Source organism: Xenopus tropicalis, chromosome 2 (genome assembly GCF_000004195.4).
Source record: "Xenopus tropicalis strain Nigerian chromosome 2, UCB_Xtro_10.0, whole genome shotgun sequence".
Taxonomy (NCBI): Eukaryota; Metazoa; Chordata; class Amphibia; order Anura; family Pipidae; genus Xenopus; species Xenopus tropicalis.
Window position 1 is genome coordinate 97,653,690 of NC_030678.2, and position 67,713 is coordinate 97,721,402.

General features: G+C 38.7%; 3 protein-coding genes across 4 annotated transcripts; all 3 read right to left on the reverse strand.

Annotated features, from left to right (window-relative positions):
* Window positions 1-8,834: 8,834 nt before the first annotated feature.
* ccl4 (C-C motif chemokine ligand 4) lies at window positions 8,835-12,317 on the reverse strand. Its single transcript, XM_002935797.5, has 4 exons — window positions 12,281-12,317; window positions 11,416-11,651; window positions 10,669-10,783; window positions 8,835-9,828 (listed from the first exon to the last, which is right to left on the reverse strand). Exons 2-4 carry the CDS (start codon window positions 11,480-11,482, stop codon window positions 9,741-9,743), a joined length of 270 nt encoding a protein of 89 aa, XP_002935843.1. The 5' UTR covers window positions 11,483-11,651; window positions 12,281-12,317; the 3' UTR covers window positions 8,835-9,740.
* A 2,910-nt stretch (window positions 12,318-15,227) lies between these two features.
* On the reverse strand, window positions 15,228-22,965 carry LOC101730633. The gene is made up of 7 exons (XM_018091877.2): window positions 22,348-22,965; window positions 21,788-21,899; window positions 20,751-20,846; window positions 17,703-17,899; window positions 16,775-16,858; window positions 16,236-16,350; window positions 15,228-15,490 (listed from the first exon to the last, which is right to left on the reverse strand). Exons 1-7 carry the CDS (start codon window positions 22,418-22,420, stop codon window positions 15,391-15,393), a joined length of 777 nt encoding a protein of 258 aa, XP_017947366.2. The 5' UTR covers window positions 22,421-22,965; the 3' UTR covers window positions 15,228-15,390.
* Window positions 22,966-42,086: 19,121 nt separating this feature from the next.
* kctd7 (potassium channel tetramerization domain containing 7) lies at window positions 42,087-58,152 on the reverse strand. 2 transcript variants are annotated; one of them, XM_004911705.4, is made up of 4 exons: window positions 57,707-58,152; window positions 54,800-54,969; window positions 49,977-50,155; window positions 42,087-44,555 (listed from the first exon to the last, which is right to left on the reverse strand). In XM_004911705.4, the coding sequence occupies exons 1-4, from the start codon at window positions 57,854-57,856 to the stop codon at window positions 44,179-44,181; spliced, it is 876 nt and encodes a 291-aa protein (XP_004911762.1). In that variant the 5' UTR covers window positions 57,857-58,152; the 3' UTR covers window positions 42,087-44,178. The 2 variants fall into 2 exon arrangements, with proteins under 2 accessions (XP_004911762.1, XP_002935844.2); XM_002935798.3 differs by having other exon boundaries at window positions 54,800-55,021; window positions 57,707-57,795.
* Window positions 58,153-67,713: the final 9,561 nt, after the last annotated feature.

Genomic DNA, 67,713 nt, shown 5'->3' on the forward strand with positions numbered 1-67,713 from the left:
CACGCACCGAATATCGTACGAAACGAGGTTTCGTACGATAGTATCGGTGCGTGTATGGCCAGCTTAAGGCTGTAAATCTAGACTGTTTTGAAAACTAAGTTAATAATAACATGAAAATAAAGGGGCTTGAAAATGTAGCTGGCTGAACAAAGCTTATCACTAATTGGTTGCTATACAAATAGAGATTTGTCCGTTGCCGATAAATTGGATTTAGATAGATAGATAGAGCTAGCAAGCAAGGGGGTTTGCCACATTTATTCTGTAGCTCCCACACTGGGAAGAAAAACCACAACCCACAGACTTCCTTATCAAGTGGAAAGCAAATAAGCAGAACCTTTATTACATGGATTTACAAAAAAACTACTTTTTTTTAATACAAAGTCAGTGGGAAAAAAAGAAAAATTGCATTATTCTTACTCAAATAATCATTAATAATAATTATTTTTTTAAATTATATATTTATTTCTGTAATTAGAAAACATAGTTGATAGGGAGTGTGGGAGGAAAGGAGAGTATTAGGAGGAAACCCACACAGATAAAAAAAAAAGATACAAACTCCTTGCCAAAATCAAACTCAGGACCCAGAGCTGTGAAGCAAAAGTTTTGTTTCTTACCCACTAAGTCACTGTGCTGCCCATAAACTTTACAAAAGTCACCTGGTCTATAGTAATTGTTTCCAACAGGGCAATGGTGTAGTGGGACCATGGGGGAGGATTCTAAATTGCCTTGAGTGCACAAAATTCTTGATTTGGCTCTGTGTTGGCTCCTGGCCAAATGCCCTTTTTTCCTATTGTTATGTATTTGCATAAGCTGTGTTATGTTAAATGCTTTTAAAGGATGTAAGAATGTTGCAGTCTTGGGAAATAGCAGGTGGAGACTGGGAAGCAAGTCTCCATGTGTGAGGAATAAGGATGGTCAACTGTTAACAGCCTGCCTGCATTACTGATATAATACTTATTTATTAAATTGTTCAGTACAACAGACCTTTATCTATAGCACACCTAATATAGATCTTGCATTACAACTAAGTAGATGGTTTACAAAACAAATAAACACTTCTTTAGATTGTAAATTCTTCTATGTAGGACCATCTTAGGCTGATGTCCCACAAAGTGTGTTAGTCGCCTGAGATAATTTTCTGCTATCGCGGGCGACTAACTGCTCCGAAATACCTTTCCATTGGCATCGATTTGGTTTTCTGCCACTGCCTCCATCCTGCTATGAGTTCTGGGGGTATTATACCACTATATGCCACTGCGGTCATTTGAATATTTTCTGAGGATTTATCTGTAAATTGGGGAGTGGTTTATTGGGGGGGGGTCTCCCAAAGTGGGCATGGTCTAAAAAAAATTGTAAATTGAAATTGGCAACAATGTTGTAATTGTTTTACTTTTAGCCCATTTATCTGTAATAATAATTTAAATTTTACACTACAGAGCTGCCAAACAAACATGAACTACTATAATTCTAAAAAAGCATAATACAAAAAATAAAGACAAATCAGAAATACTCTTAGAAAGAATATCATTACTTCCATCATGTTAATGTTATTTTTGTTGCCTAAAGCAGGTGTTTATATAACTTCTTATTAGACAGGGAGGGACAATTTCTGCAGTTAGCAGAAGAGGAGAAAGAGCAGCCAGAGAGATCTGCATGTTGGCAGCTTGCAGTGACTTTTCAGAACAGGCAGATGTTCAGCAAGATCTGACTCTCTTATCTCTCCCAGTTTCTGTTTATCTCCCATATAGAGGAAAAGGAAAATCCACAAGTTATGTTTATTCATGATGTCATCTTCGAGTCTCTCCAAAAAGTCCATGCAGATGCTGAAAGGAAACAGTAAAAAGAACTCGTGCCTCCATGCTTAAAGCTGATGCAGCAGGAATTTTGTTTCAGTTTCACATGTTGCAACACTCCTGACAGAGGCCCAAGGAGTTGTTGAGCCTGCAGTGTAGATTATTACATTCAGTAAAATAGCTTCACATCCCTCATCCCTGGCCACAAAATTCCCAGTAAAACTCTGTTTCTCATTTTTTTTAATAATGAAATTTGAGTAAACTCGAGTCCACAAATGTTTCACATTTAGTATCTAGTAGAATTAAGTCTAAAACAACTGGACTTTTCTGAGTTTTTCTTGAAAACGTTTCACCACTCATCCGAGTGGCTTCTTCAGTTCAAATGACTGGTAGGGAATTCCCCGGTATTTAAACTCTTGATGGTAGTAGAGTCACAGACATCCAATCACAATGGTTCCATTGAACTTGTTCAGTTAGGTGTTAGCTGAAACTGACAGGTGTAAGAAGGTATGATCCAGTCACAATGGTACCATGATGCTCATTGATGAAGGTGTTAATCCTTCAAAGTACATGACTGGAAGTGTGAACTGTTGTGAAACCACCGGGGTAAGGATGTCAACGCGCCATTGTATGTTGGTGACAAGCGGTGTGTGGAGTTGTGGAGAGGCCACAAAGGCCCGGGCCTAGGGAGGCACAAACTTGGGGGCGGCATGCCACCCCGCCGCACCAAAATCTTAAAATTCAGTTCCCATACGGAGCAATGGGGACTTCTCCCCACTGCTCCGTATGCAATTGCGGCCCTCTGCGCATGCTCGGGTGGGGGGTTGGATGGGTCAATGAAAGGGGGTGGCCTCAGGGAGGCCAGTTTGGAAATCTGGCCCTGGGGATCTCTGCCATTGACTACATGATCTTAGCTAATTTTAGATGACAAGTTGTCGGATTTTTAAACATTTGGTCACATAATGAAAAAAAAATCGGATGTTATATTAATGTAATAAATGGCCCCCTTAAAGGGACACTAAACCCTGCTGCACAGCACCTCTCAACCAAACTTTACTCAGTTATTGCAGGATTACAAATCTCAGAATAATGTAACATGTAATGAAGGGTGAGGCATGCTGTGCTGGAAGCTGTAGTCCAGCAACATCAGGGTTGTATTCTAAAAGAAATATTGCACAATAAAACTTTTCAGGCTCTCCAGTGCATGTGGCAGCAGTGAAATGCAAAAGAATCCTCCAATGTGAATCCCAGCTGATGTGTATAAATCTGCCTCCATGTTCTTTGTTCCTGCAATTGGAGTTGGAAGCATTAAGCACAGTTTCCCAGCACTGAACAAGTCTGTCCCTTTATCCCCATGTCTGATTCCAGTGTCATATAATAAAGGTAGAAAATTACATAATTATCTCTTTTTGTTAGATAACAGGAAGATGCCTGACATAGTGCTGGGAATCAGCTTTTTCGTTGATCAATTTTTCAGTCATTAGAATTATCATTGGTGAATTGTTTTTGATCAACTTCTATAGAGAACTAGGGGGCAAAGTGGGACATCTTTATGGTTGGGTTTAATGTTCCTTTAATGCATGTAATAAATAGCATTTATGCATTTGTTCTGTGTACACTATATATCTTATACAGGGAGAATTGGCAGACCTACAAGGATAAAAGAGAGAGGGGTGGGTTCAGTTCCTCCATAAAAAAGTAAAGATATATAAATATATATCTAAAATATAGAGTTACATTAAACTACATACAAAGTTGCGCTTGATTGATTCCCATACATAATCATAAAGTTTAAGTGGATTTACACCAAACATTGCCAATTTAAATCAAAGCAAATTACATGCATTTATCAAAATGTTATAAATTCAAATGTGAGGCTGAGAGTAAGATTCTATGGGGCCGATTCACTAAAGTGCGATAAAACATGCGATATTTATAGCGTGCGGTAAAAATTTTATCGCGTCTTAATTTTGCGACTTTTCGCACGATTCACTATAAGCATACTTGCGCTATGTTACGCGCGATATTGCATGCGTTATTTAACTCGTGAAGACTATTTCCATGTGGTAAAAATAACGCACACGAATAGTCGCCGCATATAAATAGTAGCTTAGAAATAGTGTATAAAAATTGTCACCGCATATAAATAGTAGCCACATATAAATGGTAGCATATAAGTAGTAGATGCTTATAAATAGTATCCACTAGTGATGAGCAAATGTGTTCTGGTTATCTTTAGTGAAAAATTAGCAAATCTTTTGAAAGATCCACGAAACGGCAAAAATTGTTGCCCGCGACTAATATTTTTTGACGCCTGTGTCAATTTTTGGACGTGCGGTGAATTTTTGCGTGGCAAATTTTTTCATGCGTTTTGCCATTGGCAGATTGTTTTGCGAAACGCATGAAAAAAATTTGCTGCAGAAAAATTCGCTGCACGTCCAAAAATTCCCTGCGAATCCATGCCTGGTGAAACATTTCATCACTTGTAGCCGCATATAAATAGTCGTGCGAATAAACGCACGCCATGTTAGCCATACACGCCAATACTTGCGGAAAATTACTGTATTAAAAATGACCATTTCGCTGCAAACTGGCGGCTGCGTCACTCTAGGGCATACATGTCAAACACAAGGCCCGCGGGGCCAAATCCAGCCCACCAGGCCTTGCAATGTGGCCCGCACCGCGCTGTCATCACTGCACGCACTCTGCGCAAAAACATACCAAGTCTTCGTCAGCGCCAGCGGCTCCTTCTCTCTTATGCCGCGGCAACAGGCCCTTTTATAAGGTTGCACCCGTGCGTATGACGTCACACGTCAGCGACGAGGCGCACCCTTATAGTAGTGCCTGTTGCCGCGGCATAAGAGAGAAGGAGCCGCCGACATCACTGGTCTGTTGGGGGTACTTTCTGTGGGGGCTCTGTGTGTGCGGGCTGGCTACTATGGGGGGTACTGTGTATGATGAGGCGATTGGGGGTACTTATTTTTGGGGGCACTGTTTATGGGGGCAATTGGGGGTACTTTGTATGGGGGCACTGTGTGTGTGGGCTACTGTCTATGGGGGGTACTGTGTATGAGGCAATTGGGGGCTACTGTCTATGGGGGGTACTGTGTATGAGACAATTGGGGGCACTGTGTGTGGGGGCTACTGTCTATGGAGGGGTACTGTGTATGAGGCAATTGGGGGCACTGTGTGTGGGGGCTACTGTCTATGGGGGGGTACTGTGTATGATGAGGCAATTGGGGGTACTTATTTTTGGGGGCACTGTTTATGGGGGCAATTGGGGGTACTTTGTATGGGGGTTCAGTAAACCATTCGGCCCGCGATTTAGGCTGGATTTTAGATTTTGGCCCCTTCTCTGATTGAGTTCGACACCCCTGCTCTAGGGGAAACACATACTTGAATAAATCACACTGCAAAGTCCATATTTTATTGCCAAAAGCTCATTAACTGTACTTTTCTATAATTCTCTCCATCCTGAAGTAGGTGTTAATTTTCGCATAGCCTAATGCGATATTTAGTGCGCCTTACTGTTTGTGAATCATGCGATCGTATTCTTTTCTGTGCGCTATTAAACGCATGCGTTAAAACTAGCGCATACGTTTGCGCGAAAAATAACGCATGCGATATTGCGACTTAACGCACGCGATAATACTATGGTGAATCGCGCGCTAATTATCACGTCTAATTTAACGCAAAAAACCATGCGATAAATTTTATCGCACTTTAGTGAATCAGGCCCTATACGTACAATTTCTTTTTACTGATTTTCCCCTCAGCTCCACTGATTAGAGCAGCACCGATGTTGTTTTAGATATTGCTGTACAGTATTTCTGGAGTAAACCAAAAGGCACCCTTTATCCAAACTAGGGAGGGCCCATATATATATATATATATATATATATATAAATTCTTGAAAGCAGGTACCGCTCACACAGGTCTTAAAGTTCCATTTTTAAAGCTTTATTATCGAGGCGAGAGAACTGACGTTTCGGCTGTACCACCAGCCTTTGTCAAAGTTACAAAAAGACAGTGAATAGAAACCTAATATACAGTGTTTGGCGGGAAACCAACGGTCAGTGACGTGAAAGTGTGGGACACCCCCACACAATGACGTGAAAGTGTAAAACACCCCCACAAAACAAACGTGGTGACATTAAGTGAGTGCTGTAAATAACACAATTCCAAACCCCTGTTACAAACATACGGCAAGAAAATAAATGAAACAAATAAATAAAGCATACATAGAGACAATAAACTAAATCACCAACAATAGTGTAGGGGAATCAAAAAACATGACATGTTACAGGGGGATATAAAAGCAAAGCAAAAATAAAAAAGAATTCAATTCTATGTATATAAGTAATAGATAAGGGTAGGTCGTTCCAAAGCGCAAATATTGTCTGGGTACCAGTCCCGTACTTAGCGCTCATGTCGAACTAAGCCATTTAACGAATCTCACTGATATTTAGGTTCTATATGCCACAGCAGCATTGTATATCAAGTATCAAGTATCACCACACTGAAAGTAAATGCGAGCAACCAACAATATCATGTAGAACAGCTATAACAGAGTTTCTTATTCTAGGGCTACTGTTGCTATTCTTTAAACTGTAATAAATTGTATTCAGTAAAGAAACATTGTATTTCTTGAGTCATTTTTTGAATTATCATAAAGTAACAATGTATTTCTATAGTCATTTCTTGGGTTATCAGGAGGGGAAAGAATGAAAAGAATAAAAAATGAAACGTAGAGATAATAGTTTGGAATCAGTTGGCGCTACGTATGTTGGGGTGAGTGTGTGGATATATCACTGGGGATAAAATGGCTGAGGGTTCAGCTTGCACCTGGGGCTACAATTAGCTGGTTTGTCCATTGTGTAGCACACCTTAATCAATTTGTTGATATATCACTGGGGATTACTACAGAGCCTGAGGATCTGTTAAAGACAGGAAAATAGGAAGAAAAGGTAGAAATTAAGGATAAAAGTAAAAGATAAAGATTATTCTCAACCCATCCGGATACGAGTTCCCAAATGATGTTCAGTTCAGGACCGGAGACTGAACTGAACATCATTTGGGAACTCGTATCCGGATGGGTTGAGAATAATCTTTATCTTTTACTTTTGTCCTTAATTTCTACCTTTTCTTCCTATTTTCCTGTCTTTAACAGATCCTCAGGCTCTGTAGTAATCCCCAGTGATATATCAACAAATTGATTAAGGTGTGCTTCACAATGGACAAACCAGCTAATTGTAGCCCCAGGTGCAAGCTGAACCCTCAGCCATTTTATCCCCAGTGATATATCCACACACTCACCCCAACATACGTAGCGCCAACTGATTCCAAACTATTATCTCTACGTTTCATTTTTTATTCTTTTCATTCTTTCCCCTCCTGATAACCCAAGAAATGACTATAGAAATACATTGTTACTTTATGATAATTCAAAAAATGACTCAAGAAATACAATGTTGCTTTACTGAATACAATTTATTACAGTTTAAAGAATAGCAACAGTAGCCCTAGAATAAGAAACTCTGTTATAGTTGTTCTACATGATATTGTTGGTTGCTCGCATTTACTTTCAGTGTGGTGATACTTGATACTTGATATACAATGCTGCTGTGGCATATAGAACCTAAATATCAGTGAGATTCGTTAAATGGCTTAGTTCGACATGAGCGCTAAGTACGGGACTGGTACCCAGACAATATTTGCGCTTTGGAACGACCTACCCTTATCTATTACTTATATACATAGAATTGAATTCTTTTTTATTTTTGCTTTGCTTTTATATCCCCCTGTAACATGTCATGTTTTTTGATTCCCCTACACTATTGTTGGTGATTTAGTTTATTGTCTCTATGTATGCTTTATTTATTTGTTTCATTTATTTTCTTGCCGTATGTTTGTAACAGGGGTTTGGAATTGTGTTATTTACAGCACTCACTTAATGTCACCACGTTTGTTTTGTGGGGGTGTTTTACACTTTCACGTCATTGTGTGGGGGTGTCCCACACTTTCACGTCACTGACCGTTGGTTTCCCGCCAAACACTGTATATTAGGTTTCTATTCACTGTCTTTTTGTAACTTTGACAAAGGCTGGTGGTACAGCCGAAACGTCAGTTCTCTCGCCTCGATAATAAAGCTTTAAAAATGGAACTTTAAGACCTGTGTGAGCGGTACCTGCTTTCAAGAATTTGTATACATTTTTCGTTGGAACTGCACCCAGGCAAATCAATCTTCTCTATACGTGAGTGCCGGCTTCTGTTGCAAGTTATATATATATATATATATATATATATATATACACACACACACATGGGTGGTGTTAGACCCCTACTGTTCCATTCTATCTACATGTGGTAAAGCTTCCACCGTGGATTGATTTAGCTTTACAAGGCACCCTTGTATCTGATAAATAGAAATTCTTGATTCTGAGAATGTACTTTAAAGGACAACTAAAGTCTACTAAAATTTAAAATCATTAGAAATGTTGTATTTTGTATACTGAACATAGATATAAACATTATGAACTTACTGCACAAGCCCAGGGATTGAAAAACCAAATTAAAGTAATGATTTATGCTTTCAAAGTTGTCCAAAGGGGGCCGCCATCTTGTTACTTTGTTAGACCATCTTTTTAACCAAATAAGAAAATCAAATTCAAGGTGCAGAGCACAGCGCCAGCAAGGCTGTCATAGGGCAGGCAGTAGATACTGGTCACTGTAGCAGCCTGCACCCACTAGAGCTCCTGAATGATGCTCAAGTAGGGGATAGGTAAACAACATCCCCCTCCCACCATAATGGATTGCACCTTGTTTTTGCATTTTCCACCCTCTCATTTAGTTTACAGTGTAATATAATTATTGCAGAATTATACAATTAGTTCTCTTTGTAGTGTAACAGCATTTTCATTGCTGCAGGTTTTTACATCTGTAATTATGATTTTTTTGGCTAGGTAGCTCAGGTGGACAGTTTGTAAAGATTTAAATCCCCTTTAATCTTGTTCAGATGGAAAAAATCATAAAGATAAACAGTGATTTTAAGATAACATTTTTATTTTGTAAGTCTATTAGAAATAACTATACAGTAATAAATTAATATATGTCCAAAATAAATACATTTAAAAATAAAAAGTCAAATAAAGTATAATATACAGGTAGAGATATAAAAATATGTATCACATAATATCCTTCCAAATTGTTACTGGAGACAGACAATCAAACAGTTCAGCAGACTGCCCTAGCTTTTAAGGTGGCCACACACGTGGCGATCTGACAGTCGCACGAAACATCGTCAGATCCGCCACACACCGTCAGGGCTGAAACAGCAGATAAGGAGGTAGAAACAATAGGATTTCTACCTCCTTCTGCCGATTCAGCACTGAAGGCAGATTTTGGTCAGGCGCCTTCTATGGTGCCCAATCAAAATCTTTTAACCGGTCCGATCGGCGAGTCGACCGATATCAGCAGCTTCCTGCGACTCGCCGACATGCCATACACGCACCGAATATAGTATCGGTGCGTGTATGGCCAGCTTTAGTAGGACTTTAATGCAGACTAAACCTGAAGATTTTGCATTTAGGAAAACTGATAACTCACTTCCATCAAGACAATAAGATATGACTCTTCTGATTAACTAGGGCTGCTACCAGGAATAAAATAAATACACAAAATATACAAATAAAAATACCTGTCTAGAAAAACATATTGAAATGTGTTTTTTTAATTACTACAAAAAAATGGAGAACAAATGTAAAGCCAACCTATAAATTGCCTAGAGGAAGAACACATGAGAAAAGACTTTTGATAAATCTCTGACCTACACTCAGATGGTAGAGATGGATGGTATAAAACATATCCCCCCCCCATTCAAAAATTAGGCATTCCTATTTCAGGCTTTAAACCAAATTGCAGTTTAAAGAAACATTAAAGAAATTAGAATTAATTTGCAGGCAACTGGATGATGAGATCAGTCACCCATTTGTCACTTGATTTGGCACACATTTTAATTCCTTTCTTTGTCGTAAACCTGTTGAGTAAAAAAAACAAAAAAAACAATGGTTACTTTATATAGGGGAAAATTGCCACATTTATTAAAGCCTTTTTTAAATATTTAATGCCTGTGCATTAAAGGGGTTGTAAACCCTATCATAGCGCTGCCCCACTGTGCCCCCCCTAGTTTTGCTGTTGAAGTTGCCGACAAATGTAATTATAGATGCAAGACAATTCACCAATGAGAATTCTACTGACCAAAAATCTCATTATAAGTGCAAGAGAATTGACCAATGACAATGCTGATTCCCAGCATGTGGCATCTTGCTGTTATCTTACATATAGAAATAATTATGTATTTTTTTCATCATTATATGACACACTGGAATCAGAAATGGGGATAAAGGACAGACTTGTTATTGCTGGGAAACTGTGCTTAAAGCTTCCAACTCCAATTGCCAAAACAAAGTACATGGAGGCAGATTCACACAGATCAGCTGGGATTCTTATTGGAGGCTTTTTTGCATTTTAAAGCAGTCGTTGGCTGGGGAGATTTGGGGAAAAGTTTAATTTTGCAATATTGCTTTAAAGGGACACTAAACCCAACCATAAAGCTGTCCCACTGCGCCCCCTAGCTCTCTATTGAAGTTGATGAAAAACTTAATTACACATGGAAAACATTTTTGTAAGCAAATGGAGAGAAGTGAATCCACACTCTTTCTACACACAGGGGTGAATGAAGGTGTATCCAATTCACTCTACCTGTCCACAAAATGCATGTGGATAAAATAGGACTGTATGCCAGGTTTTACTTTTTCCCTTAAGGTTGGGTGCTTCAGGCTTGCAAGAACATTTTATAAACAAAACCTGTACTTACACAACAGCAGAATGGGGACAGAAGCTGCTGGTGTTGTAATAGCTTTTCACATGTTTTGGTGACAGCCATTTCTTGATAAACTTAAAGCAGCAGGATGTTGGAAGAAAGCCCCGACCTGTAAGGCAAAAAACAGATATTTGCTTGTATTCCACATATTTTGTAATATTTCATGAAGTCTTTACAGATTGGTTTCCAATAAACATGATAAAAAGAGAAGAGTGCATTGTGTCATGGGTAATGGAGGAAAGCCCCCTAGATATTTGTTCTTGAGCTACCTTTTTTTTACCAACCATATCCATAAAGTGCTGTGATTGGAAAGTGTAGTGTTATGTAAGTAGAGCTTACCTACAATTTATATTTCCTTACATACAGTCAGAGGATAAGAGCAAAAAGGTGTATTTATCAAAGGACAAAAACTTAGTAACCATTGTGGGGTGTACAACTTTAATTCCATGAAGAATGATTTAACATTGCCAGGCTTCATAAAAGCAGATTTAATACCACATTTATTACTGTGACCAAAAAATAGGGCTATATCCCACAATCTACATAAATCAATATTAAAGCACAGGTATGTATACGTTTTACGTATTATATAATTCATTTCTCTTTAAATGAGAACAAAAGCCAGATTTAGGATTGCAGCTTCTACACTGACAACTATGGATCTATCTGGCAGAAAAAATATCACTACTTTCATTATGCTAATGTTATTATCCACATTTGTAGGAAAAACATCAGACTTACCACAGTGAACCTGGGAACAGCAGGCAGTTAGCAGAAGAAGAGAAAGAGCAGCCACAGAGATCTGCATGTTTTGTGACTTTTCAGAACAGGCAGATGTTCAGCAAGATCTGACTCTGTTTTCTCTCCCAGCCTCTATTTATCCCTCATTTAGAGGGAAGGGAAATTCCAAGGAATTTCCAAATTATTCTTGTGTGAAGTCGTCATCATCGAGTCTCTCCAAAAAGTCCATGCAGATGCTGAAAGGAAACAATAAAAAGAACACATGCCTTCATGCTTAAAGCTGATGCAGCAGGAATTTTGTTTCAGTTTCACATATTGCAACATCCCTTACAGAGACCCAAAGAGTCTGGTGAGCCTGCTGTGTAGATTATTTCACTCTATAAAATATCCTCATAGCCCCCATCCCTAGACACAAAATACCCAGTAAAATTCAGTATGCCTGATGTACACTATCTTAATCTCATAAACAACAATGTTGCATTTGTTCTGTGAGGTTTACCACTTCCCTGCTGAAAATAAGTGCTTTGTGAATGACAATTAGGAAGTCCATTGCAGAAACTGCTGTGATGTAGTGCTGTGTGTTTGTATATATTGTATATCTTGTATATAGATAAGGTTCCATGATTGATGGATGTAAGATAAACAGATATTAAAAAACACATACATGGGAGATTAGAAAGAACAAAAATAAAGATATTTAAACATGATATGGCTACATTGGACAGACTTATGTTTCTTAAGGTATCTTTTATTTTTTTATTATGTCATAGGTTAATTGGAATATTTATGAGTAATCACTTTCATAAAAGGATGAAAGACTCCAGTTAAATTAATATATTATTCTATCATTATATAGAAAACCTACCTTTAGCTCAAAAAAGCTCTAGTGAAAAAGCAGGAAGCTTTTAAGCCCCAGCTCATTAGCACACACATGAAAGTGATTCATTGGTTTAAAGGCTACATAGCAGCTAGAAGCAAAATTTGGCTACAAAGTCATTAGACAGTGTAGGACTCACGTACAATGAGGGGCCTTGACGTGGCACGTGAGCTTACATATTTTGGCCAAAGTGTGGTACTTACACCTCATTTTTTGTAAAAAGATTTTTTTTTTAAAGGCAAACTAAGCGCTGGCAAACTTTCTTTCTCTTTGTGTATAATTAATGGCTTTTTATCGTTTATAGCAGCTGGTCAACTCCAGATTGTGGGTTAGACCGAGCGCTGGCACAATAGTGTGTTTCTAGCAGCTGGTCAACACTACAGCGTGGGTTAGACCGAGTGCTGGTGATTTCTTTCTGTGTTTTGTGTACAAATTGTAGCCAAATTTTGCTTCTAACTGCTATGTAGCCTTTAAACCAATGAATCACTTTCATGTGTGTGCTAATGAGCTGGTTACATCCAAAGAAGAGGTAACCCTGTACTATAGTTTCAGGGTGCACAGTGTGTGGTATTCACGTAAATCAAAAGGGAAATTCCTGAGAGGGGAAGACACACAAGACACTTTACTGGCACACCTGTATTGATCATTAAAATTATACCTTTATTAAGTCTCATTAAAATCGGTTACATAAAACCTTAAGAGAAGACAAAGAAAAGTAGGAAAAAACTAAAATCAAACCAACTCTCTATTCACTGGGCTGATCGTATGGGTTGTTGCTACTGTAACAACTCTTGAGGTTTGTAACACATAATAAACGCTACACTTACATAAAGTTTGGAAAGTCTGCTACAAAATTACAAGGAATGTTTCAGTGCAGTGCTGGGGCTTAAAAGCTCCCTGCTTTTCCACTAGAGCCTTTTTGAGCTAAAGGTAGGTGCAACAGGGTCTTACTACTCAGTCACATTGTTTGCTGGGGGACTTTATTTTAATTGCATCACAGACTCAAAGTCATTAGACAGTGTAGGACTCACGTACAATGAGGGGCCTTGACGTGGCACGTGAGCTTACATATTTTGGCCAAAGTGTGGTACTAACACCTCATTTTTTGTAAAAAAAAAAATTTTTAAAGGCAAACTAAGCGCTGGCAAACTTTCTTTCTCTTTGTGTATAATTAATGGCTTTTTATCATTTATAGCAGCTGGTCAACTCCAGATTGTGGGTTAGACCGAGCGCTGGCACAATAGTGTGTTTCTAGCAGCTGGTCAACACTACAGCGTGGGTTAGACCGAGCACTGGCGATTTCTTTCTGTGTATTATATAGAAAACCACCACTGTGTGTAAAGGGCTCAGGTACCCAGAATTCACCCTCGCCCACACAAGCAAGGCCATGTGCCAGTGCATAATAACAAATGCCAACGGAACAGGGGATCACAAGTTTTGCGCAGGGTGAGGTTGTGGGGTTGTGAGGTTGTGGGGTCCCCCACCCAGTTTCACAAACTCTGACATTGACACAGGGTCTGCTGCCACTATTGTAACACCACTGCCTGTAACAGAAAGAGATCTGTAATAAAGGGGGTAAACATTTGTTCAAATTAATAATTAATATTAATTAATTCATAACAAATATTAAAAAATATAAAAAAAAATATGCAGGATCAATGATAAAACCTTCTGATGAACTATTAGTGAGCAATAACTTACACACACAAGTAATAATAGAATTAAATATATATATACTTATCTTTGTATGATTATAGTTACAACCATGGGCAGTTCTGCATCAATTCAGGGAGCCCCACAACCTTTGGTACATGACCTTCAGGTTTCTGGTAACCAAGCGATGATCCAAATGTCCTGGTACTCGTTCAGGAGTCCTGGGCGAAGCTACTGACACATGGTGGAGGCTCTCTTTTATACAAGAGTTCTTAGAAAACTCCCAATACCAAGTGCTGACTTGTCATGAGCAAAAATATCTAACTGGACAATTTATTAACTATCTACCAGGCCTTATTTGTTACTCATTTGTACTTATTTGTTGTATATAGAATATATTGTCTATTTTTTGTCTGTTTATTCCAAGGATATTTGCTGGGTAACAATGCCTGATTTTACTATTTACCCAGAAAAATACATAGAACAAAGACATTGTACCTGGACACTGGACAATAGCTGTCCCCAAAATCTGCTGCTTTCCACAACTTCACTACTCTAAATATCCCTTTGCAAATATTTCCTTTCTTTCTTCTAAATTGGAATGAATGCCCTCATTTTTGCTCAAAGGGCCTAGATTAGAGAGTTTATTATATGATCCCCTTATATATTTGTACATAGTTATCATATCACCCCTTAAGCATCTCTTCTCCAGCATAAACAACCCCAACTTGACCAGTCTTTCTTCGTAACTGAGACTTTCTGTACCCTTATTTGCCCTTGTTTAGACTCTCTCTAATTTAATAATATCCCATTTGAGGAAAACTGAATGCCATATTCTAGATGGGCCCTTACCAGCACTTTGTAATGTAAAAGAATGATCCCCTCCTCTTGCAAATCTATGCCTATTATAAATAATGCCTAATGAGTCTAAACTAAAAGCTGCTCAATATGGCAACATTCTTCTTAGCCCTTGCACTAAAAACAGTGCTGGAATGTCTACGAGTTATACTTTCTATTGCTGGAAAAAGGTCAAAGAATATGTGTAGAGCGGCCCCAGTCTTATTGTGATCTGTTATTAATCTTTATAGTATGATGTTCATCCTGATATGCATGTATGATTTTGTGGTGCAAATTAAGACATTTATTAAAGTTCTGTGTTTTTGCATTAAAAATAATACATGAATAAAAAGGAATCTGTGCATTATTCTATTTTTTACAACATAAATAAAAATAACTTTTTTTATTGAAAAATATATATTTATTTTGTAAACAAAGTACTGCATTTAACAATAAATTAATATACAAAAGACATGTATCTATACAAATATTTTAAAACATTTCATAAAAGATTTTGAGGTCTAAATAAGTAAGATATCCATTGGAAATGACTCCTTCTTAAGCAGTTGATTTGACATTGCTCAGTACACAACCAAACACACCCCAGGTTACAGAGAAAAAGCATTCTGATCCAGTATGGTCATATAATCAGTCACCCATTTGTCACTTGGTTTGGCACATATTTTATTTCCATTGTTTGTTCTGAATCTGTTGGGGGAAAATGTCAAGATGGTTTGATATATGTACAAAATATGCCTCCATCTATAGCACGGTTATAGCATAGGTTGTAGACTATTGGAATGAGCTCTGTGGATATATCAGCAGTGCTTTAATAAAATAATATTAGAAAAATATTTGTCAGAAACCTTTACCGTGGTCTATTGTCAGCCATTAACCTATCACACCACCTGTCAGACTTACTGCATGAGTATTCCATGTAACTTTAGTTTTATAATTTCATGTAGTGTTATAAAGAAACAACAGTCAGCAAATTGTACTGTATCAATTTAAAGTACAATAAGACCTTTCATCTTTTTTTTCAAATCCCTTCTTAGAGAGAGCTCAAATGGAAACAAATCTGCAGGGATTTCAATGTTGGAAACAAATATACAAAGTCTGCGGATTAAGGTATCTATCACAGGTATATGTAGAAATAGATACACTATGTAAAATTATGTGGAATGCTTGGTCCCTGGGGTTTTCCAACTGAAACCCCAATAGTATTGGGATCCACAGGGATTTATGCTAGTTACTATCCTATACAATGTACTGTTTTATTTACAGATAAAAATGAAATAATTGAAAAAATAAAGATTGTTTGCTTCAACAGGCCTTCCAATAAACTTAGCATTAGTGAAGTATAAGGAAGCTCAGACTAAATTCTTATAAATCTGTAAGCAGTAGCGTAACACCTCAGACACCCAGTAGTTACATCACTGCTGTTAATACTTACATGACTCCAGGGTTGGAACAAAAGCTGCTCGTGATATAATAGTCCTTAAATAGTCCTACCGACATCCGCTTCTTGGCATAATGAAAGCAGCATGATGTTGGGGAAAAATTCCTTCCTAAATGTAAATAGAAGATATTTTTGGAGCTATTTCTTGATTTTTAGCATTATATTACAAGAAGGTTTTTTTTCTATAAAATGGTATAGGTTAATTAATGCACTTTTAGGTTTCATGTAGAATGCAAGCTCACATTGGCAATGATTTCTCTCCTTATAGCTTGGTTTTGTTTGCTCCATTGGTTGTCTATATCTGTTGTACTATTAATTCCCATCCCATTGTACAGGGCTGCAGAATAAGCTATAATTGTAGACCTAGTCCAAATACCAAAAAGAATGGGTTGTTGCTTTATAAAAGTAAATCAGGGCAAATAACATATTTGGAAGATATCATATTGTTTTAAGTTATGTTAAAACTAAAACTCTCTCTAAATGCATGTGATAAAAGAAATTTGGATTCCTTATAGAGAAATCAGCCAACTTACCTGGTCCACACTGAACTTGAGTACAGCAGGCAGTGAGTAGCAGCAGGCAAAGAGCCACCATGGAGATCTGCATTCTGTCAGTTTAGAGTGCAATTTCAGAGCAGGGCAGAGTTCCTCAAGGTCTGACTGGCTCATCTCCTTTCAATGTCAATTTATCCCCAGATAAAAGGAAGGGAAAGCTGGGGGGAAACTCCACAATTTGTGTTCTGTGTGATATCATCATAGAGTTTCGTGGAAAAGACACATGCAGCTAATAAAAGGAAATGTAAATTGCATCTTGCCTAATAAGGGTGAAGACACATGGAGCTACTAGTAGCAGCTAAGTACTGAGTTGCTCCATGTGTCTTCACCCTAAAGTCTTGAATCTAAAAACCGATAAGCCGATGTGCGGTTCTCAAACACATTCTTTTTATTACATGGTCGTACTATACACTGTGTTCCAAATTATTATACAAATGATATTTTTCTCATTTACCAAAATAATTGATGTAAATAACAGTCAGCATAATTCTCATGTTATCAACTATTAAGAGTACAATTCAAATTTTATTGAACAAACCTCCTAATGATAACAGTATTTTTTTTAAGAATAAAAAACTTACAATGCACTGTTTTCAAATTATTATGCACGGTATGTTTCAAAACACTTTATAGGTTGTAAAGAACTGAAAATTGTCATTTGTTGTGTTTGCAGCATATTTACTGAAATCAAAAGCTATATCAATCAAACTTTTAACAGCATTTTAACTTTTTAAACATTTTAACAGGTCATGTTACATTTTAACATAGGACCCCTTATTTGATAGCAGCTTCACAAGTCTTGCATCCATTGAACTTGTGAGTTTTTGGACAGTTTCTGCTTGAATTTGTTTGCAAGATGTCAGAATAGCCTCCCAGAGCTGCTGTTTGGATGTAAACTGCCTCCCACCCTCATAGATCTTTTGCTTGAGGAAGCTCCAAAGGTTCTCAATAGGATTGAGGTGAGGGGAGGATGGAGGCCACACCATGACTTTCTCTCCTTTTATCCCCATAGCCGCCTTTGATGCAGAGGTATTCTTTGCAGCATGAGATGGTGCATTGTCACGCATGAAGATGATTTTATTACGGAAAGCATAGTTCTTCCTTCTGTACCAGGGAAGAAAGTGGTCAGTCAGAAACTCCACATACTTTGCAGAGGTCATCTTTACACCTTCGGGGACCCTAAAGGGACCAGCTCTCTTCCCATGATTCCGGCCAAAGACATGACTCCACCACTTCCTTGCTGACGTTGCAGCCTTGTTGGAAGACGGTGGCCTTCCACCAACCATCCACTACTCCATCCATCTGGACCACCCAGGGTTGCACAGCACTCATCAGTGAACAGGAAAATTTTTGAAAATGTTTGAAAATTAGTCTTCATGTATTTCTCTGCCCAATACAGCCGTTTCTGCTTGTGAGCATTAGTTAGTAGTGGCCGAATAGAAGGTTTATGCACAGTTGCAAGACTCTGGAGGACCTTGATGTCCGTGGGACCAGCAGCTTCAAATATCTGTTTGCTGCTATGTAATGGCATTTTAGCAGCTGCTTTCTTGATCCGATGCATGGATCTGGCAGAAATATTCCTCAACGTGCCTTTAGGTGGCCAGATCCGCCACTAACCTTCAGGGTACTTCACATTTTCTATCTGTTTTCTTGACCAGGCAGCCTTCTTTAAAAAGGTATTCTCCCTTCCTTTCTCTTCTCCTCTTCTCGCTTCATGCTGCACATGTGTTTCATTCCCTCCCCCCCTCCCCTCTGGCAGATCCGCTTCTGATTGGCTGGTGGGCATGTGTAGCTCAGAACAGGAGACAGGATCAAGTTACACATATGTGCATTGCTACTGAAGGCTGCTGCTGGCAGCCTACAAGAAGGGGAGAGAGGGGTGGAACCAAACAACAGAGTAGCTTAATTTTCCCTGTTTACTCTGTGTAGCGAAGGAAATAACAAAACCGTTGAGATTCAAAATAGCAAAGTGTGTTCAGAATAAGCCATATTCATTGAACTCTTATTGAACATGGGGATAAAATATGCCTCTAAGTCACATAAAACTTGTGAAGTTGTGGTTTGGGGTTTTGTTTCGACCACATTAATATCTGCATGGAATATTTATGTTCCCTCTGGTGCTCATGTGTGTTTCCTCTGGGTGCTGTGGGTTTCCTTTTAAACTACAAAAAATTGAGGCAGCTTAAAGGGCCAGTAGCACCATAAAGTGGAAATATTTAAAGGTATATCTTTTTGTCTAGCACTGACAAATATTGCTTTTCAACAAAAACCCAAATGTAAATGTGAGAGGTTTCTTCCTATATGTATGAATATCGTATACATTAGGACTGGTGTTCTTGCTGCTCCAACTAAGCTTGTTTTGATGATGTAGAATTTAAAAGGTTTAATCACATCATGTTCACAAAAGCTTCATATTAAGTGTACAGAAAATGAGGGGCAATTCACTGCTCCCGGTAACTTGTAGGCTGCTGCTGCCTGAGGTGAGTTTCTCAACTTGCCTCCTCGGAGCAGTGCCCACTGCATAGCCTTCACATATTTGCTTTCAGTCCTCCTTTACAACTTATAAACTGCAATTTACTCCTAAGTATTTAGAACTCCCTTAGTAACTGCATGAATTATGTAATGAATTTAATCCTTCTTATTTAAAAGGGGTTATTTACTATGTACAGAACAGGGTGCAAAGTACCAAGAGAAAAGGCGAAATCTATCATTTTTAGTGTACTTTGTGTCTTGCCCTGTACCAAGAATAATTGTTGCAGGTCACTGAACTCAGTGAGTGCAGAGACTCCTGTTTGCCCTGTGAATACAGTGCTGCCTGCATTCATTTTTGCACCCTTTAGTGCTCTTCTGCTCTAGTTGTCTTGCACATGCACCTGGGGTGTCATGACTCTCAAAGTCACCCAGACTGGACCACAGAGACCTTATCCGCACACCCTAACCCTCCAAAAAATTCTTTTGTCCGGTGCACACTGCTAGAGGGATCGGCACCCTCCAAATACACTATAGCAAGAAAAAAGCAAATGGCACTCAGGACTGCAAACAAGGGTAAAACCCTTTTAAAAGTTTATTGCGGAGGTGCAAAGTCACCCAGCAATTATTTAAGGAGTTTAACTCCTAAATGTTTATCCTGGGGCATAAGTTCATGGTACATCACCACTCTGTGCACCATTCAGGGGGGTGCCAGTGTGCTTCACATGTGATATGCAATATGCACTTGTGTAAGACCCAGAAATCAATTTCTGTTTTCTTGGGCCTGTTTATGGTTATGGGACTCTACTGTAACTTTTAGTTATGCTTCTGCTGAAATATTCTAAAAGCTTGCTACATTTTTCCCTGTTCTTCCTTTGCCCCCTGTCTCACTGTTATTCCACATTGTGGCTTGTTTGTTTTGTTTAAGGTTACTGCTAATCACTGTTCTTTTTACTCGTAATACAGAGTTGCTGCAATGCTAGTTGCAAACAAAATAACTCAGAAAATGTGTGCAGTACAGCAACTGTCCTCTCTGCCCTTGCAGTAAAAACCAGTGCTGTGTTTAAGCATTACTGTAATGTGGTTTGAGACATTAACAAAAAGGAACTTGTGTATTTCTGGTTTTATCATCGCTATGGCCCCGTATATAAACAGCAGCATAAAAACATTCTACATTCAATATAATATTTATATTTAATATAAATAATAAGCTGTTTCATTATTGAAAAATATATTTTTATTTTGTAGTCAAAGCACCACATTTAACAATAAATTAAAATACAAAACATATTTACGTAAAAAAATATTTCAAAACATTCAATAAAAGATTTACAGGTCTAAAAAACTATTTAGATGTCCATGCAAATGATGCCAATTTTAGCAGTTGTATTGCTCAGTACACAACCAAGCACAACCCAAATGGAGTAACTTTTGCATGTGATAATACACAACTTCTTTGAGTTATCTGCCTTGAATCTCAGGTTACAGATTAAGATTATTTTGGTCCAGTCTGGTCATATAATCAATCACCCATTTGTCACTTCGCTTGGCACATATTTCATGTCCTTTGATTGTTCTGAATCTGTTGGGGAGAAATGACATAATGGTTTGATTTATGGACAAAATGTTACTCTATAGCAAAATACAGCATTTAGACTGTTGGAATGGGATATGTAGTTATATCAGCAGTGTTTAAGTAATAAAATACTAGAAAAATGCCTGCTAGAAACTTTACAGTAATCTTTTGTCAGCCAATAACCTATCTATCCGCAAAAACAGGTCAAACTATTTTATCCACCAGTGCCTCTTCCATGCATCTCTAAATTCAGTTTCTTTATTTTGTTCACCAGTTATTTAATAGGAAAACAGACTAATTGTATTAACCTGCAGGGCTCACTGCTGGAAGCAGTTCAAAGCCTGCACCTTAAATGGATTAAGGTATCTATAACAGGTATATAATAGGTAAAGTTGTATCTGAAATGCTTGGGACATAGAATTTTCAAGGTAGGGGGTCTTCCAGTAATCTGCATCGTTACCATAGGCTACCAAGGCTACTGAAAATCATTTAGCAGTAAAAAAAATCCCAATAACTTTGCCACCAATAGGGATTATGCCAGGTGCCAGGCTATCAATTACAAGGCACTATTTTATTTTTACAGAGAAAAGAAATCATTAAAAAAAAATGGGAATTTGCTTTAACAGGCCTCTATGGGATATTGAGTTACCATGTCTTCAAGCTTTCTGTGTAAGAGATCCTGCGCTTGTGTAGCCTTTTCACAGTTAAGTGCTACTTGATCTTATTTGCTGTGTTATTTTTATGGCAGATCTCTTTCACTGAAATTCTTTAAAACCCACAATACTGGACAGGCCTTAACTGTTTCACTAGTTTCAGTAAAGTTAGCACAAGTGAAATATATGGAAGCTCAGACAAAATGCTTGTGTAGTCTAGTGGACCATAATAATGAAGTGTTTGGTCATACTAAAGAGGTGGGAAAACCTACGTGTGAATTTACAAATACTTACATAACTCCAGGACTGGAACAAGAGCTGCTGGTGTTATAATAGTCATTGAAAAGTCCTATAGGCATCCGCTTCTTGGCATAGTTAAAACAGCAAGATGTTGGGGAAAAATTTCCTAAATATAAAATGAAGACATTTGCTTTACTTGTCTGCAGCCATGTCTTGTTTATTTCTAGCATTATATAATTAACAGGTTTATATAATAATATAATACAGGTTAATAAAGACAAATAAATGACGTATGAGCTTCATCTAGGTTGTAATCTCTCTGATCTAAGGACTTCTCTCCTTATGTCTTCGTTTTAAGTTTGTCCCATTGGATGTTTATGTCTCTTGTACTATTTGTATTCACATGCCAATGCATTATACAACACTGCAGAATATGTTGGCATACCTAAGCTATAACAGTAGTAATTATCCATCTACTAATTAGAATCATGTACCAAATGGCTAGTTTAGTATGAGTGAAAGTTTTAGGATTGTTTAATGTTAAAACTTAAACCTCCCTAAATGCCTGTGATTAAAGAAATTCTGATTCCTCGTAGTGAAATCAGCCAACTTACCTGGTACACACTGAATTTGAGTACAGCAGGCAGTGAGTAGCAGCAGGCAAAGAGCCACCATGGAGATCTGCATTCTGTCAGTTTAGAGTACAATTTCAGAGCACGACAGATATTCAGCAAGAACAGAGTCCCTCGAGGTCTGATGGGCTCATCTCCTCCAGTGTCTATTTATCCCCAGAGAGAAGGAAGGGAAAGCTGGGGGGAAATTCCCCAATTTGTGCCACGATGTTTCTCTGAAAAGACACATGCAGCTAAAAATGAAAGGAAGCATTTCAGTTCCAGAAATTGCGTCATGTGTAATGAAGGGAACTAATGAGTCTTGAATCTAAAAACTTGATTAGCCAATGTGCTGTTCTGAAACACATTCTTATTATTACATGGTTATACTACAGATTTATCTGTGATTCTGAGGTGTCTTTGGTCCTCTTGCGTTATAAATCTATTCCATTTCAACAGATGTGGAGAATCATTTACAAATATAGTGCAACTATAATTATTATTGTTACCACAATTAGATTACCAATTCTTAGATAATTGTCCTGCATAATGGACTCCTGCTAACAAATCTACCTCACAAGGATCAAAAATGGAGTAACTTTGGTTTTCCTGTTTCCCCATTTAGCTCAAGAGGTAACAAAATCCATTGTTCATGATTAAAACAATAGTCAAACATTATGTTCAGCACAAGCCCTATCCAGTGAATATGGGGAATAGGGGCATTGGCCCCTTTAAAGGAGAAGGAAAGGTGAAATTACTGGGTACATGCAGGCAATTGATCCACTTCTGTCTTATTTCTTCATGTCAGCTGCTCATGCGCAGTGAAAAACCACACTTTTTGACCCTACTGCACATGCATGAGCCCCGTGAAAATAGGTAAGCAATCTTAATCACTGGGGGTGCCTAATATTTGGCACCCCCAAGTGATTTTAACTTTCCTTCTCTTTTAAGTCACATACATTTCAGATAGAGGCAAGAAAATTATAAGGCTCCATCTTTGCTTTTAAAGTTGAGGTTTAGGGGGGGGTTTTTGTGACCACAGCAACATCTACATGAAATATTTATATTCCCTCTGGTGCTTATGTGTGTTTTCTCTGGGAGGTATGGGTTTCCTCGTAAACTAGAAAAACACTTTTCAGCAGATTAAAATGCCAGTAGTGTCATAAAGTGAAAATATCTAAAAGGTTATATTTGTTTATCCAGCACAGAAAAGTATTTATTTGCATGACAGTCCTCTTTTACAAGAGATAGAGTTTCTTCCTAGGGATATGAATGTTGTCTGGACAAGGGCTGGTGTACTTGTTGCTCAAAATAAGCTTGGTTTTAATGATGTAGAATTAAAACTGTTTTATCACATCATGTTAACAGAAGCTGCTAACGACTGCCACACTTTCAAGAAGTTAGTAGCACTGTACATACATTCTAAGGCCCTAAAAAAAATTAAAAAAATGAGCAGTAATTTTGGGCACTTCACTAAAAAAAATGTCAATCTGCCATGCAGGCAATTCATTTGGAAGTTTTGCGGATTTGAGATGCTTAAGTAGCCCAAAAACACAGTGTTCCTAGGATTTTATAGCACCCAATATTTAATTGCTGTTAGAGAAGGCTTATGTCCCCTAACACTGTTGCTAAATCATACTCCTCTACTACTGGACTACAAAGCCCAGCATACTTTAAAATTTCAGGGGTTAAAGCACAGTGGGATCTACAGTACAACAACATCGGAATTGCATTCTTAAAGCAATACTGACAAACTTTTCCCTATCTCTTTAGAACCGGTTGCTACCCTAAAAAAAGCAAAATAATCCTTCAATCAGAATCCTACCTGACCTGACGCCCCATTCTTTGACCTTGCAGCTGAAACTGGAAGCGTTAAACACGTTTCTAACCACCAAATATGGCATATCTTACAGTGTGGCAATTCAAATTAGCAAGTGCTTTTGCATCTGTATTTACATTTTTGGTCAACTTCTTTGCAGAATGGGGTGCAGTGGGGCAGTTTTATGGAGGGTTCATACCCCCCTCCTTTCAAGGTGGTGTACACTGGAGGACTGGTCTGACCAGTCCTACAATCAGTCCCTTAGTCAAATGTATATTAAAGTAGTAGAATACTTAATGTCATATATATATATATATGGATACCAATGAGAAGGCTAATTAGATTCCCCGCACTATATCAGCCATTTTGATCTTATCTTACATATAGAGATAATTACATCATATTTAGCTTCATTATGTTACACAGGAATCAGACCTGGGGATAAAGGGACAGACTTGTTCAGTGCTGGGAAACTGTGCTTATTGCTTCCAATTCAAACTGAAGGAACAAAGAACAGGGAACAAAATTTACACAGCTGGGATTCTCATTGGAGGATTATTTCGCATATTAATGCAGCCACTGGCTCTGGAGAGCTGGGAAAAGTTTTATTGAACAATACTAAAAAAATTTAAAACCCACATTACATTACATGGCAACACAAGAACCAGTACAGTCTGCATATTATGATTCTAATTATTAATTAGCTCCTATGGCAAATATTACCTGACGTACTGTTTTGATAATTTACTGCGATCCCTAAGCTTAGCCTCCCAACAGCAGCCCAGAGCAAACTGAGCATGTGCAAGCCCTAAATCTTAAAAAGATGTTCTAACAAAGGAACAAGATGGCAGTCCCCTCTGGACAACTTTGAAAGCATAAATCATTACTATTAATTAGGCTTCTTAACCTCTGGGCTTGTGCAGTAAGTTCAGAATCTTTATATTTATGTTCAGTATACAAAATATAGCATTTCTAATGATTTTCAATTTTAGATTTTAGTTCTCCTTTAAGCAATAACTGAGTAAAGTTTGGTTGAGCAGTGCAGCTGGGTTTAGTACCCCTTTAATAGGTAGCAGAGGCAATTGTGCAGGGGCCCGCTGATAGTGGTGCCAAACACATAACATAATTGTTAGTAGGAAGAGTTTGAAAGCTCAGACAAATGCCATCAGAAACCCAGTTGTTCCTCCCCTGTATAACAACAACAAATGTTTGCATGACAATGTGACACATTGAACAGGGATTTTGTTGACTGATGGCTACCCTGTTTATTAATCTCTTAACTTTTAAGAGATTAATAAACTCAGGGAATAAATAGTGGCAGTAGAAGGCAGGTACAGTAGGGCAACATGGCAACAGTCACAGCTTATTGGACTATTTGTAAAGCCCAACTTTATACAGATAATGGTGCCATGTAAAAATTGGTTTTGCCTAGGCCAACCACAAGTTAAATTGGCCATAAAACACATGTTGGAACAAAAGCCTTGTGGAAAATCCAAAAGTGTGTCTTATATCTGAGGTCATCTGAAGGCTTGTTTCTGAGCACTGGCTATAGGATAAACAGGAAGAAGATTAGCTCGGAATTAGCAGAAGTAAGCCGGAAAAACAAGAGTTTCTGTTTCCTAAAATTCTATTCTTGATTTTAATTCTCCACATCACTTCTCTTTTTGCAATAACGGTATTCTACAATACGTTATCTCAGAATTATGCAACATAAAAAAATAATCTACAACATATTAGCTTCTTAGTACTACTATATTATATTTGGTATATGTAAAATGGTTGTTGCCATTAAATATAGAATACAGAGTGCAACTTGGACGGTGCAGGAGAATATCTACCACTGATTTCCCATACTTATCTGACTATGGAAACCATGACCACTGCTTCCAATGGAAACTGGCTCAGAACAAAGCCCTCATTTACTAAGGGCTAGAGCAACTGCAAGAGCACTAAGGGCAAAACTGAAGTCCCATGCATAAAAGTTTTAAACTTGAGCTTTTAGCTATACTAAGGTATATAGAACTGTCAGGCAAAATTAATTAACATCTTCCACAGGCAGGCTATAATAACATGGCTTCCTAATGGTTTAGCCCCAGGTGCTCCCAAGCTCATTCTAAATGATTTATGGGTGCCTAGTGCCTGACTCCACAAATGATATTTTACTTGTTTCACCATGGAAAGTGGTTTAGTAGTGTGTCACCTAAGGGAATAAATGGCTCCTCCTCCCCTGTGCATAGCACAGCAGCCCCCAGCACAGAAATACACACCTTAGGGACATCCTACAGACACACAGGCAGCATAGGGAAGGCAGAGTATGGTACACACAGGCAGAATAGGGTAGGCATAGTATGGCGCACACAGGGGGCATAGGGCAGGCAGAGTATGGCACACACAGGCAGCCTAGGGCAGGCAGAGTATGGCACACAGACAGCATAGGCCATAGGGCATGCAGAGTATGGCACACACAGGCAGCATAGGGTAGGCAGAGTATGGCACACACAGGCAGCATAGGGCAGGCAAAGTATGGCACACACAGGCAGCATAGGGCAGACAGAGTATGACACACACAGGCAGCATAGGGCAGGCAGAGTATGGCACAAAGACAGCATAGGGCAGGCAGAGTATGGCACACACAGACAGCATAGGTCAGGCAGAGTATAGCACACACAGGCAACATATGGCAGGCAGAGTATGGCACACACAGGCAGCATAAGGCCTGTGTATGCCAAACACAGTGGGCTTAGGGCTGGCGAGTATGGCATACATAGTCATTGTAAGGCAGGCAGAGGCAGCATATACTGAGCAATGGAGGGGCTTACAGGTGTGAACAATGCAGGAGCTTATAGATGTAAACAATGCAGGGGTTACACACTGAATCTGAGGTATGAACAATGCAGGGGGGTAGTTAATCTCAGTACTGATACCATTTAGACAAGCAGTCACAGCAGTCAGACGGATGGGGGGTCACGCATAGGGGTGCCGCAGACCACCAGTTGGACAGCATTGATGTAGTGCATCCCTAATTTAACTTAAGGCTGTAGGAAAAAATGTCAATGCACTTAAATTTCATAAAGAAAGGAACCATCCTTTCTTTATGAAATTTAAGTGCATTGACTTAAGACCCACATTTTTTCTTACAGCTTGAAGTTAAATTTCTGCAAATTAAGTATCGGTTTATTTGGTTTTAGATTTTACCAGAAAAAAATACTTTTTCCAGTTTCTTTATTTTATTTTTTTAGTTTAAAGGGTAGTGTTCCTTTCACTGGAGTTTTAATCTAGCAGCTCAGTAATCCAGGTACAGCCTCTGAACTTCTACAATTTGCTACATTAGTTGATACATTTCTCAGCATCATCTGGGCATTTTCTCCATAGCATTGGTATAACAACAGAGACTCTTACTGGAACCCACTACATAACAAATCATAACTGTAATGGTTTGGGGAAAAATAATATTATTTATATAATTTTTGGGATGTTTCCCAGGCTGAAACAGAAAGGATTCAGGAGAACCAAGAAGAGAAAGCATTCTTTTGAACTTTTATCTAAAATGGGTTATGGATTGAAGGGCAGAGGAGTATGCTAAATCAGTGATTTTGTGGAGGGAGAATATGATTTAAATATACTGACCTTGGATGGGAACATTTTTGGGATAGGAAGGAGAAAAACACATGGTGTTCATACAGGAAAGTGAGGAGGATATTTTGAAATTGTCAGAAGAAAGCAAGATTTTTAGAAGAAAGCAAGAAGACATATGTAGCGGGTTACAAAACATTAGAACAAATAAAAGAATAGGAGCAGTTAATCTGTAAGGAAAGATAAATACTTTTAGGCTTAGAAAATATAGGTAATAATTTAATGATTGCAAACAGTTCTTTCTGACTGACATATAGTTAGCCCCCATACAGCTTTGTTTTCAAATACATTTAGAATATATCTTTGGCTTAAATTTCTCATAATTCGTTTTCAAATAGGGTTATTTCTTTTGGTTTTCCTCATAGCTATAGCTTGCTGGAAACTTCAGTGATCACCTCTAGTACCAGAGATCTTCCTATCCACCTTACACCCACTGTTCCTGACTGCTCCCTGACATATTCACTTTGGACATCTCCATGATATGGGGTTACTGCAAACTGGTGTAAGGTATCCCAGGCTCGGATCCTTTAATATCCCTCCCACTGATTTTGGCTAGGTATACTAGCTTATTCCCTATGGATCCCCAGGTAGTCCTACTTTGGTGAAAACTAAAGGGTAGAATCCCAAACCAGGAGCCATTCCTGGCCCACTTAGGGGCACATTTATCAATGAACGATGGTGTCCGAATACAAAAAAATCAAATTTTTTTCTAATTTATAGAACTGTGCATATTTTCTGCTTTCGTTTTTTGCAACTTTTTCGTACTTTGCGACAAATTTTACGTGTCAAAATCATATTTGTCACAACGAGTACGAAAGTTTTGGATTCATTCAAGCTTCTTTATCGTGACTTTCCTTTGGCCAGGTTGGAGCTGCAGAATGCCATTCAGTCCTATGGGAGGCTTCCAAAACATGCACTGAAGGATCAAAGTCAGAAAGGTTTTCCCGCCATTTACGATTGTTCGAATACAAAAATTTCATGACTTTCGGATCGCCAATACGACATTATCATGACTATTACGATTTTTTTGTAAGCATTTTCGTGACATTTCCGATCATCAGAAATTATCGTATCTAATCCGAATCTGCCCCTTAGTGTTCTTTGTCTCTGTTCAGCTTGGGTTATTCCCTTTGCTTCTCTCCCCTTGTGGTGGCATGCTAAAAACTACAGGAAACATTCCCAGGCACAGCTCCCCTCTGATCCCATCTAAACCTCCTTGTAACTGCATATTTAGTCTGGTTTATTCCCTTTCTTCCAGGTCTTGTGGAATATAATCAGCAGTGCGCAGATTAGGAGAACAGACAAACTACAAATATTAAAGGCAGACACTGTCAGACCCACTTGTTTGGTGTGGTTGCCACATGAATGATCTGGGTCCAACTGGGTAACAACAAGCTGAGCCTAAATAGACTGATCTGAGCATTGGCCAGGGGTCGATAATTGTATCCTACTGAGGGGCTTACAGTCTCATCGGATAAGGACTGTGTCATCCTTGTAAGACAGGAGAAGCTAATCTGTCTGATAGATATCAGGCTGATTTTTGGGCAGATGTTGGTCAGGCATGTATGGCCACCTATCAAGTGTTAACGATTGGAGTGTGTTTTTAGGAAATGGGCTACATACAAAACAAATGTTTTATTTGGTCAGCTGATGTAGATTTATTTAGCATTTAGATCAGGGGTGGGCAAACTACGGCCCGCGGGCCACATCCGGCCCCTTGGCCTTTTTAATCCGGCCCGCCGACGACGCCAAGTCTCATCACGCAAGACTTGGTGTCATTGGCGGGCCGGAATTAAAGAGACGAAGGGGGCGTAACGCTGGCCTGGCCCTGCCCGCCCTGCCCGGTCCGGCCCGGGGGTAAGTAAATGTGGCCCGTGAGCCAAAAAGTTTGCCCACCCCTGATTTAGATGCATGCTGTAAATATTCTCCCCACCGCAAGCAATTCCACTGTAATTATTAGCATTCTTTCCACTTTTAATTATTAGTCATTTTTAGTAATTTGAGATGCAGTGAGTATTATTTATCTAGATAAAGCAGGCCTAATGTACTAGAGCAGATAATAGAACTGAAACTGGAATCTGTCACGTTGCATAATTTGGAAAGTTTTTATAATGCTTCTTTGAAGATGTTCCATTTCTGGTTTTTAGATGCTCACTGTAATTAAGAAACTTTTTTTTTTTAAACTTGATGATCTTGCAAATTATTCAGGGTTTAGTGACAGTAAATGCGGAAAAGGAAATATCGTGTAAATTTAACTCATGGCTGCGGCATATAGCATCCTTAAAGCATACAAAGCAACTATTATTTATTAATAGACTTTTCAGATACAGTAACACTCCTATAGTAATAGTAGTAATAGTGGGCTGTAAAAAATGTAATTTATTATTGGATTGTATTTCTGGGACATATTTACCAAAAGGTCAATGCTGTTTTCGTAAAAAAGTCCCTAAATCCTATACAATTAAATAGAGAGATGGAGACATTCTTCTGGGGAAACTCTGACAAACTCTGTTTTCACCCTCTAATCAATATGCCCCATTGATTCAAGTACAAGTACAAAAGCAAGTTTACATTTGCACTGGAATCAGGTGCACAGTCTTTGAGACATTTTTAATTACATTTTTTTTTTTGAGGTATTAGTGGCACAATCCTTTTTTAGGCGTTTAGCAAGTCCTTATAGGGGTTGTAAACCCAATCATAATGCTGTCCCACTGCTCCCCCTAGTTCTGCTATAGAAGTTGTTGAAAATTCTAATTAGAGATGCAAGAAAATTCCCCACTGAGCATTCTGCTGACCTAAAATCTCATTATAAGTGCAAAAGAAGTGACCAATGCAGATTTCCAGGCATCTTGCTGTTATGTTACTTATAGAGATAAGATATAGATAATTATGTCACTTTTTTCCATTAGATGACGCTCAAATCAGACATGGGGATAAAGGACAGATTTGTTCAGTGATAGGAAACTGTACTTAATGCTTCCAACTCCAATTGCAGGAACAAAGAACAGGGAGCCAGTGTTACACAGATCAGCTGGGATTCTCATTGGAGGATATCTTACATTCCAATGAACGCTGGTCCTGGAGCTTTTGGGAAAGTTTTGGGAAAGTTTTATTGTGTAATATTGCTTTAAGAATACAACCCTAATGTTGCTGGACTACAGCTCCCAGCATGCCAACCTTCATTATATGCTACTTTTTTTCTGGGATTTGTAGTCCACAACAGCTGAATAAAGTTTGGTTGAGCAGTGCAGCTGGATTTAGAAGATAATATATTAGATATGGGCCACAGGCCTTATTTACCAAGTGCAGAGCTGGGTGCAAAGACTTCATGTTTTTCACACTGGCACCCTACCCTGCACTTTACTGAATGGCCGCTTGTCACTGTGCTTCACAATGCAGCTGAGAGATCATCATCATGCAGCTGAGAGACCATCATCTGCCCAATGAATACAGCACTGCCTGCATTCAGCAGCACTGTATTCATGAGGGACAACACATAGGTGTTCCCTGGTCTGGGGTGGCAGTAGCTCCAGGGTCCCCCAGCATCAATTGGCGCAGCAGTGCTTGATTGAGAATGCCAGGTAGTAGCTGTTGAGTGACACCCGGTGCAACTATATGGAATTCCAAGGAGTGCAAGTACTTTTAAATTTCCCCCGCAACTGACCGTGGGGAAATTGCAAGGTCCACAACTGCACTTGCAGAGGTATATGAGCCCTCTTATCTGTTATCTACTATGTATATTGTGTGTTTACTTCTTCTTCAGACTGAGTAACTACCCCCTTCTTGCAATGTATTGCTCAGGAGTTATTGCAATTGACTGGGCAGATATTTTATTACATCAGCCTGCCTTGTTTAAATTGAAATTTCAATATACTGAGTGAAAGTTATATTACTTAACAGGACTACAAGCCATGCAGCATCTGGATTATGAAATTATTACTCTACATGGTTTGCATTCCATTCTGATGTGACTAATATTTTGTACTTTGTTTTTGAATTTATAGATTCATTGTATATTGTTGACCCTTTTCCCCTTTCAGAATTGGCTTCTAGCCAACAACAATACTTTCTCGTAACAGAATTTCCCTAATGCTAATTTTCCACAAGAGTGCATCTGTGTCCTATAAAAGCCCTTTCCTGTCCAAGACTCACTTAATTTCTACTGATTGTATGCATGGAGTTCCCTAAGGTAGTCTCTTCCTTTAACCCCTCTGCGGTCTGTCCATATTCCATCCACATATCCTCCTCCCTGCTCCCTTCTACATACTCCAGCTCTTTCATGCTTTATAACTACTTGCAACACCTTTGTCCCCCGTCACTGTCCGCACGCGGAGGCGCACTCATTTTAAATTCTCTGCTCACATTCTTTTTCCTACTATTGCTGGCTGCAGGGGATGTCTCTCCAAACCCCGGGCCCTGCTCCATACCTACTTATATTCTTCCTCGACCTTCTGCCCTGCTGCTTTAAGCCTTTCATTCCTCTGGTGTTTCTAACCTTATTCCCACTCTTCCTTCTCCCTGCCTTCCATTTTATTGTGCCCTTCTTAATATCCGTTCTTTAACTAACAAAGCCACGTTCATCCATGATCTGTTCTGCTCTAAATGATTTCATCTCCTCGCACTAACAGAAACCTGGCTTTTGCAGAATGATACCGCCACTGAAGCTGCGCTCTCTCATGGCGGTCTGTCTTTCTCCCACACCCCCCGGACCACTGGACGTGATGGGGGAGTTTGAATTCTCCTCTCCTCCAGTTGTCGGTTTGCATCTATTCCTATTTCTCCAGCTTTTTCGTTTAATTCATTTGAGGTGCATGCCCTTCAAATTTTCCATCCTCTCTCTGTATGGATGGCTGTTATTTATAGGCCCCTGTCAGCCTCCTCCTCTGCTACCTTCCTTTTCGATTTTGAAACCTGGCTTTCTTTTTTCCTCTGTACTGATGGCCCTGCAATCATCCTTGGGGATTTCAACTCCCACATTGATGATCCCTTGCAACCCTGGCCCTCACGTTTTCTCCGCCTAACCTCCTCCTTTGTACTCCAGCAGTGGACAAACACTCCAACTCATAAGTAAGACCACTTTCTGGATTTAGTCTTTACCAAAAATCTGTCCCTTTCTGATTTTAACAGTGTCCCCTTCCCCCTCTCCGACCATCACCTGGTTACATTTTCTGTTGCTCACTCTCCTTCCCAACCTGCTCCTTCCCCCACTGTATTAATTAGAAACACACGTGACATAGACCTCCTGGCCTTTGCAATGTCTGACCCTGATACCCTTGTTAGCGAGTACAATAGCATACTAGGCTCCACCATTGACTCATTTGCACCCCTTCAGCATAAGCGTACTCAGGCTCAAAACCCACGCCCCTGGCTGAATGTACAAACCAAATTCTTATGCTCCTGTGCAAGGTCTGCGGAACGTATGTGGAGAAAATCCTGTACGCAAGCGGACTTTATCCATTATAAATTCCTATTGGCCTGCCTCAACTCTGCCTTGTTGAAGGCTAAACAGGAATACTACAATACCCTTATAAACAATAATGATATAGAAAACGCCTGTTTTCTATATTCAATACCCTTCTGTGTCCCTCACAGACTCCATTACCTAACTTTATGCACTCACACCAGGACTTTGCTGATTTCTTCATGAATAAAGTGGAGTCCATCCGCAATCAGATTCCCCTCCCTAATACAAACCAGCTCCTCCAGCCCCCTTCTGCATGTCTTAGCTCTTTTGGTCCCGTAACTGTCTCCAAAGTCTCCTGGCTTCTCTTGTCAACTCCGCTCACCACTTGCTCTCTTGACCCTATGCCTTCTTCTCTGCTTAAACACTGTGCTGCTGAGCTTACTCCAGTTCTTACTCACATCTTCAACTCTTCTCTGGCTTCTGGAAGTTTCCCCTCTTTGTTCAAACAGGCCTGTGTCAAGCCTATCCTTAAAAAGGCAGCGCTGGACCCATCCTAACTACCATCCTGTCTCGCTTCTACCGCTTGCCTCCAAAATCTTAGAGTGTATTGTCGTTTCCCATATTACTAATTTTCTTAACGCCCATAATTTATTGGACCCGCTGCAATCTGGTTTTCGGCCTGCGCACTCTACTGAAACGGCGTTGTGCAGAGTTACAAATGATCTTCAGGTTGCCAAAGCCAAAGGTCACTTTTCTATACTAATCCTCCTCTATCTATCAGCTGCGTTTGATACGGTACCACTCCCTCCTGATGCAAATTCTGCATTTGATTGGTATCCGTAGTCAGGCTGCATCCTGGATCCCTTCTTACCTCTCTAACCGTTCCTTCACTGTCTCCTATGCAAACAAAACCTAATTTCCAGTTCCACTCCAAGGCTCTGTACTTGGGCCATTGTTTTTTCTTCCTCTACACACTGTCCTTTGGAGATCTTATTCATTCATTTGGCTTTAAATATCTTTATATATCTGTATTCTGATGATATCCAAATTTATTTCTCGACCCCTTCATTAACAGTTGAATCCGAGACTTAGATCTCTAGCTGCCTCCTTGCTATCTCCAATTGGATGAACCAACGCCACCTCAAACTGAACCTAACAAAAACTGAACTAATGATCTTTCCACCTAAACCTGGTCCTACCCCCCCCCCCCCACACATTTTACTATCTCTATTGATGGCACCCTCGTCAACCCTGTCGATTCGGCAGGTTTTTTTGTTCAGTTTTTACTGTACAGTGCTGTGTACATAAGTAGCGCTTTATAAATAAAGATATACATACATACATACAAGACTGGCAGGTGTAGCGAATGTGCAGAATAGGACATGGATTGCATTCTGTGTTATTTTGTGTAGCAATTGAAAGCAATATATATATACACAAAAATGGATGCAGAATTGTGCCCATTAAACTGCCATACATAAATCAATTGCGCCTACTTTACCCTCATTACCCTTTGTTGTGAATAGTCTCATGTACCTCATATTTGCAAAATTCAATGTGTTTGGGAACTCCCATACTGTTTCCATGGTTAGGTTACACGAAATGGGGCCAAATTGTCACTGAAAATGGCACATGCTAGTTTGGCTTATCAAACAACAGGGTGAATGTAATAAATGGCATTTGTCAGAAAAGGTGGCAAAGCAAGCAAAAAACAACATTTGAAATATTTTTACATTTTTTGCATGTATTTGTTTTCCATATACAGTAAACCTCTCTAATGCTTTATTTGGTCCTTCCAACGGACACGAGGGCACCCACTCCGTTTAGAAGAAGGGAGGTTCCGTTTAAATATTCAGAAAGGTTTTTTAACTGTGAGAGCTGTGAAGTTGAGGAATTCCCTCCCTGAATCAATCGTGCTGGCTGATACATTATATAACTTTAAGAAGGGGCTGGATGGATTCTTAGCAAGTGAGGGAATACAGGGTTATGGGGGATAGCTCTTAGTACAAATTGATCCAGGGACTGGTCCGATTGCCATCTTGGATTCAGGGAGGAATTTTTCCCCTTTGGCAGCAAATTAGAGAGGCTTTAAATGGGCCTTCCTCTGGATCAACTTGCATTTAGGCAGGTTATATATAGGCATTATGGTTGAACTTGATGGATGTCATTTTTCAACCTAACTTACTATGTTATTATGTTACTGGCGCTCAATATTTAAAAAGGTTGAGAATTCAAAGCCACATTATCAACTAAATATTTCAAGAAATCAAACTATTAAACAATATAGCCAAACCTGGCAGCATGCTAGGTTGATAGGAAACATGTGCCAAAATTAGAATTGAACCCGATCCCAGATTCAGTTTTGGATTTAACCAAATCCAAGGGGCACATTTACTAACCCACGAACGGGCCGAATGCGTCCGATTGCGTTTTTTTTGTAATGATCAGTAATTTTGCGACTTTTTCGTATTTTTTGCGATTTTTTTCGGCGTCTTTACGGTTTTTGCGTAAAAATGCGAGTTTTTCGGCGTCTTTACGATTTTTGCGTAAAAACGCGAGTTTTTCGGCGTCTTTACGAAAGTTGCGCAAAGTCGCGATTTTTACGTAGCGTTAAAACTTGCGCGAAACGTCGCGCCTTTTAAGTTTTAACGCTACGAAAAAGGCGCGACTTTGCGTGCAAGTGTTAACGCTACGAAAAAATCGTGACTTTGCGCAACTTTCGTAAAGACGCCGAAAAACTTGCGTTTTTACGCAAAAATCGTAAAGACGCCGAAAAACTTGCGTTTTTACGCAAAAATCATAAAGACGCCGAAAAAATCACAAAAAATACGAAAAAGTCGCAAAATGTTCGTTTCCAATCGGAATTTTTCCAATTCGGATTCGAAATCGTGTCTTAGTAAATCAGCCCCCAAGCCTTTATTTTTGCAGAATTCAAATTCAGCCAAATTTTGCGGGCCTGCCAGACCTAATTCAAACCCTTATTATCACATCTTTAGACCACTAGATAATGATGTACCGAGTAGGGTAATGTATAGCCATTTATAAAATAAAGCAGGGGTACAGTAAGGGGCATAATCTTCCTTACTACATTAAAGGGGTAGTTCACCTTTAAGTAGACTTTGTGTATGTTATAGAAAGGCCAAATCTAAGCAACTTTCCAGTTTGTCTTTATTATTTATTTTGTATAGTTTTTCAGTTATATATACCTTTTTCTTCTGATTCTTTGCAACTTTCAAATGGGGGACACTGACCCCAGCAGCCAAAAAACTATTGCTCTGTGAGGCTACAGTTTTATAGTTATTGTTACTGTGTATTACTTATCTTTCAATTCAGGCCTTGGTTGCTAAAGTAATTTAGCAACCAGATAGCTGCTGAAATTCCAAACTGAAAAAAAACTAAAAATAATAAAAAATGAAGACCAATTGCAAATTCTCTCAGAATATTACTCTCTACATCATTGTAAAAGTTGACATAAACATGAACAACCCCTTTAACTCCAAAGCCTGACCTGTATGTAAGTGTTTGCTTACTGTTTACATAAAACATTGCTTTGTAGAGCCTCTGCCTATAGTACAGTAAAATGTTTTTGAAAAATGATTGATCTGGAGTTTTTGTTTAGTTCTACTGGGTACTATATGTATAGATCTTGGGAAGTTCTAGGCCAACAAAAGCAGAGCACCACCATGATGACAACTCTGAATCTGCTGCTTTTAGTTGGCCTGGAGGTAAAAAATGAATAGTGGCCTTTATTGAAGTTTTAGAGTAGAGTTCAGTTGACAGGCTATTATTTTTTTCATCATTAGCAGAACTCTTAACTGTGTTTCAACGTTTCAGTGAGCTTTTCTTAAGGTTGTCCCAAGAAATTTAAAATTCTTTTCATTTGCTTCAGATCCTAGCTGACTAGAAAACAAATGTTCAATTGTTACTTCCCAGTAGAATTTTCAGGACAAAACCATATAAATAACCTGTGATTACTAGTGTAGCTTCCCTAATGATTTAAACCTTGAGAGACATAGAATGAGTGGTATTTGTCATTCTCCTGAGATCAGAGCAAATTGCTAGCTACTGTTTTAATCATATAACCTTCAACTGAAAGCAGAAAAAACATCTTTAGAATGTAAAGAAGTGAGACAGCTATTGGAACCTGCAAGCTGAACTATAAACCAACCTTAAAATGACTTGAAAAATCTGAAGGAAAAAAAAAATTAACTAGCCTATTTAGGCTAAATTTCTTTGTAGTCTGCAGGATAACCATGCTATACAAATTAACTGCAAGCACATCATTTATGTAACTGGTTTGGGCATCTACTCACATCCTGTAAAGAGACAGCATGGATTTGATGTGTGTGAATATCAGCCCTTTATTGCCAGGTACATACAGGTTATTGTACTGCATGTGATACTATTCTCAAATCCCAATAGGCTCCACTAACCAGACAGACATTAAGATGGTGGTACTGTTCTAATACTGGTATAGTATCAATCAATTAGTGCAAAAATGATCACAATTTAGCAGGAATTATCAACTGCTTGATTTAATTTAATCCAGCAGGGTAAGGGGCATTTCATTGGCCAGATGGAGCATTACATAGTTACATAGGGTTGAAAAAAGACCATAGTCCATCAAGTTCAACCCATCCAAGTAAACCCAGCACACACAACCTATACTTACCAATCTATACACTTACATAAACTATATATACAACCACTAATACTAACTGTAGATATTAGTATCACAATAGCCTTGGATATTCTGCTTGTTCAAAAACTTATTCAGGCCCCTCTTAAAGGCATTAATAGAATCTGCCATTACCACATCTCTAGGAAGGGCATTCCACAGCCTCGCTGCCCTCACTGTGAAAAACCACCTACACTGCTTCAAATGGAAGCTCCGTTCCTCTAATCTAAAGGGGTGGCCTCTGGTGCGTTGATCGTTTTTATGGGAAAAAGAACATCCCCTATCTGCCTATAATCCCCTCTAATGTACTTGCACAGAGTAATCATGTCCCCTCACAAGCGCCTCTTTTCCAGAGAAAACAACCCCAACCTCCACAGTCTAAACTCATAGCTTAAATCTTCCATCCCCTTTACCAGTTTAGTTGCACGTCTCTGCACTCTCTCCAGCTCATTAATATCCTTCTTAAGGACTGGAGCCCAAAACTGCACTGCATACTCAAGGTGAGGCCTTACCAGGGACCTATAAAGAGGCAAAATTATGTTTTCATCCCTTGAGTCAATGCCCTTTTTTATACAAGACAGCACCTTATTTGCTTTACTAGCCACAGAATGACACTGCCTGGAATTAGACAACTTGTTATCTACAAAAATCCCTAGATCCTTCTCCATTAAGGATAACCCCAACAAACTACCATTCAGGAGATAGTTCGCGTTTATATTATTTCTACCAAAGTGCATAACTTTGCACTTGTCAACACTGAACCTCATTTTCCAGTTTGTTGCCCAGTTTTCCAATTTTGTCAAATCGCTCTGCAAAGCGGCATCATCCTGCATGGAACTTATAATTTTGTACAATTTAGGGCTGAAAGGGTGCTGAACCAACTTCTGTAATTAAGTTAATAGAGTTAATTACATTAATTAAGTGAATAGACCAGGAAAGTGTAAACATATGTAAAATGTTCAGTATTTGGAGGTGCTCAAGTTTAAGGCAGCTCCTTGTGATTAATACTACAAAGACACATGTCCTAAACTGTGCAGGGGTCTGTCACCAAGTGGACATGTTCTGCTGTCACATGAAGATCATGTGCTCGCAGCTGAGAAGATGTGTGGCTGAGGTCCTCACAAAAGTATATAAGGGGTCCTCCTCAACTGTAAAGTGTCCTTGGAAAGATGTTACAAATGTGAATTCAGGCTGAGAGCATCGGTGGGAACCTGTACAGCAAAGCCTGAGCTAATTGAATCAATCCCATAATTCATGAAAAGATTGCATTTCATAAAGCGTAAAGAAGAGGTCACTATAAGAAATAAACGTATTTACTCTGTACACAAGACAACCAACATATTATAACATCCTTAAAATGAGAGCTTTAGTCCCAATGTTACTCAAATCAATCACACATTGCTGTAAGGCACAAATAAAACTTTTTATTTTGTCTAGGGTCAATAAGAATTCCCTAAAACAGGTATTTCTGAATCCAAAAATACAACACAAGTGGTAGTAAACTATGGCTGGTAATTTATATTATACAATTCTATTTGAATCGATCCCAACAGGTAGCACACACTTCTTTAAATACGTAGCCATGTTCACACTTAGGGGCCCATTTACTTACTCACGAACGGGCTGAATGCGTCTGATTGCGTTTTTTTCGTAATGATCTGTATTTTGCGATTTTTCGGATAATTGTCGCGACTTTTTCGTTGCCATTCCGAATGTTGCGCAAAATCTGGCGATTTTTTCGTAGCGTTAATACTTGCGCGAAAAGTCGCGACTTTTTCGCAGCTTTCACGCTGAGTACGAAAGATTCGGATTCATTCAAGCTTCAGTATGGTGACTTTTCTTGGGCCAGGTTGGAGCTGCAGGGTGCCATTGAGTCCTATGGGAGGCTTCCAAAATCATGCTAAGTCTGAAAGTTTCGCCCGCCGCTTACGAGCGCTCAATACGAAAAAGTCGCGACAAGATACGAGCATATCGTAATGGCTACGAAAAACTCGTGTTTTTTCGCGCAAATCGTATTGGTAACGAAAAAGTCGCGACAATTTCCGCAAAGTTGTAAAGGCGCCGAAAATTCACAAAAAATACGAAAAAGTCGCAAAATGTTCGTTTTCCAATCTGAATTTTCCCAATTCGGATTCAAATTCGTGTCTTAGTAAATGTGCCCCTTAGGGGCATTTCAACTAAACCTCAGTATTGTTTTCTGAGTGGTAACAGAGTTAAGGGTAAATGTCTTTTCATAGTGCAGCAAGAAGCTTTTCCAGTTGTTGCACTCACTATTCACACATATGCATTCATTTTTATGCAACACTTATTTTTTATGCAGATCTGCTAATTAGGTTTTAATGGCAACCTCCCTTTATGAACTTTCATTTGAATTTTATCTGCTTATTTGCTAGTTTCAGTAAAACAAAGTTTGCTGATTTCTCTTTAAGTGGGTAGGTTTTAAGAAATGAGTCAATACCAGGTTGTCAAACAACATATACATACTGTATATTCTAAATAAATATTAGGCATGTTTATTTCACAGAATTCCATATAATTTTTTTCGGTACAGATATTATGCACAAAGAGCAATAAGGCAATAATCTTGTAGAGAAACAAAATAGGGTTTAGTAATTAAGGTCTATGTGCAAGTGCAGAAGCGCTACAGGATGACATATCAGGGGACTTAGAGCCCCTGGAACAAAGCACTTTTGTCTAGCCCTGTGATTTGCCCAATCGCATTGAAAATCTATAGCAGGCACAGTGTTGAAGGACACAAGTCAGGCCTATATTCTGAGTACGCAGGAACATCTCACCCTTAATAAGAGGAAGCCCACATCTCTTGTACTGTATGCAGCTCTTCTGAACACAGGCAGGGATGCATAAAGGGAGTGGCACTACTATTTGTATTGCCAAAATAGAGAAATGCAATGAATAAAATGCATTGCAGAAAGCAAAAAAACATGCCACCATATCCCATTTTGTAAATTAACCTAAATGGGTATTTTCAGGTCCTGCTGAAGAAGGCAAAAGAAGCTTTGACTGCTTAATGCTGATCTGCAGCAAAGGAAATGCAGCATGGCATGTCTGACTGCATTGAGATCTACTGTGAATTTTTCATGATAATAAATATATACATACAGTATTTATATCAATCATATGCAGCCTGATGTCCGTCTACACACGAGTGGAGAACTACTGCTACAGTTATAACATACATATACTGCATGTTGTTTACAGGTTATGAAACATAAGTCTAAAAGTGTAAATTATCACTAAAGCTGAAGTTATGCATTATATCTTTTGTGTGAAAGCTTGTGTTATTTAAATGTGAGCGTACATATAGAACTGTTGTCCTATCAATACACTCTAGATAGTGTACACTATTAAGCAAAGGCCCCTCAGAAGCCTAGTCTGTAGCCTAGTCTGTAATATATCCAGTCTAACAGTATCTTAGCCTAGAATTACACAGTTACGTTGTGTACATTGACATTACAAACAATACATTTTACAGCTGATACACATATGTAACTACCAAGATGCTACACATGTAAATGTTAAAAATGTAGATCACATATAAAGGCCGTACATTTATTATCCAGAATCCTCAGGACTTATGTAGAATCTATGTTGCTGGCAAAAAAATTACAGAATACCTGCAGTGTAGATTTTTTGTTTCTGCATTCTGTTCCAAATAAAGATTAAACTACGTTGCATGTCACTGTGTAGCACTCGAGTGGCACCAATGGCTTGCAAAAGGTTGATGTTATGCTTTTGTTAATCTTTGTAACTATGAAATACAATTAGTTTTTAAGGGACACTATAGGAGACTACAGTTACATATTTTAGAGTTTTTGGGTTAACAGGTTTCCTTATATAGATCCCATACCTGTATTGCTGTAATCTTTAATTACGTGAATTTTGTACACCAAAGATAAAAGCCGTTCTATTCAACATCTTATTGTTACTAAATTCTACTAGTCTTACAGTTCCTCTGCAAATGTTAATTTAGAATTCAAGGCAGTAGGTATAATTATTTTCACTAACACAAAAGCACATGACCCTACTACACTTTTTTACTAGACAGAAAGGCCACAGGGTTTACTAAACAAAGCTTTACTAAAGTAACATATAATCTGTTTAGTTTTTAAAAAAACATAGACATAACATCAGTTTAACAGGAACACAGATTGAGATTTTAAGAATATAATTGCAGTCCAGAAACCATATGGCCTAAGTGGTGCAAAAGCTTTTATTTTGGCCTAAAAGCCCTATATTAAAGTGCTTACATGTCCCACAAATAGATTTCTCACAGGTTAGGAGTGCCACACTAAACCACGCTATTAAGAGCATGCATTGAAAATGCCACCATATTGCATGCCCTTTTTAAAGCCACTGTCATACAAATGTATGTGTTTTTTTCATAAATCCCTTGTTTGAAACACAATTTATTGTGTGTGCTCACATAAGCACACAGCCTATCGGGAATAGTGTTTACATACATACAATTTAAGGAAACTACAGCAAACACTTATTTGCTGTTCAGCATAAATATTTTGAAGTTTATCCCCCAAAGCTACCATGGGGGTTAGTAACTAAAATTTAATTTTTTCTTGCTCAATTTTCCTGTGATTTTACAAAGTAAGAAAAAAATGTTTTTTTTACTTTTGATTAGAATCCAACCTTTGAGTGGAAATGACACTGATATATATTTTGACTCAAAAAAAATAAACATCTGTTTTAAAGTGTGGTACAAAATCAGTCACTAATTCAATAGAATGCTCCAAAATGTCAATGTTCAATGTCAGGGTGAATGTGCCAGAAGTGCAGTGAAAGGGGATACCATGCCATCTTCTGTCTACTTGTCATAACTTTCAATTCCTGTCCTGGAAAATAATTTAAAAGAATAGAAGGCCCTAGGCTTTTTCAGTAAGAAAATAATAAATGAGTGTATAGTGGGGTACTATTGTACTAGAGTACTTGTAATACTTTATTTAAAATGTATTTTATAAACCAGATACAGTTCTCTAGAATAGGTCTGTAGTCAAATTGGCTCTTGGAGGTGCACATTTGAGGCCTGCAGATCTGGAATATGGTTTGACGTATAAATAAAAAGGAAATGGTAGAAGGGGAAAACAGAAGAGAAATGCACAGCAAAAAGTGTACAGCTTTAAAAAGAAGACTGAGAAGAAAGGACTGGGGAGAGGAAAAAAGAACAAAAGAGGACTGAGGAGGGTAAATTGGGCAGCATAGAACAAAGTGTAAAGGAGGGAGAAAATTCCACAGAGGTAAAGAAATACAGGAATAAGGAGGAGTACAAGTGGGAGCAGAAGTGGTGCTAGAATATGGAAGAGAAAGAAAAAAAATGGTAGATGATAAAAGAGAAATAAGGAACAGAGACAAGAACATGGAGGAGACAAATGGAAAGAAACCAGATATGTATATATACGGAACATGGTGGTCCTTGATATAGGTCTAATTTGAAAAGAGGAGTGGCTTGAATATCTCCAACATTGAAATGCGATAATAAATAACATTCCCTGCTATGTGTGGGGTATCCTGACATGACCAAATGTTAGAAACCAAAATGTTGAACTGGGACTTAAAAAATGAAAAGCCTGATATAGAAAATGGTGATGGTAAATGTTATTACACCTACTAGGTAATGCAGCAGTAGACTAGACTAAACCTCCATTATCTTCTACCACAGAGAAAAAATCCTTTAAAAAACGATCTCAACTAAATAAATTCTATAGCTGAGTTAGAATGTAGGTAGGCAGAACAAGTATTTATTTATGTTGCCAGCTATGGCAAGAAGTTATGGATCCAGCATAACTCATCATGACATGCAGCTTGCTGCAAATTTACTAAACTGACAGATGTTTTCGAAATCTAAAAGGACTGTCTTCCTTTCTATGTTTTTACAAGGCATACTACTACACAGGTAGTATGATTGTGGCTCTTTGCTGGAGGTGCAACTGTCTAAAATTCACAAGCCATTTAGCTTTGTCCTAACTGTGCAGTGGGGTTGTATCTGCATTTGTCAACTACTTTCAGTAAGGTAGCCAGCTCCTGCTATGAGACTTTAATAACATGTAATTCTAATTGTGCTAGGTTACTGAAGGCATGTTTTTTTCATTGCTAACTTTTCTCTCATTAGTGTGATATTCCACCTTGTTCAGCCTATTATATTATCTTCTTCCCAGCACTATGCTGTATTGTACACGTTAATAGCCTTCTAGTTCAAAACGCTGAGCAGTTAGTTGCATTTAAAGTCTAATTCCAAAGATTTGGTCCTAGAGTTTTTTTGCCCATAAAATCTTACCACCATGTGATCTTGAACTCATAGATTGGGCGCTTGCAGTAATAATGATTTATGAGATGTTTGTCACAGACACCAATGCACTGGTGGTCCACCGTAATGCCTCTCTCTGATAGATCAGTAACTATACAATGAAGAAGGTCATACACGTCTGCCACTGCTTCCCATGGCCCAAAGGAGACATCAACCTCACAGTGGTGCTCGAAATGTTTAGACTCGCTTTCACTCCTTTCAAAGCGCAATGTGTTGAACTGAGGGCACTCATAAGGGGTGATGGGCATCTCTTCTTTAAACACACAGACCTTCAGTTTTGCAAAACGCGCTTTCCTCTGTATAGCTCTGTGTTTCCCAATTTCAATAATGCGCTCCAAGTGATCTGAAGAGAAAAAGAGAAAATGTTTGGATTTTTCAAGTAAAATAAGGCCCATGGCTATAGATAGGTGCAGAAAAGAAAAATTGTTTGTTTTAATTATTTCATGAGTGGGTTAACTAAACCCCTTAGAAAAGGACAAGTTTAAACCCAGTATTAGCTTTTAATATCAACCAAGACATATAAAGCAAGTACCATAACCAAAGCATTGCAAAGAGAATGCATTACTTATAACCTAAAAACCTTATTATAAGAAATGCCCTGCACTGGTACACCTGGTGTGTTTGCCTAAAGCTGGCCATACACGTGGCGATCTAACGATGTTTCGTGCGACATCGTCAGATCCGCCACACACAGTCAGGGCTGAAACAGCAGATAAGGAGGTAGAAACAATAGGATTTTTACCTCCTTCTGCCGATTCAGCCCTGACGGCAGATTTTGGTCAGGCGCCTTCTATGGCGCCCGATCAAAATTTTCTAACCTGGGCGATCGGCGAGTCGTCCGATATCAGCAGCTTCCTGAGATATCGGTCGACTCGCCGACATGCCATACACGCACCGAATATCGTACGAAACGAGGTTTCGTACGATAGTATCGGTGCGTGTATGGCCAGCTTTAGAAGGACTACTACAGTTTATATAAACAAATCTGCTTTGTAGCCATGGTGGCAGCCAATCAAATGAGAAAAGGCACAGATAACAGATAAAGCCCTGTTACATTCTACAGATCTTATCTGTTATCTGCTATATAACCTGTGCCTTTTCTCCTCTTTTCCAGCTTGAATGGCTGCCCCCCGTGGCTAGACAGCAGGGTATTTATATAAACTATAGTAGAGTTTCTGTAGTCAACACACTAATTTTACCAGTGCAAGGCAATAATACATTGGGCCCGATTCACTAAAGTGCGATAAAACGTGCGCTATTTATAGCGTGCGCTAAAAATGTTATTGCGTCTTAATTTTCGCACAATTCACTATAAGCATACTTGTGCTTTTTTACGTGCGCTATTTTATGCGATAGGTTTGTCGCGATAAATAGCATGCGCGGTATTTTCCGCAACCGGCAGCATAAAACTGGCGACATTTTGCCCTGGGAGAGCACAGAGTGCTAGAGACGTGCTGTATAAATGTTTATTTGCAAAAAAAATATATATTGGTGTGTATGGCTAACATGGCGTGCGTTCATTTGCGCGACTATTTATATGCGGCTACAAGTGATGAAATGTTTCGCCAGGCATGGATTCGCAGTGAATTTTTGGACATGTGGCGAATTTTTCTGCAGCAAATTTTTCATGTGTTTCGCCAATGGCAAAACGCATAAAAAAATTCGCCACGCGAAAATTCCCCGCACATCCAAAAATTCGCTGCAAATTCATGCCTGGCAAAACATTTCAATATCCACCGCTATAGTACTGTATAATATCGCGACTAAATATCCACCGCTATAGTACTGTATAATATCGCGACTACATTTTTACCACTATTGTACTGTATATTTTGGCGACTAAATTTTTACCACTATAGGATTGTATATTAGTAGCGAAATTCCATACATGCCAAGACTTTAGTAAAATTGAGTAAAAAGACACATACTTGAATAAATAACACTGTAAAGGTGGCCATACACGAGCAGATCCACTCGCTTGGCGATGTCGCCAAGCGAGCGGATCTTCCCCCGATATCCCCACCTACGGGTGGGCGATATCGGGGACCATTTAGGTAAAAAAAATAATAATCCGATCATTTGGCCCTGGGGCCAGACGATCGGATTATGTGGGCGGCAATGGGGCAGTCGGATCGGGGACCGCATCAACGAGCCGATGCGGTCCCCGATCCGACCAGATTTTCTAACCTGGCCGATCGAGATCTGGCCAATTTCAGGCCAGATATCGGTCGGCCAGGCCGATCTGCTCTCCCCATACACGGGCCGATTAGCTGCCGAATCGGTCCAAGGGACCGATATCGGCAGCTATAGTCGGCCCGTGTATGGCCACCTTAAGTCCATATTTTATTGCCAAAAACTTTACTGTACTTTTCTATAATTTTTCGCCTGCCTGTAGTAGGAGTTAATTTTCGCATAGCCGAATGCGATATTTAGCGGCAAAAAGTTATAGTGAATCATGTGATCGTATTCTTTTCAGCGTGGAAATTAACGCATGCGTTAAAACTAGCGCGAGAAATACCGCATGCGAAAATGGCGACTTATCGCAAACGATAATACTATGGTGAATCGCGCACTAATTATCGCGACAAATTTAACGCAAAAAAGCGATAATTTTTATCGCACTTTAGTGAATCAGGCCCATTATATTATGATATTATATTATTATATACTATAAAACACTTTAATTTTTTGGTGTTACTGTTCCTTTAAGTCTTATATATCCTAATATTATCCTAATCTCTTTATACATATCTTCAGAATTGCCTCACAGATTGGTACATGGATAGCTTAAAAGGTTATTCGGAAAATCTAGCTTCTCATTTACATCTGAGGAATTGCATAAGATGCAAAATACAAAGGCCTGTAATTAATAAAAACAGTAGAGAATTTTTTTTTAAGTTTATAATGCAGACTTATTTCTAAATAAAACACACAAGGATTTTCAAAGCAAGAAAAAAACACTAATATAGATTTTTATAAATAACCTACATATCATAGTTAATTTATTATTACTTGCGAAGCAATCTGAAAAATATTTCATGCAATTTTATCATTTTTTGTTTTGTTCCAATGTGGATTTTTTTTAGCACTAAAAGTTTCTTCGACTTTTTCGAGATTTACTTGGCGACAAAACAGCTAAAAATCGCAATCCGAAGAAGTCAATGGTAAATGTCTATTCCCTTCCCTTAAGAATGAGTTTATTCGAAATGAAAAAAGAAAAAAGTTAGAGTTTTAAAGAGATACTAACACCAGAAATTAAACCTTTTTTTACATCTATCATAACATTGTCTTTGCATGACCTTCATTTTTGCCATAAAAGTATTTGCCCAATGCTTTTATATTACCTGTCTGATCCCCCATGTTCTCCTATAAGGGGGCTGCCATATTTGTCCAGCAGGAGGCCGTTAGCATTAGAAGCCAAAACTGACAGGCTGAGAAGGGACAGTCAGGTTGGCAAAACAGTCAGGTTTAGGAACTTCAAGTAACAATTATTTACAAAAGCAAATCTCTCAGAGAAAATCAATCAACATAACCTATAGGCAACTTTTTATGTTCATTCATATTTTGAGGAGTGATTTTTTTAGTGTCAGTATCACTTTAATAAAAAACACAAATGCATTGTGAAAAAGAAAGTTATAAATCACTCTCATTTATAAGTGTAAAGCGAAGGTAAACCACACTGACTATAATAAATCCATGAACAAAAATCATATTTATTTCCATGATACTGACAGCTTATAATAATGCAGACTGTACATTGTACACTGCTTTAGTATCCCATGCCTGTTCCAGATAAGAATAAAAAGAACATAATACTTGTTTTATATGGACTTTCCATTCTGTAACATCCCAGGAAACTACCCATACAGCTAGTACTTTGGGTCAGATACTGCAGCTAGAAGCTGGAATGCATACTTATGGTTTAGTAAAGCTGAGTTGGGAAATTCCAGTGGAATATCTGCTCTTGGCAGCAAATCAAAATAAACCAATTTCTAGCTAATGCAGCTTTTTTAATGTCATACAATAATACCACATAAACAGTATATAATTTTAAATAAAATCAGTCAACTGGCAAACTGTGACAAAGCACAATTAACGAAATTTAAGAAACACACGATGGGGGGCATTTACTTAAGGTCCTATTTTTTTGTATTTGTTTGTGCAAAAATACTGAATACTGTTTTTGCCATTTATTATGCGACAAAACTGAGACAAATCCGAAAGAAAAAATATGCCACATAAAAGTGGCAAAGGTGTACTTTTTAGAATTGGAAGATCTTTATTTGCTTCATGGTTTTAGAGGTTTTCAGGGTTTTCTTAGACACATACATTTGTGCGACAATGTGAAAAATTTGACTTCTTTGAATTTTATGCTACGTTTATTGTATCTTTTTTCATTTGTGCTTTTTTTAAAACGGCTGTTTTGATAAATCATATGCCATTCGTACTTTTAGTGAAAATTTGTGTTTTTGTGGTTTCAATAACCAAACCTCTAAAACCACAATGAGATAAAAAAGTCAAACACAATTTTGGAGCAGGTTTTTTTACTAATTTGACAATGCATCATTTTTGGATTCTACGAAATCCTCCACAAAAGGATAGGCCAAATACTAAACTGAATCTAAAGCCTCAATTACATATTGCAAAGAAAATTCTATTTTTTTGTTAGTATTATTTATTAAGAAAAAATATTTTGCTTTCAGATGTCCAGGACTTTAAAGGGCTGATTTTTAACTCGAAAATATGAATGTCAATAAATATGCACCTACGGGTTTGGATTCACTTTGCCAGGCACTCAGAATTTGGCCAGATCTGAATCCTGCAGAAATCTATGGAATCTGTCCACATTCTGCATTCAGTGCATCTCTAAAATTATTAAATATATTACACAGATTGTTGGGAAACGTGTGTGTCCTCAAATATATATTGCCTCCAATGAAGGCATAACACCATAGGGGATTATTCTCTGTTATCTTCCCTAACTATCAATACTGTGGGAAAAACATTAAATTCTATTCCAACTCCTATCACAGCCAAGTTAAACTACAGTACTTGCCAGTGAACATCTAGAATAGCTGAGTAACCCTCTGCAGCTTTCCAGATTTTTACTGTAGTGGTCTTATTATCCAGCAAACAATATATTTGAGGGCATGACTATAATGACATATGTTATACAAATAAGTTTGTCAAGCCATTATGCAGACTTAGGGGTCATAAAAATAGCACAGTGAGTACAAACTGATAGAATAGACTGGGCTGCATTTACTCCTGTGCTCCCCTGTGGTGTAACGCATAAAAGATCCACCTCTGAAGAACGAATCAAACTCCTATGTGTAAGAGCCCTAAGAGGGCAGGAGAGTTCAGTGGGGCATTGTGCACAAGAAAGACAAGAAAGAAGGCAAATGACTAGATTGCAAATTACACCCTGGCATATTGTGGAGAGCAGGGCTGTAGTTAGGTCCTGTGCTGCCCTAGGCACCACATCTCAGCCTGCCCCCTTCCCTCAGCAATTGCCGCATGTGCAGATGCAGATTTAGCCACAAATAAACTGGCACTGGCTGGATTTTTTTATTCTTGAACTTACCATATAGGTGCCCAAGCCTGCCCCACTAAAGCTTTTGCCAGCAAAAAAATGTTTACCAGGCATTCTTTACACTGAGAACTAAATGGTGAAAGCTAAGGGGCTCATCTTGTATAGGTGGCAAATTATGATTCTTAAACTGCATTGAAGCCTTTTAGAAAATAATTTGAAAATCAAGGTTACCTTTGTAATAAGGCATCAGGTCTAGGAAGGCTTGTCTCACTTTTTCTCCAGTAAGTGGTTGCATTTTGTCCAGACTGTCTAGCAGGGGCCCAATTGAATAGTACTGAGCTTCCTTGTACACCATCTTCAACCTCTCTTGGGGAGGAAGATCTCCGCAGCGGAGAAAGTTTAAAATATCTCTAAAAATATATTACAAAAAGAGAGTTATATAACTGGATATGCAGAATGCTTTAAACTAAGGGGCCCATTCATTAAACCACAAATTTTCACTAACTAAAAGCACAATTAGAAAACCACAATAATTTCCGATCCGAAAGTCACAAAATTTTCGTATCCGAATGATTGTTCTGGCTTTGAAACTTCAATGCATGATTTTATTATAGTGGTCATTACGAAAAGTTCTAAAAATTTGAAAAAAATCTATTTTTTTCTGAAAAAATAAATGGTGGTTTTATAAATGGGCCCCTAAGGGGCACATTTACTAATCCTCGAATCTGAATCCCGAATGGGAAAAAATCGGATTGGAAACGAAAATTTAGCAATTTTTTTTGTCGCTGTCGCGGGTTTTTTGTATTTTGCGTGACTTTTTCGTCGCCGTCACGACTTTATCGTATTTTGCATGATTTTTTCATTGCCGTCGCGATTTTTTTCGACGTCGACAGAAAAGTCAGGGAAAATATACGATAAAGTCGTAACGGCGACGAAAAAGTGGCGCAAAAATACAAAAAAATTGTGACGGCAACAAAAAAGTCGCAAAAATACCGATCATTACGAAAAACCGCATTCGGACGCTTTCGGACGTTCGTGGATTAGTAAATGTGCCCCTAAGTGTTCTATTGCATTAACACTCTTTTTAAGTTTTGGGAGATGGAAATGAAATAAGTGTCATAGGTGCAAAGCCATGATAACATATTTGGATATATAAACCTACACACTGACAAAGAATGAATGTTTATGTCAGTGGAAAAAAAAATCACTTAAAATAATTAGCGGCCACCACTACAGTGTAATGGATTAGGCACGTGTAGTCTCTCTCTGGGAGTTATTGCTCTGTAGTAGTAATTAAAAAAAACTTTAAGGGGCAGATTTATGAAAATGTTAGTTTAGAGCTTAATACATAAAAACAAAATTTTTAGAAGCCTGTTTATCAAATGGTGAGTTCTAGCTCTCACCCATTGATAAATCCGCTTCTAAAAATCCCATAGGGATGAAAAGAATGTGGGTGAGTTTTTATATACTAAGCTCTAAATTCACATTTTGATAAATCTGCCACTTAAGGCCCCCATACACGGGCCGATAATAGCTGCCGATATCGGTCCCTTGGACCGACCTGGCAGCTTATCTGCCCGTGTAGGGGCAGAAACGAGCAGACTGACCGACCGATATCTGGCCTGAAATTGGCCAGATATCGATCGGCCAGGTTAAAAGATTCAGTCGGATCGGGGGCCACATCGGCTCGTTGATGCGGTCCCCGAACCGACTGATACATTGCCGCCTACATAATCCGGTCGTTTGGATCGGATAGGATTATTTTTTTTTTTAACTTCAAGCTCCCCGATATCGCCCACCCATGTATGGGGACCTTTAGACTTAAATCTTACGCTATACAAGCAACATAACATGATTATAAATTTTTTTCAGTGGAATGAAAAACAATTGTGTCGGCTAATCCACTGCTCTCCTTGTAAATCTGAGTTGGGAAATAAACCTGAAACTCAGCTCTATAACATAAATAGCAGACAGAATCCAGTTTCCAGCTCAGCAGAGAACTGCAATGCAATTATGGGCAACAAAGTTTTTAAAAGCTATGCTGTGAGGCAAGAACATTTTGCAATACATTTTGGAGATACACTGGAGTAATGATGCACCATACAGAGTACATGGATGATCTTAGCTGCCTCTGCAGCTCTGGTAAAGGGTTCCCAATTCAGTTTTACTTAATCATTATCTAATGTTCTTCATCTAATGTAAAGTATATACCTAATTTAAATAAACAATTGATGTATGTACCAAATGCCATTAAAAAGCTCTTTAACGTGCTTCCTTTTAGAAATGTTTCCTACTTAACACACTTATTTTTAGAACATTTGTCCACATTAGTCCTGTCACTTACTGTCTTTCAAATGCATTTCCTACCTTTTTTGAATACTAAGGAACCTCTCATAAAAAAGACATGCAAATAAAGCCTATTAGCCATAAACCAACACAAGCCCAGTCTGGAATGCTTTTTAACAGTTGTTGTTAGTACAAATGGGATTCCTGCTCTGATGTCTCTGATGTTAGCCTTCTCATCCCTAGCAAAATCCCAAAATTCTCTCCCACTATATACAAGAATTTTAACTGCCAGTATTCACACCTAATCATAATGAGCAGTGTGGCTTTTTCCTCAATAAGAGCATAGCAAAAGGTAAAGAGCACTGAGGGGCAGGTGGGCGAATCCTCTTGCATTGCCAGTGTTAGTTGCTAACTATTATAAAAAACAAGGTGCAAAAAAAAAGTTTACACTAAGGGGCACATTTACTAACCCACGAACGGGCCGAATGTGTCCGATTGCGTTTTTTTCGTAATGATCGGTAATTTTGCGATTTTTTTCGGCGTCTTTACGGCTTTTTCGTATTTTTTGCGATTTTTTCAGCGTCTTTACGATTTTTGCGTAAAAACGCGAGTTTTTCGTCATCTTTACGATTTTTGCGTAAAAACGCAAGTTTTTCGTAGCCATTACGAAAGTTGCGCAAAGTCGCGATTTTTTCGTAGCGTTAAAACTTGCGTGAAACGTCGCGCCTTTTAAGTTTTAACGCTACGAAAAAGGCGCGACTTTGCGCGCAAGTGTTAACGCTACGAAAAAATCGCGACTTTGCGCAACTTTCGTAATGGCTACGAAAAACTCGCGTTTTTACGCAAAAATCGTAAAGATGCCGAAAAACTCGCGTTTTTACACAAAAATCGTAAAGACGCCGAAAAAATCGCAAAAAATACGAAAAAGTCGCAAAATGTTCGTTTCCAATCGGAATTCGGATTCGAAATCGTGTCTTAGTAAATCAGCCCCCAAATATTATCCATCCCTTAAATTGTCAAAATGGAATCAATCATACAATAGAATAAACTTAAGTTGGCCATGCACATACCGATACAATGATGTGAAACAAAGATTTGTATAACAATATGGAGTTTAAAAGGTTTAAAAAGTTGCCAAGCATGCTCAGTCTGCTGTAGAGAGCAGTACTATTCTAGGAGCTGGAACTTATACATGATCATTGTTAGGAAGACTTACCAGTGGATGTTGAGCCAGTGTTAGCAGAAGGCCACTGTGTGTTTAAAGATCCATATTGTGCTTATGATATATTTCCTGTGTTCCTATCCTTACCATGCCACTAAGCACAGACAGAACACAAAGCAGCTTGGCATACATAAAACACTGTTGTGAACAGCTTGTAGCACTACTATATAACTCCTCTGATTATTTCTCTCTGATTTTGGTCTGTTGCTGACAAAGTAACAAAGAGACTGATAATTGTTTATAAAAATATGCATGCCCTGACAAGTCTTATTACTAAAGTAAATAATCATAATTAAAATGATAATTATACCTGTTTAAATGTCACCTTCAATTTAAGGCAAGAACTGTGCTGTTTATAGACCATATGCAGTATAAATAGTATTCCATACATAAAAACTTAAAAAGCATACATATAAGATACTTTACATTAATTTAGAGCTCAACATAGGCTTAAAAGGAATGTAAACCTTGCTGCACTACATTGCTTAACCAAACCTTACTCAGTTGTCACTGGACTACAAATCCCAGAATAATGTAACATATAATGAAGGCAGAGGCATGTTGGGAGCTGAAGTCCAGCAACGTCAGGGTTTTACTCTTAAAGCTATTTTGTGATTCCAGTGTAATATAACGAAGGGGAAAAATTACATAATCATCTCTATATGTAAGATAACAGCAAGTTGCCTGATATAGTGCTGGGAATCAGCATTTTCACTGGCCAATTCTTTTGCATTTATAAGTTTATCAGTAGAATTCTAGTTGGTCAATTGTTATGCAACTATAATTATATTTTTTGGCAACTTCTATAGCAAAACTAGGGGGTGCAGTGGGACAGCATCATGTCTGAGTTTACAACCCCTTTAAATAAAAATGAATTACTGAATTAGGAGAAAAGTTCTTACTCTTACTAGATTAAGTGATGGGTTAATCTGTCCCATTCTACTTTGCCAAAAAATCTGTTAAACAGCAAAATACGCAAAACGCTTTGAAGTCAATGGGCATTTTATTGAATCTACTGCAACTTTTTTTCAGCTCACAACACATTGGAGTCTATGGGTGGTTTTTTTGCAGCAGAACCTGGTGAGAAATATCACTCATAACTACTCAAATTAAATGTCACCTACAAGTTATCACATCATAAACATTAAATAAACTTTTGTTATTGATCTTAATCTGGCTCAATTTGTGCATTAAATAACAATACATTATAGAGATACATAGAAGTGCCTGTGTACATTTATGCCACTCCAGGTCATTTTTTTATGATTTCCCCCATCCATTATCAATACATCCTGTTTCTATCTATTAGCAATCTGCCTTCCCTCTAAAGGTCTTACCCGCTAGACCCAGGAATTAGTGGTATTTTAAAAAATGCACAAAGGATAAAAGTATCTGCCACTAAAAGATATCAGAAGTAGATTTTGAATACCAATTTAACCAACAGTAAAAAAAAAATAAAACAGTGTAATATGCAAAAATTGCACTCACCTATATCAATTTTATTGTACTTACACTGGCATTTATTAAAGCCTTTTAGAACTCTTACCCAAAATAGGTGCCATCTCTGTCAATAAAGTATCTTCCCTCTGCATCTGTTGGAATGTAATGGCGCCCACTAAACATAGCAGCCAGCATGGTGTCCTCATAGCGTAGAAGTGTTGACAGCCTGGTTGTAAAGCCCATCCCTCCCACATTAAGTGGAATAACTTCAGGAAGCTGCGGAAGCATAAATAATAACGCTCGTCTTCCACCATCAAAGGATAATGATCTAAAGCATATAATAAAGGGTACTCATAAGGAAAGCATGTGTTCCAGATGCTTAAAGATACTGCAACCTATGTTCTGTACCAGAGGGAAAGTGAGACACGGTCAGAAGGACAGTAGCAAGAAGCTGAACATGACTTTACTCCATAGGCAATTGCCACTGATCAATAACGAGAAAAAAATTGCTAATTTGAAGTTTATCATTATATATGACTGAACACAGGAGTAATATCCAAATTTAAATGAGCCTGGCATCTTGTTATTAACACATGCAATATAAGGTATTTTCCTTATATCAGATTATGAAATTATGATATCCACTTTTTAAAAATGTAAATAACAGAATCAGGTAATTAAAAAATGAAAAAAAATTAAGACCAGTTGCCAAGAACTGCCCATCTATAAAATACTAAAAGTTAACTTAAAGGTGAACCACCCTTTAATAATGGGGAACATCAAAAACAGGTAACATATCTTGATGCGTTGTGAAAATATTAGGGCCACCATAAATAAATTTAGGATCAGAGCTTAGCTTTGTACTATTAAGCCCTTTTTTATGCTGAAGATTAGCAGCTATAGACCTCTCCAAACAACTTAATATTTTACAGATTTAAACTCTTGGTAAATGTCTTTCTGGTCAGCATTCAGGAAGAATGGTGTGGTGGTGTGATTTTCCCAGAGACAAGGTGGATGGATAATCTGTAGCAGTCACTGTCACATCCAGGGATATTGTTTCATTCTGTTTTTATTGGAACGTATTACACAGCTTCTGCTTCCTGAACATCCTGATTACCTTCCGCTAATGCAGTCTGGGGATAAAGGTTGGACATTGAAAATATGAACAGGCACCTTATGCCAAGTACATATTTTAATGTGCTAGATGTTATTTAATATAAACATAATAAGTAAATGCAACTTTTAAGTAACTTAATTTTTTCCTCAAGCATCAGCTAAAACACTTATCAATGCTCTTACCTATCTTATCCTATTACACTCTATTGCAACCTGTGGAAAATGTACATTTGATTTCCTAGATATACCTAGAGGCTAAGCTTAAATGTTAGTTAGATAACATTTGGGATACATTTTTATTTGTGACCCTGAATAGTTGTGAGCTATTGATAAATGACTGATATAACAATGTTTTCATGTGTAGCCTTCTTATCTCTCCGGGATTTCAATAGAAAGAATAGCAGAAGTTCACAAAAAGTGAACTAAAATCACAGTATATTTATTAAACTAACACATGATACAGCAAGCCTTACGCGTTTTGTACCGCAGGGTTGAAATCCCGGAGTGCCTGCCTATTGATGTTTGTGATGTTTCCATGATGGCTCCCTCTGGCTGAAGGTCTGGGGCATGAGCACCTGGGCCCAACTACACTACGGGTGAGATCTGATGAAAACTTTTCCCTCTTATGCGCATATGTACCCCTTTATTTGTTTTATATATAGCCTTCTTATCTGCTAAGGGGGACACACTTTGACCTCAAAAGGTGCTTGAACCTGAAAAATCTAAAAACGAATGGCATTGAATGAGTTTTGGTTACAACAAAGACAAGAAGTTGTGTTCTGTACTCCCAGCTATACCAGCTTTTCTGTGCAATCAGGAGCTTAAAGGGGGTGTAAATCCAGCTGCACTGCATTGCTCAACCAAACGTTGCTTGACTACAAATCCCAAAATGATATAACATATAACGAAAGTAGATGCATGCGTTATGTAGAAGAGGTGGATGTGACTCGCCCAACTACACCACATGCATGCACATAATGAGCGTATTGTGCCCCCACAGCCTGGTTCAGCATCAGAGTTAAATTCTGATGAAGCCAGGAGTGTCATTGTTGTCACCGAATGTCATTGCTGATGTCACTGTAAGATATATGGCAACCGGCTGCCCCACCTAGTATATTAAAGCTCATCTTCAATGTTTAAGCTGCCCACAAGCTAGACATTTTGGTGCTTATTTACCAAACAAAAATGGTAAACTGCACCAGTGCATTTACTGTAGTAACCATTCAGCAATTAGATCTGATTAGTTTAAAAAAAAAAATGAAAGCTAAAGTTTTTGATATAAGTTAATGAATAGGTACAGTTTGTCAGCATGTACTAGTTAGTTAGCCCATCTCTGTGACTAGAGAGAGTTTCAAGAACATGCCACTACCAGTCTCATGTTGGTCACTTGCTTGACTCTGTCTTTAAATAAAAAAATCAATAACATAGTATTTAAGTTCTCCGTTTTAGCCATTTTTTTGACTGCTATACCACACGAATGACGTCTTCCTCACATACAGATTCTCCCATACCCATTTGATAACTTCTGTTAAAAATACTATAATTTGACAGTATTTGGTTCTACAAAGGTGCTGCAAGCAGTTCCACACGATCCCACAATTGTATTACTGAGGTTCAACTAAGGTGTAATTCACCAGAGAGTGTATTGTGCAGATACAGGCTATCCTACAGCAGATAGATTACCGCACGGACCAATCACTGACTGCAAAATCTTGGTTCTTCCTGTCTGTATCCTAAATGGGCCAATGGTAGATAGAATTAGGCGGGACAAAGAAAAACAGCCTTAACCTGTGGTAATGAAGAGCCAAAGCTCTTAACCTTGAGCTCCTGCAGATTTTACTTTCAGCGGAAAAAGAGGGCCCAGTAGATGGGTGGCTCCGTCTGTCCCTGCCCTTACCTGCAGAGGGTGCACTTTGTCTTGCAGGGAGAAGGCAGCGCTGGTCGGAGTGGGCGTGGCAGGCTCGATCAGCTCATCTTCAGCATCAGAGCTCGACATGGCATCGTCTGTGGTCCCTCGGTCTTCCAGCTGGCCTGAAACTACCACCATCCCTCTGTGCTTCTTTGCCCAGGGCTTTACCTAGCGGGGCTGTGGGCAGGGAGGTGTGCTGGGAGATCCGGGCACTGCTGGATCAGGGCTGGTATGGGCTCATGGTCCGGTCTCCAGCCCCTGCAGTAGTTTTGTGCGTGTGTATATTCTGTATAGGCAGATGAACCTGGCTGTGGGTGCAGGTTACTTCTCTGCGTGCAGGCTGGAAACCTGTGTGTGTTGATTGAATATAGCTGTCACATCGCCCTAGAGGTGGCCGTGCTGGAAAACTGCTCTGACATCAGGGGGCGGGGTCTAATAATTTCCCCTTGGTCCCTGAATCACATGTCATATTATTTACTGCTGGCTTGTTTGGCTTGTACATGTTTCCTGAATGTATCAATGTACCCTTTAAATGTATACATTAAACTCTTTTCTTTAAAAATATTCCTGGAGTTCAAAAGAGGCATATTTAGTAAAAGGTGAAAGAATAGTTACCAGAGGAGAGCTCCTCTGTTTGGCTCTATTTTAGGATTGTTAGGGTTCTCCTTACATAATCTATCATTGCCACATATTAGTTATACTGTTGTCCCTGTAAAAGGACAAGTTTTACTATAGAAGTTACCAAAAACATAATTATAGATGCAAGAAGATTGATAAAAAAAACAATTATAAACACAAAATAACTGACCAGTGAAAATGCTTATTCCCAGCTGGGAAACTGTGCTTACATCTTCCAACTCCCTTTGCAGGAATAAACGGAGCCAGATTTACACACATCATCTGAGATTCTGATTGGAGGATTTCTTGCATTTTAATGCTGCCGCCAGCCCAGGAGAGTTCAGGATTTGGAGAAGTTTTATTGTGCAATATTGCTTAAAGAATACAACCCTGTTGTTGCTGGACTACAGCTTCCAGCATGCCTCTACCTTCATTATATGTTAAATTGTTCTGGGATTTGTAGTCCGGCAACAGCTGAGTAAGGTTTGGTTGAACAGTGCAGTGCAGTACAGCAGGGTTTAGTACCCCTTTCATACTTCTGAATTATACTCTATTCGCCCACTCAATAATATTTAAACAGTGTAATAGGAATACCCTTTATGTACTGTATGTATTTATATTTTCATTTATGAGCTCCTTATATAGTACTGAATCATTACCAGGGCCTAATGGGAAAAAGGCATAGATATTCATACATAGTAAATAATGGTATAGTATGCTTTTATCAGTGGAAAAATGACATGCTGATTTTGCATTTATCTAAACACTTCTGACTCTTCCACTTGTTATATATCACTAAAAGTTTTTAATGACAAACATCCCTTCTCAAATCCTGGAGTAAGATGCGAGTTCCTGTGCTAATACAATATGGGCATTACTAGAATAGCGTATGACATACACGTCATAGACATACGACATACACATATAAAAATGTTTGTCCAAAGTTGGTTTTCTCTTTATATAATTCCTCTTTAAATGCTCAAAACATATCTCCTTTGGGGGTAGCCATAAATATATATATAACTATTTTATTGCCTGTCAAGCTAAATTGCTGTTATACAGGACTTGGTAGGACTTTGTCAGTTTGAGCCAAACAGATTTAAGGCTGTCATGTGCCCACTGAAAAGTAAATTGTATTTTTTTCAATATTGTTGCTTGGTCTGGCAAGACTAGATAGCAAAATGAATAGCCATAAATATGAGTAACTGACATGCAGATTTTTCTGCTTGTAAGAGCTGGCTTTGGCTTTGGGCCTTGCCCTTCAATATTTGATTGTGGCCGAGTTTTATTGCATGGGTATCAAAAAACTTCCACGAGGTAAGAGTGGGAGTAAAACATATAACACATGAAAGGAGTTGGTATGGACAGAGCTAGGCATAGTCCGATGGGCCAGGTTAGAACCAGAGAACCAACCAAGAATCATGAGGTATAATTATAAACAGGAATAAGCCAGTGGCAATGCCAGAAGGGCAGGAGTCAAGGACCAAAATAAAGAATCAGAATTCAAGACACCTAGGAACAAGCAGACCAGACCTACTTCTGATTAGTTCAGCACAAATAATCAGAAGTATATGGCTGCAGATTCAGGTGTCTGAGCCACCCCAACAATATATCATAAGATCAAAAAGGAAAACTAGAGCCTTTGTGAACTGCAGCTAAAGAGACAAAAGCCTATGGTTGCCACCTAATGAAGAAAAATAAGACATAATTATCGCTATATGTAAGATAACAGCAAGATGCCTGACATTGTGCTGAGAATCATATTCTCATTGGTCACTTCTCTTGCACTTATAATGATATTTTGGATCAATAGAATGCTCAGTGGTGAATTTCTTGAATTTATAATTATGTTTTTTAGCAACTTTTATAGCAAAACTAGGGGAGCAGTGGGACAACATTATGATTGGGTTTACAACCCCTTTAAAGAGGTTGCAACTTTTTTTTCTTCATTATGTGACATTTGAATCAGATATGAGGATTAAGGACAGACCTGTTCAATGATAGGAAACTGTGTTTAATGTTTCCAACTCCAATTGCAGGAACAAAAAACATGGAGCCAGATTTACACAGATCAGCTGGCATTCGCATTGGAGGATTTTTGCATTTTAATTTAGCCACTGGCCCTGGAGATTTAGGGAAAAGTTTTAATGTGCAATATTGCTTTAAGAATACAACCCTGACTACAGCTCCCAGCTGCCTCAACCTTCATTATATGTTAAATTGTTCTGGGATTTGTAGTCCAGCAATAGCTGAGTAAAGTTTGGTTGAGCAGTGCAGTAGGGTTTAGTACCCCTTTAAAGGGGATGTAAACCCAGCCATGAAGCAATGAAATTCACCAATGAGAATTCTACTGATAAAAAGACTTCATTATAAATGCAAAACAGCTGACCAGTGAGAATGCCGATTCCCAGCAATATATCAGGCATCTTGCTGTTATCTGACATATACAGATAATTATGTCATTTTTTTCCCCTTCATTATATGACACTGGAATTAGACATGGGGATAAAGGACAGACCATTTCGGTGCTATGAAACTGTGCTTAAATCTTTCAACGCCAGTTGCAGGAACAAAATACAGAGAGACAGATTTACACAGATCAGCTGGGAGCTTTCATTGGAGGATTTTTTGCATTTTAAAGCTGTCACTGTCTCTGGAGATTTGGGGAAGAATTTTCATTGTGCAGATTTGCACTAATGATGCTGGTCTACAGCTCCCTGCATGCTACTACCTTCATAATATGTTAAATTGTTCTGGGAATTGTAGTCCATCAACAACTGAGTAAAGTTTGGTTAAGCAGCGAAGTGCAGCAGGCTTTACATCCCCTTTAAAACCCAAAGACTGTGCAAACTGCATACTCTAGTCTAGTCAGACGATGGCAGCAAAGTGCTATTTAGCACATGACAGCAGCAGCTCTGTTCCCATATTGGTACACACAAGGGAATGAATTGAAAAACAAGAGTTTGTAATTTTTGACCTTGTCTTGGCGAAGCAACCTAAGAAAAAGTAAAAGTAAGAAGAAAAAGTATAAGTAATAGAAAACAAAGCATATTAAGTCACAATAACAATAAAACTGTAGCCTCACACAGGTCAATAGTTTTTTGTCTGCTAGGGTCAGTTACCCCCATTTGAAAGCTGAATAGAGAAGAGGAAGGAAAATAACTTAAAAAATGATAGAAAATAAAACATGAAGACAAATTGAAATGTTGCTAAGAACTGGCCATTCTATAACTAAATGGGCATTGTAAATTTTATATAAAAACAATGCTTCAGATCTGTTTGGACATAGCAGTGTTTTATTGTTGCAGAATGATATCTTTTCCAGTAAGAAGTTTTATTCCATACACCGTTTATTGGTGCAAACTAAACACTGCTCAGTCATTTTCCTGGCAAATGTCATAGCAGTTGCAGTAAGATGCCATAGACAGTCACTATTTATTGGGCCTGTGGGGGGGGTGGTGTTTGGGCCTTTGTGTACTTAAAATGCCCTCTCATTCTTGACCTGGGCAGGTAAGTACCATTCACAAAACATATTTAAATATATATGCATATATATGCATGTATATATAAAGTTTTTAAACCAAAATCTATAGCAATTTAACTATAGAACTTACAAATATTTGACCATTACCATTCAGAGAAACTGTGACAGATGATTCATTTACTAATACATCATGGAACAAAAAATATGTTTGCCATTAACACATACCTCCCAACAGTCTCAACTTTCTCAGGACAGTCCTGATTTAATTAGCACAGCCTGCTGTCCTGGATTGTAGATGTCCCGCAATGAATTACTGCCACTCTTGCTGGCAAACAAGAACTATTAGCTTAAGCTATTGCTAAAAACTATTGCTTATTTCTCAAGTGACTATGGCTCATCTGCAGTTCTTAAATGTAAGCACTAGGTGTCAGTACTAAGGGAACCTGTCCTTTATTTGGTTTTTACAGGCATCTGTTTCTGAGTGTGCAGCCTTTATTTACTGCCTTCCTGGTGCCAAAGTGTTGGTAAGATTTGTACAGTTCATTCATAGTAGCTTTCATGCCACAAGCCTAATCCAGGCCCACTACCTAGTACAGAATGCTTTTTAAATACTACTTTGCAGTTGTCTGGCAAGTTTATACTTATTTGTATGATAAAACAAAGATACACCTTGAGTCTTGAGTGGCTGAGGGGTTAGAGTATCCCATAGCACAGATCTTATACAATGCTTGAAAGCTATGCATGTGTTTCCTGATCTTGTATATGACAGGTTGCCTTTAACTTGTCTTAAAGATTATCACATCTTTACACTGACACCTCTACATGAGTCTCTAGTCTCAGGTGTGTCATGTTTTTAACATCTGAGGCTTGTGTATAATGGACCCTAAGGGGCACATTTACTAACCCACGAACGGGTCGAAATGAGTCCGATTGCGTTTTTTTCGTAATGATCGGTATTTTGCGATTTTTTCGTATATTTTGCGATTTTTTCGGCGTCTTTACGAATTTTTCGTTACCAATACAATTTTTGCGTAAAAACGCGAGTTTTTCGTAGCCATTACGAAAGTTGCGTAAAATCTGGCGATTTTTCGTAGCGTTAAAACTTGCGCAAAAAGTTGCGCTTTTTTCGTAGCGTTAAAACTTACGCGAAACTTCGCACCTTTTAAGTTTTAACGCTACGAAAAAGGCGCAACTTTTCGCGTAAGTTTTAACGCTACGAAAAAATCGGGCGATTTTACGCAACTTTCGTAATGGCTACGAAAAACTTGCGTTTTTACGCAAAAATCGTATTGGTAACGAAAAATTCGTAAAGACGCCGAAAAAATCGCAAAAAATACGAAAAAGTCGCAAAATGTTCGTTTTCAAGTCGGAACTTTTCCAATTCGGGTCGGATTCGTGGGTTAGTAAATCAGCCCCTAAGTCTTAAAACGGGCAATATGCTTGAACAACCATTTCCAAACTATAGAGCTTGCGCCCAGGGGGTGTGGGGCTTAGAGCAATAGCAGGCTCAGGGTGAAAAGGGGTGTGGGGCAGATCATTTTATCCCTCTTAATAATTTTTAAATGATGGGAGGTATGTTAACAGTCCTGTTTGTGTCAACTCTCCCTGGTTTTTTAGAGTTATCTAATTGTGTAACATTGTGGAGTGCTGTGGGTGTGGTCAAAAATTTTTAGAGTAAAGAAGTTGACATCTCTGATATTATGATTTCATAAAGTATTTGTGAGTTGGTTCACACAAAAGAGAAAGACAGTTTAACAGTACTGGGTTTTTAAAAGGTTGTTTTATTAATTAGCCACCTTAAAGGCTGTGTAGCATACGTGAACGTGGGATAATGTGCTTGTAGGGCAGTTTAAACAGATTTCCTGCTACCTCCAACTGCGCATGTGCAAGCAGGTTCGTATTGATGGAGAGACCCGAAGTGTCTTCAGTTGCTAAAAAGATATTGGCCAGGTATGTTGCTGCGCTACTCTGCTGTTTTAGTTTGGGGTTAGCGCTAGGGACAGTTCTTAAACTATGCGATAAGGGAGAGGTGAGGGGGGGGGGGGTCAAGGCAGTGATAGTTAAAGAACAAGGAAAGGCTAAGTCAATTGCGGGTGCCAAAATGTTAGGCACCGCCAAGTGACTTTAATCGCTTACCTTGTACTCCGGGCTGGTGCAACTGTTAGGAGAAAACAGCACCAGCCAGGGGTACCTGTAGTGCTTCCTCCTTCCTGCTTCACTTTGCCGGGATAGAGTGAAAAATACGACTAGAGTGAAAGTTCGGCTTTTTCACTCTACTGCGCATACGCGTGCGGCGAGAGAGGAAGGAGGAAGCGCTGCAGGTACCCCGGGTGCTGTTCTCTCCGAACAGGGGCACCAGCCCGGGGTAAAAGGTAGGCAATTTAAGTCACTTGGGGGTGCCTAACATTTTTCCTTGTCCTTTAAGGGGGCTTTTATCGCCCTGGGGGTATATAGTTCTCCTTTTGGTCAGGTCCTAACACCAAAATATTCAAAACCAACGCACTTAAGTCTGTGTGGTGTACTACTTCCTTTATATTTAATTCCCCTTAGTCACCAGGAACAGACTTCCTTTATATGGAAAAATGATCTGGCAAATTGCAAAGGGGCTGCTGTAAGATGCCATAGATCTGGTGGGCTGGTGGGGGGCTGTTTGGGTCTATGTACACTGGGAATGCCAGGGCCTATTTTCACTCCAAGTCCAGACCTGTCGGTCACAAATGCAGCACTTACCTCTGAAATGTAAAATCCATTAGCAACATTAATATAACTATAAAGCCAGGACAAGTTCCCTTCACATCTGTGTCTTTCAAAGCAATACTGAAATGACTCAAGAAATCTGTTATGCTGGTGTGTGCTTAGAATACATTTTAATGGAAAGCAGAGGGGAAAATTGCACTGCCTTTGGAACTGAGAAAAAAAAAGGAATCAATGGTAAGAATCAAGTGTGCCTTTCTGTTATGTCATGGGCACCTGCTTTCTTGAGCATATGCTGACACCTAGTTTGAACAAATCTTGAGAGGGCCAACTATAAAACTGAAGATGATGATGCATGATGAAAATTATAATGAAACCCTATGTGTCTAGTGGGGTTTAGACCTAAAGGAACTACTTTAGCTTCTTAACATTTAGTTTGATGGTCAAAAACTTTAATAATGATAAAAGAAGTGGCTCCGGTGGTTGTCATATGAGAGCTTTGAGGCCTCTAAAGCTGCAGACTTGATGACTTTACTGGACACTAAGCAGTCCCTTCTGAGTATAAGAGGCCAAATAAAAGCTATTGGTAGCTGAAGACCTATATGTTAGGCTGTTCTTGGCCAGTCAGGGTCTTTTAATGAAAAGTATTCATTTGAACTGACAAACATATTCTTTATATGTAAAACATGATGTAAAGGAATTAGTCTGCATTGCTTACAGCTCTGTTGTGTGTAGCCACCTTTTTCTGTTCTTTTTTAAAGAGAACATCCCACCATCCAGTGTCAGTCTATACTGAAGGCCAGTAACAGTAGCTAGGTCCTCTAGCTAATCCCAGAAATTCTAAGCATGGTCTGTGATTAACATAAAGCTTCCAGAAATATCAGAGATACTTCCAATAAACACACAAAATGCAGATTGTGAAGCACAACTGTTCGCATATGCAGTTTCGCATGGAATTCTGCTTAGTGTGCCTGCAGCGGGGCCGTCGCAAGGGATCTGGATGCAGGCACAACAGTAAGATTTTCAAATCATAGGGTTGGATTCAAGATCTGCATTTATCTGCAGGTGGACAATCTGCCCTGTTTGGCTTCAGCCTAATAAAGGTGGCCATACACGAGCAGATCCGCTCGCTTGGCGATGTCGCCAAGCGAGCGGATCTTCCCCCGATATCCCCACCTACGGGTGGGCGATATCGGGGACCATTTAGGTAAAAAAAATAATAATCCGATCGTTTGGCCCTGGGGCCAAACGATCGGATTATGTGGGCGGCAATGGGGCAGTCGGATCGGGGACCGCATCAACGAGCCGATGCGGTCCCCGATCCGACCAGATTTTCTAACCTGGCCGATCGAGTTCTGGCCAATTTCAGGCCAGATATCGGTCGGCCAGGCCGCTCTGCTCTCCCCATACACGGGCCGATTAGCTGCCGAATCGGTCCAAGGGACCGATATCGGCAGCTATAGTCGGCCCGTGTATGGCCACCTTTACAGTTCAGGCAGCCAAATCCTTCAGGAGAGATGTCAGGGAGCTGCTTTTTACCTGCCCATTGTTCTGCTGATCGGCTGTTTGCTCTTTCAAAAATTGGATTTCAGTGCAGGATTCTGCTAATTTCAGTGCAGCATTATTAACTGGGGTCCAATAAAGAAAATAGTATATACTGTTATAGTAAGTGTGGCCTAGGTTATATAAATTAAATTCCATGAAAACAGAACTTCTACACACATTATTTAAGAAGATTTTAGAAATATAATTTCCCTTTTTAGCAGCAGAATTTTAAGTACATTTTTATTCTTATTCTGTTTAGATGTGGCTGTGGATGAGAATAACTACACACAGATTTGGCTGCTAGTAAACCTATACCCCATGACAATATAGAAAGGAAGCAGATGCTTTTTTGGACAAAATAAAGTAAGTCGCAAATGATACAAATGTAATTTCCTGTTCAGATGCAAACTGGTGGGAAAGTCAGTGCTGGAAGTGTAAGCATTGTTACCTCCAAAGAATTTTTGCATCTGTGTTTTCGGACAGAAACTTTAGGCGTCATTTACTACTTACAGGGCAGAGTGCAAAATGGGAGCCATACTGCACTTTGCATCCTGCCCTGTATATGATTTAAACATGCAAGTTAGGGTGTGCTGGCAGGCACAGGCCACATTGGGAACCTGTACTTAACTCCTGCTAAGGAGAGGGCTGCCTTGTGCCTGCTGTTGAGCACATCTAGACCCTGGACGAAACAGTTCACTGAATACCGGTAAGCGCTATAGTGCACACATTTGAGTCCTGCACTTTGATCTGTGGTCTTTTTAAATTAACCCTAATCCGTTTGCAAAGCAGAGCCTGACATATCACTTAACTATTGCACTCAGGGAGCCTATTTATAAAACAGCAATAAAATATACCACATATGATCATCCATTTGATCATCAAGCATCACTGTGTAAAAAGTGATGTAATTATCAAATTGTATATTAAATTTCACCATAAAAATTTTCTGCCTAAATTTCCACAGAAAAAGCAGCAGCTGCTTAAAAATGCTGTGTGAAAAATGCTGTTATTAATGCCTGAATTTTTACACCTTTACAAATTTGCCGTTTATTTTACACTGCACTATAAACCATTTTTAGGGGCGTATACAGCAAGATAAATGGGCTCCTTAGGGTTCGTACTCACGAGCATTTGTTTCTGCAGTGGTGTTCTCCTGCATTCCACCACTGGGGAGCACAGGAAAAAAGGCATCCCATTCTTCCTAATGGAGCTGTACTAACACAGGCGCATGGAAGCACTGAATGCAGGTGGAATGCAGCATATAACCTATTTGGTAGTACAGGTATCGGACCCCTTATCCGGAAACCCGTTATCCAGAAAGCTCAGAATTACGGAAGGCTGTCTCCCATAGACTCCATTTTAATCAAATAATTCAGAATTTTAAAACTGATTTCCTTTTTCTATGTTGAAATAAAACAGTACCTTGTAATTGATCCCAACTAAGATATAAATAATCCTTATTGGATGCAAAACAATCCTATTGGGTTTAATTAATGTTTTATTGATTTTTTAGTGGACTTAAGGTATTAAGATCCAAATTACGGAAAGACCCCTTATCCGGAATACCCTTGGTCCCGAGCATTCTGGATAATGGGTCCTATACCTGTACAGGTATAGAATCTGTTATCCAGAAACACATTATCCAGAAAGCTCC

Excerpts from the sequence above, each read along its gene's own strand:
- ccl4 (XM_002935797.5), bottom strand. The coding sequence starts at position 11,482 with ATGCAGATCTCTGTGGCTGCTCTTTCTCTTCTTCTGCTAACTGCCTGC. Across the intron at positions 10,784-11,415 it reads CTGTTCCCAGGTTCACTGTG|GTCGGGGCTTTCTTCCAACA; the intron begins GTAAGTCTGATG and ends TTTGCCTTACAG. Across the intron at positions 9,829-10,668 it reads TGTCCCCATTCTGCTGTTGT|GTTTACGACAAAGAAAGGAA; the intron begins GTAAGTACAGGT and ends TTTACTCAACAG.
- LOC101730633 (XM_018091877.2), bottom strand. The coding sequence starts at position 22,420 with ATGCAGATCTCCATGGTGGCTCTTTGCCTGCTGCTACTCACTGCCTGC. Across the intron at positions 16,351-16,774 it reads TCAAGTTCAGTGTGGACCAG|GAAGGAATTTTTCCCCAACA; the intron begins GTAAGTTGGCTG and ends ATTTACATTTAG. Across the intron at positions 15,491-16,235 it reads TGTTCCAACCCTGGAGTCAT|ATTCAGAACAAACAATGGAA; the intron begins GTAAGTATTAAC and ends TTCCCCCAACAG.
- kctd7 (XM_004911705.4), bottom strand. The coding sequence starts at position 57,856 with ATGGTGGTAGTTTCAGGCCAGCTGGAAGACCGAGGGACCACAGACGAT. Across the intron at positions 50,156-54,799 it reads AGAGATGGCACCTATTTTGG|AGATATTTTAAACTTTCTCC; the intron begins GTAAGAGTTCTA and ends ATATATTTTTAG. Across the intron at positions 44,556-49,976 it reads CCTGATGCCTTATTACAAAG|ATCACTTGGAGCGCATTATT; the intron begins GTAACCTTGATT and ends TTTTCTCTTCAG.